This window comes from Hordeum vulgare, chromosome 3H (genome assembly GCF_904849725.1).
Source record: "Hordeum vulgare subsp. vulgare chromosome 3H, MorexV3_pseudomolecules_assembly, whole genome shotgun sequence".
Lineage (NCBI taxonomy): Eukaryota > Viridiplantae > Streptophyta > Magnoliopsida > Poales > Poaceae > Hordeum > Hordeum vulgare.
In genome coordinates, this window is record NC_058520.1 from 557,128,928 (window position 1) to 557,201,016 (window position 72,089).

General features: G+C 44.5%; 3 protein-coding genes and 1 pseudogene across 4 annotated transcripts; 1 reads left to right on the forward strand and 3 right to left on the reverse strand.

The window, feature by feature from the left end:
* Window positions 1–12,494: 12,494 nt before the first annotated feature.
* Window positions 12,495–14,573, reverse strand: LOC123445024. The gene is made up of 4 exons (XM_045121938.1): window positions 14,436–14,573; window positions 13,313–13,420; window positions 13,011–13,075; window positions 12,495–12,855 (listed from the first exon to the last, which is right to left on the reverse strand). The coding sequence occupies exons 1-4, from the start codon at window positions 14,535–14,537 to the stop codon at window positions 12,708–12,710; spliced, it is 423 nt and encodes a 140-aa protein (XP_044977873.1). The 5' UTR covers window positions 14,538–14,573; the 3' UTR covers window positions 12,495–12,707.
* A 38-nt stretch (window positions 14,574–14,611) lies between these two features.
* LOC123445022 (aarF domain-containing protein kinase 1-like) lies at window positions 14,612–24,443 on the forward strand. Of its 2 annotated transcripts, XM_045121936.1 has the most exons (12): window positions 14,612–14,871; window positions 14,961–15,089; window positions 15,268–15,462; window positions 15,644–15,691; window positions 15,785–15,913; window positions 16,530–16,654; window positions 17,527–17,637; window positions 17,912–18,020; window positions 18,114–18,232; window positions 23,510–23,663; window positions 23,837–23,981; window positions 24,109–24,443. In XM_045121936.1, the coding sequence occupies exons 1-12, from the start codon at window positions 14,746–14,748 to the stop codon at window positions 24,156–24,158; spliced, it is 1,440 nt and encodes a 479-aa protein (XP_044977871.1). In that variant the 5' UTR covers window positions 14,612–14,745; the 3' UTR covers window positions 24,159–24,443. The 2 variants fall into 2 exon arrangements, with proteins under 2 accessions (XP_044977871.1, XP_044977872.1); XM_045121937.1 differs by lacking the exons at window positions 23,837–23,981; window positions 24,109–24,443 and adding an exon at window positions 19,417–19,501 and having other exon boundaries at window positions 23,510–23,593.
* Window positions 21,123–22,391, reverse strand: LOC123445023 (annotated as a pseudogene).
* A 12,602-nt stretch (window positions 24,444–37,045) lies between the features above and the next one.
* Window positions 37,046–38,835, reverse strand: LOC123440592. The gene is made up of 3 exons (XM_045117156.1): window positions 38,215–38,835; window positions 37,938–38,098; window positions 37,046–37,722 (listed from the first exon to the last, which is right to left on the reverse strand). Exons 1-3 carry the CDS (start codon window positions 38,620–38,622, stop codon window positions 37,626–37,628), a joined length of 666 nt encoding a protein of 221 aa, XP_044973091.1. The 5' UTR covers window positions 38,623–38,835; the 3' UTR covers window positions 37,046–37,625.
* Between the last annotated feature and the right edge of the window lie 33,254 nt (window positions 38,836–72,089).

Genomic DNA, 72,089 nt, shown 5'->3' on the forward strand with positions numbered 1-72,089 from the left:
ACCGCCCACAAAAACTTTTGTGTTCTACTCGAGAAGACATCTACGCATGAACCTAGCTCATGATGCCACTGTTGGGGAACGTCGCAAGGGAAACAAAAATTTTCCTACGCGCACGAAGACCTATCATGGTGATGTCCATCTACGAGAGGGGATGAGTGATCTACGTACCCTTGTAGATCGTACAGCAGAAGCGTTAGTGAACGCGGTTGATGTAGTGGAACGTCCTCACGTCCCTCGATCCGCCCCGCGAACAATCCCGCGATCAGTCCCACGATCTAGTACCGAACGGACGGCACCTCCGCGTTCAGCACACGTACAACTCGACGATGATCTCGGCCTTCTTGATCCAGCAAGAGAGACGGAGAGGTAGAAGAGTTCTCCGGCAGCGTGACGGCGCTCCGGAGGTTGGTGATGATCTTGTCTCAGCAGGGCTCCGCCCGAGCTCCGCAGAAACGCGATCTAGAGGAAAAACTATGGAGGTATGTGGTCGGGCAGCCGTGAGAAAGTCGTCTCAAATCAGCCCTAAAACCTCCGTATATATAGGTGGGAGGGAGGGGAGGAGGCAGCCTCAAAACCCAAAGGTTTGGCCGAAATTGGAGGTGGAGGAGTCCTACTCCAATCCTACTTGGAGTAGGATTCCACCTTCCCACTTGGAAACTCTTTCCACCTTGTGTTTTTTCCTTCTCAAACCTTATGGGCCTTAGTGGGAACTTATTCCAGCCCACTAGGGGCTGGTTTATCTCTTCCCATAGCCCATGAGACCCCTTGGGGCGTGACACCCCTCCCGATGGTCCCCGGCACCCCTCCCGGCACTCCCGGTACACTACCGATGAGCCCGAAACTTTTCCGGTAATGCACGAAAACCTTCCGGTAACCAAATGAGGTCATCCTATATATCAATCTTCGTTTCCGGACCATTCCGGAAACCCTCGTGACGTCCGTGATCTCATCCGGGACTCCGAACAACATTCGGTAACCAACCATATAACTCAAATACGCATAAAACAACGTCGAACCTTAAGTGTGCAGACCCTGCGGGTTCGAGAACTATGTAGACATGACCCGAGAGACTCCTCGGTCAATATCCAATAGCGGGACCTGGATGCCCATATTGGATCCTACATATTCTACGAAGATCTTATCGTTTGAACCTCAGTGCCAAGGATTCATATAATCCCGTATGTCATTCCCTTTGTCCTTCGGTATGTTACTTGCCCGAGATTCGATCGTCAGTATCCGTATACCTATTTCAATCTCGTTTACTGGCAAGTCTCTTTACTCGTTCCGTAATACAAGATCCCGCAACTTACACTAAGTTACATTGCTTGCAAGGCTTGTGTGTGATGTTGTATTACCGAGTGGGCCCCGAGATACCTCTCCGTTCACACGGAGTGACAAATCCCAGTCTTGATCCATACTAACTCAACTAACACCTTCGGAGATACCTGTAGAGCATCTTTATAGTCACCCAGTTACGTTGCGACGTTTGATACACACAAAGCATTCCTCCGGTGTCAGTGAGTTATATGATCTCATGGTCATAGGAATAAATACTTGACACGCAGAAAACAGTAGCAACAAAATGACACGATCAACATGCTACGTCTATTAGTTTGGGTCTAGTCCATCACATGATTCTCCTAATGATGTGATCCCGTTATCAAGTGACAACACTTGCCTATGGCCAGGAAACCTTGACCATCTTTGATTAACGAGCTAGTCAACTAGAGGCTTACTAGGGACAGTGTTTTGTCTATGTATCCACACAAGTATTGTGTTTCCAATCAATACAATTATAGCATGGATAATAAACGATTATCATGAACTAAGAAATATAATAATAACTAATTTATTATTGCCTCTAGGGCATATTTCCAACAGGATCCTCCCGGCGCATTGTCACGCCCAAGATGCGACCCTATCCTCAATTTGGCACGAATGCCTCGTCAGGGATAGAAGCGCATCTCGTCGTGTCGCAAGAATGGATATCGTTACAAGTACATGTACTGAAAAGAAGAGATATATATATATATATATAGAATTGGCTTACACTCGCCACAAGCCACATCAGAGTCACATCAGTACATTACATAATCATCGAGAGTAAGGGCAGGGTCCGACTACGGGCGAAAACAAACGAGAAAAAAAGAACGACGTCCATCCTTGCTATCCCAGCTGTCGGCCTGGAACCCATCCTAGATCGATGATGAAGAAGAAGAAGAAGCAACTCCAAATGAACAATCAACGCGCTCGCGTCAAGTAACCTTTACCTGTACCTGCAACTGGTGTTGTAGTAAACTGTGAGCCACATGGGACTCAGCAATCTCATTTCCAAAGGTATCAAGACTAGCAAAGCTTACTGGATGAGGCATGGTTAAGTGGTGAGGTTGCAGCAGCGACTAAGCATATATTTGGTGGCTAAACTTACGAGTACAAGAAATAAGAGGGGGAAGATCTGCGCATAACGGACATGAACTACGAATGATCAAATGAATGATCCTGAACATCTACCTACGTTAGACATAACCTCACCGTGTCCTCGATAGGAGAAGGACTCACGAAAGAGACAGTCACGGTTACGCACACAGTTGACATATTTTAATTAAGTTAACTTTAAGTTATCTATAACCAGTGTTAAACAAAGTTTCCACGTTGCCACATAACCGCGGGCACGGCTTTCCGAAAGATTTAACCCTGCAGGGGTGCTCCAACTAGTCCATCACAAATTACCACAAGCCGCATAGAAATCCTCAATCACGAAGCTCGCGATCTCGTCGGATTCCCTAGTGGAAAACCTCAACTCTGAGATTACCCAAAGCATCACCGGAATCCCGATGCACAAGATATCTCGTCAAAGGTAAAACTAATCCAGCAAGGCCGCCCGGCGTGTCGACGATCCCGATAGGAGCCGCGTATCTCGTTCTCAGGACACGATGGATAAGCGAAGCGTACGAGTGCCAAACCTCGAGTTTCCTCGCGGTGGCCCCGCACGGTGCTCTGTGTTGGACCAGCACCATCAGCACTGGCCCTCCCTGTATTATGTAGAATTACTCCCCGGGTAGCGCTAACTCCCTATGCATTTCAATTTAACAGAATTATTATGTTGGGAAAATGTAGTACAAATGTTGGGACTTGCCAGACCAGCTTTAATCTAAAACGAATTATCAAGGGGGTCCCCATAACAACCCCGATCGTGTTAGGAGCGCTGAATTATGGAACATAACACCGGTAGCCGAAACTAAGGGGGCAAAGGTGAAACAAAACACCAGGCTAGAAAGGCCGAGCCTTCCACCTTTTACCAAGTATATATGTGTATTAAATTAAATAGCATTAATATGGTGATATGACAAGGAACCCATGTTTTCACATGGAAGCAACTGCACCTGCAACTAGCAACGCTATCAATAGGGTTAAGCAAGCGGTAACATAGACAATCAGTGGTTTGCTAGGTCGAACAGGTTGAAGGTTTTCATGGCATTGTTGAGAGGTTGATATTTAACATGTGGTAGGCAACGAGACATAATCGATAGAAGCGATAAAACTAGCATGGCAATGATAGTAATGGTATCTGGGGGAAATGGTCATCTTGCCTGAGATCCCGCTTGGAAGAAGAATGCCTCCATGAAGCAGATGAACCGATGTAGTCGAACGGGTCCTCACAATCCGGCACGCTGCGGAACTCTATCGAGACGAAGCAAACCAGAAACACAAATCAACTTACAGAATTCACCACACGATGCACAACACATATGATGCATGAGCAGCTGAATACATGCAAGACACGCATGACAATTCACGACAAACAAAAACTACATATTAAGTGAAGTTCAATATGCAACGAGTTGCATATTGACGAAACTCCACATTTAATTATTTAGTTCTATCCCGATTAGGTACTCGGCAATATTAAATGTGGTTAAACATGGAAAGAGGTGAAGTGTAATTAAACTACCTTTCTAGGCATTTTAAATGAGGTCGGAAATGACATATAGCATCTCCGAGACGACCTCACATGTTAATTTACAATTCTGTCCAGATCTGACTTAACACATTTAATTAGTTGTTAAACAGAAAAACAAATATGTTCACGTGATTCTATGAGTCATTTCAAGCAAACTACACATAAAGAACATCTCCAACGGAGCTACGTATTAAAAGATATAAGCACCGCAAGATATGATGGCATGAATGCAATATGTGTGCAACTACGGTCACGAGCACTTCAGAACATACAACCAGCAAGAGAAAATGAAACTACACGAGATTCTAAGCAAGTTTCATGTAGGACACGATCAAATCGGAGCTACGGTTCAACATCTACGAGCAAAACAAGAAATCACTACAAACTGCCAAAATCAGCCACATAGCATTTCCTACACCCCTCAACTACGAGCTACACAACTCCGATACACTCAAGCAAGGCATGACACGAAAGAGGGCAAGAAGCAATACTACGAACAACTAACAACAACTAGCATGGCATCATGGATCACTAGGGAAAGAAGACACAAAATGGCATCCCACACACTATTTCACACTTAGTAAAAATAACACTTCATGAAAGTGCAGTTTTCAGTCTGAAGGCTTATTGGCAGCAGAAAAACCATAAGCTAAAGGTCTCTAAATGACATGAAAATTCACAGCTTACTAGAGAAACACAAGGAATACAACTTACTCCATTGCACCAACCTCAAAAGAGCTACAGATCACAAGATACAAGCAAGACAAGACAGCAACAAAATATAACAGATTCCAGACTTAGAAATATTTCAGCACCTCCAAATCAGCACTATTTCTAGCAACTTGAGAGCAAGCAAACCACACCTAAACATGCATTTCTATTGCAACCAAAAATACCAGGGGCTAGAGTAAACATCCAAGAACAACTCCCTAGTTGACAACTCCGTCAAACGAAGCACATAATAAATCCTACGAAAAAGACAAGAGGACAACATGGCAAAATATCGCGTGAACTAACTTACTCAAAAGCTAAAACTAATAGCATAGAAAAATCCCATGGATTTTTCTACCCCGAAAACATATAAAATATGTGGGGTTGCGCCACAAAATAATGTCACACGTAAATGCGAGAAAATTACCCGTACACGGGAAAATAAACTAGCGGCAATCCCTACACGCAAAAATACAAATGACCGCTCTAAAATACATGGCAATGGGGTTCCTAAAATGTGAACATTTCTAATACGGCATTCGGGCTATATGGTCTTGCGCGAAAAATAAATACGGCGTCTATCCTATCTAGACAACATGTAAACCTAGGCATTCGACACGTCAAACAACGTCAAACAAATAAGCAAGTTTTATAAACGGATTCTACGCGCAAAACTACACGAAATCCATATATAGATCACCTCGATCCGACTTACGGAATAAAAGTTACGGTCGAAAGAATATACGCTAATTTTTCTGAAATTTATCTAATTCCGAAAATTCTAAAAAAAACCTATCGGGCCGAATTGCCTAACGGGCCTAACAGGCAGCGGCGCTATTTGGTATAACGCGCCATGTGCGCCGGATAGAGGGCAGGGGGGGGGGGGGGTGGTGCTCACCTTGGGCTGCCTGGAGCTGGCTTGGGCCGGAGGGGAGGCAACGCAGTGGATCTGGGCCGGCCTTGGCCCAGCCGAGCGGGGGGCGAGCGAGCTGGCCTCTGGGCCGCGACGGCTGGCGTCGGTCAACACGGGGGAGACTCGACACCGTGGGAGCCCACGCGGGGGGGGGGGAGGGGAGCGAGCGAGACGCCGCGGCGGCTGGCGCTCTGCACAGGTTCGCGGGGAGGCCTGATGCCTCGGTCAACGCCCCGTCCCGATCGGACCTGGCTCGATCCAGATCGAGCGGAACGAGCCGACCGGCTGCGGGATCGATGCCTCGATCGAAGGAGGCGGCATGAATCTGGCAGCGAGGTAAACAACGCAGGCGGGGGAATCTGGGGACGCGACACTCGCGGCTCGAGGATCGAGCGAAGCTGGCGGCGGGGACGGCTCGCGATCGAGGGAAGGCTGGCGCCTGCAGGGTCTCTCTCGTGCTGGCTGCCTAGCAGGGAAAACTAGGTGGCTAGGAATGGATCTGGCGCCTGATTGGGGTGGAGGAAAAAAAACGAGGAAGAAGACCAGGTGGTTTGCGGCGGCGGCGCTGATAGGACAGGGGAGAATTTCTAGGGTCTCTGTCTATTTGAGCTAGGGTAGTCTATAAAGCTAGTGGGTTAGGTATAGAGGCATTTGGACCTTTCGATTTAGATCGCGTGGTCCAAATAATTAGGGTAGGGAGTCCAATGGACAAACCGAAGATGATTTACAGTAAAACCGGGTTGATCTGGACCCAACGGTCACGAGCACCCGGTTCGGGTTTCGGGAGGTCTCCGGACTAGGCTACGCGTATGGTCGGAGCACTGTGTAGAGGGGCTCAGCAGGGATGAGAGGGAAAACGGGCGACGCATCAACAATTTTTAAAACACCGACAACCGTCCGACGGTAGACCGAATACGGTGCTGCTACGGTCGACCGTTCGGGTACCAGACGAACTCCGATCGCGACGAAATTCGACAGGCGGCCTAGCTATAACTAATCACGACCGCATGCCAAGTCTCACCTCGATTAGAGAAAGTTTTCAACACACTTTTTAAAAACAGGGATTTGACGATGCCGCAGGCGCGTGCGTGTGCGGTCGGGCTCAGAACGGACAACGACGTGAACCGGCAACTAACAACGGATGCAAGTTTGAAAACTGGCGGCAACGGAGATGCCGATACAATGCAGATGATGCGAATGATGCTATGATGACGCGACAAAAGGAAATAGACACACGACGAAAACAGAATGAAGGGGGAATCTTCTGGAATGTCGGCATCGGGCTGTCACACGCATCTCGGGTGCTCTCTCACCTCCAGCTGCTGCTCGAGCCTGTCGGCCGACGATGAATCCGGCAGTCCCGGTCGTCGTCACGGGCACCACACACCACCTGTCCCCCTGAGCCATGGGGACGACTCTTGGCGATGCGGCGAAGCATCTGTGGCTGGTACCGGGCTACTCGTGGTGGTCCTTGCCGACGTTGTTCCGGCCCCGACGACGTTGCGCTCGCGCCCCTCCGGTGTCTTTCGCTGTCGGCGTCCCCTTCCGGGCATCTCCGGTCTCGGTGGACGGGTAGCTGCGTTCCTTCCAGCTCACTCCGTTCGTCGATGTCCTGACGGCTATGGCCACAACAACTTGGATCTGCGTGCCTCCAGTCCTCGCTTGTCGGCGTTGCTTGACATCGTCGCCTCAGAACCACCGCGTTGTTCGCCTTGCTGCCCGCCCTACCATGTACGCCTCAAAGCCTCCACCTTTTGCCTGATCCTACGCTCATGGGTTCGGTGGAACCCTCCGTCGGCAGGTGCAGCCCCGCCAACCCCTTCCTATCTTGGTGGTTCCGACCAGCGTTGGCCTCCCCATCTACGGTTCCGGATCCGGTGGCTATGGGATCGCTCAGCTTCAGGCCAGGGAGAGATCCCTGCTCGGCTTGCCGGTGCTGGCAGTGGCGGCGTCCGTGGGTGTCGTTTCCATCTTGGATGCGCTGTCAAGGTCTTCAGCTAAGCCCCTCTTCGAGCTCAGGGGAAACCCTAGGTCCGGGTTCTCCGGACCGGATAGTGACGGTGTCTCGATGTCGTATTCCTTCCTGAAGGCACTATCTTGTCGCTCGCGGTGTCCCCGGTTTTGGCTCAATAGATGTTGGAGTTCCTGTTGGTTTGGCATCATCGCTTTTGGTTTGGGTTTGGTTGGTTTAGTTGTGTTGTATCCTCTTTACGGGTCGAGCATTCCTTGTCTCTCTGCTCCGGACATCATGTTCGCGTCTGTCCGCATCCATGTCATGTTTTGTACCTGTATGTACTCTTTCTGTTTCTTTCATCAATGGAATGGAATGATATGCAAGCATTGCGTATTCGTGAAATGAAAAAAAAACCTGAAGGGACGACCTTCACCATCTACGCGCGCTATATATAGATCCGCCCCTATACTTTGCCTAAGAGCATCTCCAACAGCCGCGCTACGCGCCGCGCCCAAAAAATGCATTTGCCGCGCGCGCTTCGGCTGATTTAGCGCGGGGACAGGCGCTGGCTTCAACAGCCGCGCTATAATGCAGCGCGCGCGCCGCTCCAGCAGTGCCCAAAAATGCAGCGCGCACAATATTTTTTTAATACATAGATTGCATTCAAATAAAAAGGATACAAAGTTTATATTATAACTAGATAGGTAGTTGGAAAACATAGATAGTTATTTGGCGCTATATAGTTCGAAAACATATAAAAAAAAACTAATCCCAGTCGCTCCAGTCATCTGCACCATCGTCGTCGTCGTTGGTGTCGTCAGAGGTCGACAGCCAGCAGTCCAACCAACGCTCATCTTCTTCAGTGAAGAAGGACCTCCCGCCTGCATTGACGAGGTCGGCCTGCGCACACGCCAACGCCTTCCGACGACGCCTATCCAAACGCTCCTCGCGGCGCCGGCGCGTGTCCTCCTCGCGGCGACTTGCCCAATATTGCTGCTCGTAGGCGACGTCCTCCGGGTGGCGCCGACGCCACTCCGCCATGACCCGCTCGTCCTCCTGGGCGACGAGGAGGCGGCGCTGCAGCGCATTGTGCTCCGCACGATCTTGTGCGGAGTTCAGACGAGGCGGCGGGGCGAGGTCTAACGCCTGCTGGAGCGTCTGGACGTCCTGGAAATTCATTTGGCGGCGCGGCCTACCTAGGCGCCACGCCGCCGCGTCGAACGCGCGGGCGGCCTCGTGCGCCATGTCGTATGTTCCGAGGCTAAGCCGTAGATCGCCGGAGCGTATCTCGGCGTAGAAGGCGCCGTGGGGGCGCTGGCGGACGTCGCGGTAGCCCGACGCAGAACGGCGGCGCGACGGCATGGTGGCGCGTCGGGCGGCGGTGCGCTGGAGTGGCGGCGGAGCGCTGGGGCGGCGGCGGAGCGCTGGGGCGGCGGCGGCGCGAGAGGCAGAGAGAGAGAGAGAGCGCGCGTGGAGCGGTGGCGCGAGGGAGCGCGCGCTGCCTTTTATAGGCGCGCGGGAGGCGGCGCCGCAAAAATGGCGCGCGAGAGGCGGCGCCGCAAAAATGGCGCGCGAGAGGCCGCCATTTCGCGCGCGCGCAAGCGGTTCCCGCGCGCGGTTTTTCCGCCGCCGCTGGAGCGCGCCTTTCTGCACCGTGCGCGGTAAAACTGATATTTAGCGCGCGCGCCTTTTTGCGCGGCTGTTGGAGATGCTCTAAGACAAGTGCATGCACACGTAAGGAATATGCAAAGGGTACCTCTGGTTCCGGGCGCAGCGCAGGCGGCTTCCGACCTGTCCGCGCTGTAGCTGTAGTGCAGCTAGGCCTGCTGCGTGCTCGCCGTCAGAGCCCCGCCTGCGAAGCAGCAGCAGACACACAATACCTCTTGCCCCTACCACTGATTGGGAGTTCGGCATGGATTACACCACAAGGTTTCACGTCAATTTCAGTGTCCACAAGTGACCCTTCTCGTCAGATTACCATCACACGGGATGTCTTTTTACCTGTGCTGCCGTGAAGGCGTGAACCATTTTCAACTGAAACTGGACGCGCTGAACGGCTAAGACAGCAATCAGTACAGTCTACAAAGGATTATAGATTTTCGAAATGCCGCGGTTTCAGAAGGAGAAATAACAGGTGAGACTTCACGTTGTCACCAGGCGGTCCTTCAGATAATAAACAAAAGGGAATCCTACCAGCCTTTGCTATAATCATACTATAAGTACGCGTTCCAGCCATGTATTGAGAGTTCATGGCTGTAGTATGTGTTCGTAAGAATTGGCGCCCATCGTCCCCATGTTGCATCCTGCATGACCGGTCGTCCAAATATGCATGAGCGAGGGTGTGACATCCAAATAAGCTGCATGCTCACGGCATATAAATGGGGTTGGTTTTCTGCCTTGAACAGCCATCTGTGATAAGTGTTTGTCGAGCCTTCTTTTTAAGCAAGTGAGATGCATTTTAACCTTTTTGGATGCGTACCTTGGTCTTTGAGAACTGAGATATTGGAGTAAACCAAGCGTAAATTTTGTTGAGCCCCCGCCCAACATAACCAAGTTAATAAATCTACTTGAAGAAGCTGCTCATCACTCGTTCCACCTTATCACCTTTCTAGGATTCACATGTATGAAACAACATAGAGGTAAGGACGGTGTGGTCATCTTCGGCTACGCCAATGACCCATCCAGCGGACCAGCTTAGTGACGGTCTCGCTGCTCCTTTTGGTCAGAGTGTGCTCAGTTAGAACGCCGCATTATTGCTTGTATATGTTGGTATGATGAAATGAGGAAACCATATCTCGAGAGGAGCGAATGCTTGGTACTCCTATTGAGTGTTGTGAGACTTCACCAATAATTTGATTTTTCTTCTTCTGTGGTATGTATGGAATTTTCATTTGTATCATTGTATGCAATATTTTCTTGTGTCTCTTGTTAGCTACTTACTTCAGCTAACTTTCCGACCTCAGTCTGTATAATTCTCTTGATCAACATTTTTTCCTGATTTATTGTTAAGTCATGGAATTTGTAATAATGAGTGAAATCAGAATTATGCTCCATTCTCTAAGGAGGGGTCAATTTTATATGGGTTGGAGTGACGAGGGGTTGTATGATTTTTTTCGAAAAGGAGGCATCGCCCCGGCCTCTGCATCGAGTGACGAGGGGTTGTATGATGGAACATACCGAAAGTTAAAGTGCTAAATTTATAGATCAAAATAAACTTTAGCATGTTAACCTGCTACAATTATTTAATTAACAATGCAAGGTACATGTAGGAATTGTCATCAGGCTCTTTTCTTTGTTTCTTATTCGCATGTTGGCATGTTGCCTTGCTTATTTCTTTGTTTCTTATTTTTGGGTTGTATGATGGAACATACCGAAAGTTAAAGTGCTAAATTTATAGATCAAAATAAACTTTAGCATGTTAACCTGCTACAATTATATCTAATTAACAATGCAAAGGTACATGTAGGAATTGTCATCAGGCTCTTTCCTTTGTTTCTTATTCGCATGTTGGCATGTTGCCTTACTCTACCGCTATGAGGGAATAGAGTACAAAAGACTTTGTCTTGGAGAACTCATAATGAAAAAAGCAAACAAAATCTAACCTCACAACTCAAGAAGACATGCAAAACCATTCAGAACATATTCATAACTCAATGTAACGAATTTTACCATATTCTCATTGTAGTAAGCTCCATCCAGCCCCCACCAAGGCAGCAGTTCTTCTGAATTACATGACATGGAAGGCAAAGCCTATTTGAGTTCCATCATATCTAAATGTTTAACACGCACAATACATATCATCATGTCCTTCTCTGAGGATCCCGACTGAGCCTGTGTTTCCTCAAAGTTTTGATATAATTTTGCGACGGACTGAATTTGCTAGAACCTAGATGGTACAAGTTGTGCAAATCATCGAAGAGTATCATGTGATCCAAAAGAGTCGCTATAGATGAGACTTGCAGAGAAAAAAATTGGATAATTCTCAGAGAAAACAAAAAGGTGGCACAACTAAATATTTTCCGCATGAGACATACTATTGTCCGAAATAGATAAATCTGTCATGAAATCTATTATAAAAAGAACATGACCTTGAAACTCCATAGTTTCCTATTGATTCAGCTGACATTATGTACTGAAAGTTCACGAATGCAGCATGTGTCGTATGAATTGGTATCCATCGCCCCAACGCTGCCTCTTGCATGACTGGTCGTCCAAATGTGTATGAGCTAGGTGTGATATCGAAGTAAGTTGCATGCTCGGGACATATAAATGGGGCCAACTTCTAGCCCTGGTCACTAATCTGCATCACTGTATGATTATACTAGTGTTTCCGGAGTCCTTTTTCGAAGCAAGTGAGATGTATTTAACATTTTTGAGTGTGTACCTTACTACTGGTCTCTGTGAGGTGAGATACTGGAGTAAACCAACTGCAATTTTTGTCGAATATGAGCATGCTTTTGTCATCACTAGGAGCACTGGCACCATCGCTGAGCTGGTGGATCAATTAGGATCAGTGCTCACCAGGAGCACCTTATAGAGTACAAACGATTTCATGTAGAATTCATAGGCCCTGTTTGGATTCATGGGTTAGAGTTAGTTTGGGTTAGTTTGGACTCAAATAACCCAAAAATATCCAAACAAAAGGGTTAGTTTGGGTTACCCAAAAATATCCAAACAGAAGGGTTAGTTTGGGTTAGATGCATCTAACCCATCCAAAAAAACTAACCCATTCAAGAAGTGCTTATTTGGATTAGTTCTCCTCGGGACCACTAAAAACACCTTTAAAGAGGGTCCAAAGTAGTCAAATGATTGAGAAAGAGCATTTATTGTCAATCTAACCCTGCCCCAAACACCTCTTTGATTAGAGTTAGTTCAGGGTAGAGTATCCAAACAGGGCCACAGTGGTAGAATTCATAGTGGTCAAGAAAACAAATTCTAGCAGCACAACTCAAGAAAGACATACAATCTCATCACATATATATAAACTTAGTGTATTTTTTTTTACCATATTCTCAACGTCAACACAGTTCCAGGCTAAATTAAGAGATTCAGTGTAAGCATTCAGAAGCTCCATCGGGCAACAGTTTTTCTGAATTCCAGGACATGGTAGGCAAAGCCTATTTGAGTTCCGTCGTATCTACATGTTTAACACACGGAAATACTTATCATCATTTCCTTCTCTGAGGATCCCTACTAAGACCGTGTTTCCTCAAAGTTTTGATATAATTCCGCGACAGACTGAATTTGTTAGAACCCAGATGATGCAAGTAATCCCAAGTGAAGATCCCAGTCTTGTGCAAATCATCAAACAGTATCCTGTGGTCCAAAAGAGTCGCTATAGATGAGACTTGCAGACAAAAGTTTCTCAGAGATAGAGATGGTACAACTAACTATTTTCTGCATGAGTCATACTATTGTCTGAAGTAGATAAATCTCCATGAAATCTATTCTACAAAGAACATGACCCTCACCGGACTCCATAGTTTCCTATTGATTCAGCTGACATTATTCCAACATGTCGGCGCCCAAATATAACCTGGCATAATTTCAAGGGTTAAATACTTAGCAAACAACTAAGTACACACCACCAAAATATGCTAGTAATATTATAAAGGGGTATTGTTCAAGTTTTTGTAGGACAGGCCAACATTCCAGGGATAGCAAACAGCTCTAAACTTGCCATAGAAGCATCAGGCCCTCACCAACTTAAAAAAAAATGGTTTCCCCACTTCAAGTGGTGAAAAGGAATATAGAAAATACAGTAAAAATTTACCTTCTCGCCAGCTATTGATCTGATCTTGCTGTCAGCTGCTGGGCTGTAGACTCTGAGAAACTCAGCTGACAGATGGAATTTACTGCCATCTGCAAATTGAACCTCTACCTGAGAACAACCAGAAACATGGTTCAACTCACTGATATGAGATAGGACTTTTGCAGTAAGTTACTATCAGAGAGAAACAATTTCCTAGCAATTTTTGCAACCAACTTTATGTGCTAATGGTTATCACATTCAGACAATGCGAGTCTTTCTCTGTAACAAATTGCCGTGTGTAAATTTCTTTCAGTCATGGCAGATGCCTGATGCTTTAGGGTTGCAGACAGAACTAAGATTGAATATCAAGATCCTCTAGTGCTAGGTCACATTCCAATTCATCGTCAGATAATGATATCACAGAACGCTCCGTTAAATTGATCTGCCAAGCAGTCAAGTAGCAGATAGTAGGTACTACATGTGTAACTTTTCATGAGACATTTTTAGAGTCCATGACAATGTCAAAAAGCGTCTTATATTAAGTTACAGAGGGAGTAACTATTTACCACATGCTCCCTCGGTCCCAAAATAAGTGTCGCTGCTTTAGTACAAATTGTACTAAATTTGCGTCACTTATTTTGGGACAGAGGGACTAGATGTTTGCAGTTGCCAGGCAATGGAGATAACAGAATCTATTTCCGAATTCTGGATAAGCTCACTGAAACGCATATGGTACTGAAAATACGGTACAACTGGTCAGGAATGGATAACCAACCAATGCCAGATTCCAGAGCTCTCAGCAAGGAGAATGCGAGGCAAATGTCGCTTTCCCCCACCACTGATTGGGAGAGGGGCAGCTATGGACCGCACGGCAGGATTTCAGGTCAATTTCAGCGCTCGCAAGTGACACATTACCATCACACGGAATGTCTTTTCCCCTGAGCTGCCGTGAAGGCGTTAACCCTGGCATTTCAGCTGAAACTGGAAGCACTGGACGGCTAAGACGGCTAGACGACACCAACCAGAACGGGTTCCACCAACCAGCAGTAGCACAGAGGAGCAGGATTCTGGTAAATCGGAGGGGATCTGAGGAGGAGGAAAACGTCGCTGCAGGGAGAGGGGAGAAGGGGGGCAAGCGACTCACGGATTTCGGCGGGTGCAGCGCGAGCTTCTTGAGCCGCGGGGGCTGCGCCGCCGCCGCGTGGCACAGCCGCCGGGCCGCCGCGCCCGCCCTCGCCGCCGCCATGGAGGAGAGGACTGACTAGCTCACACAGAAGCAGAAGCAGACGTCCGTGGCCGTGCGTCCCCGGCCAGGTGTGGAAGCGTTTTCTGTGGCCTACAAAGGCCCACGCCTTTCCCACTTTCCGCCTTCGCCGCCCAGCCCACTTGGAGCCACGAGGCAGGGGAGCATCTCGACTATCCATTCCACCCCTCCCTTCTCCCCGGCGACCGCAATGCCGCTGCCGCTGCCGCTGGCGCAGGCGCAGGAGCTGCGGGACCGCCTCTCCGACCGCCTCCGCCCGTGGAGCCGCTCCGCGCAGTTCTGGGTCCGCGCCGTCGACATCTACGGCAGCTACAAGGTGCGTACGGCACGGACGCGCGCGCCAGGTGTTCGGTGGTATGCGTGTGAGCTCACGGCGTTTGGTTGGCTGGTTTGGTCGGTCTCCAGGTGTGCCAGCTCCGCACGGGGTTCGTCAAGGATGAGGAGGAGCGGGAGGCCATGTGGGAGCAGCAGCACGAGATCGGCGCCCAGAAGATGTACTCGCTCTGCTCCGAGCTCGGCGGCCTCTTCCTCAAGGTCCCTCCCTGCCCGCCGCTTTCCGTGTCCCCCCCCCTCTGATCGGGCGGCTTGCATATATACTTCTTGTATTAGACATCGAGGAATCGGAGGATGATTTTGAGAAGCTTCGCGGACTCCAGCAGATGCCACAGCCTAGCTACACTCACATTCTTTCTCTTGTTATTATTTCGATCAGGCTGCTCAGATTCTGGGCAAGCCCGATTTGGCGCCGACGGCCTGGGTGAAGAGGCTCGTTACATTGTGCGACAGGGCTCCGTCCACGCCGATCGAGGTTGTCAGAGGTGTTGTGGAGAAACAGTTCTGCAAGAGCTTTGATGAGATATTCGATTTCTTTGAAGTTGAGCCTGTTGGGTCTGCTTCTATTGCACAGGTTCGTGTTTAGGTACTTCTCTTGACTGTAAGGCCCGGTGAATCACAACATCAGGCCTCTGCATGATTTTTCTTTTCAGTCTTGGGCATATGCATGTGCCATTCGTTTCTTTGTGCCACTACATTTTATTGTAAGAATAATTGGGATAGCCTCTCACTCAATAGGCTTCGTATTTGGTTAGGTGCATCGTGCAAGGCTTAAATCATCAAAGACAGATGTTGCTGTCAAGGTACGACTTAGGATTGCAGATGTGTGTTCCATAAACAGTCGTTTCCTTATCTGATATGCTCTGATGTGCCCTAGTGGATCTGGTTCTATCCAGGTTCAACATCCAGGAGCTGAACAATTGATGCTGGTTGATATCCGGAACATGCAAGCATTTGCCTTGTTCTTACAGAAATATGACATCAATTTTGATCTGTTCTCCGCCACAAAAGAGATGGAAAAGCAGGTTTTTATTTAGTTCACTACTACTTTTGTTGTTTTTTTCTTCTCCTGGTATACTTTTCTCACCTGCTCTAAACCGTCTAGAAATATTGGGCATCTTGCAGTTTTTATTATTCTCTTTTTCGTAAATCAAGGCAGACTGGCCTGTATATTCAAATTTAATCATTTACTCTGTGATAAAAATGGGGTGTCATTTAAAGTCAATGGAGATTTTGCTATAAAATGATGGATCATATCCACGCATCACAAGTGGACTAAACTGGGCCATTAAGGCTATTTACTTACTGAAGTATAAATAGGTGCAATCTTAGTATTTAACATCTGGACCATTAGAAACAAGATAAGATAACCATTTGCTGGGACATTATTGGTGATTTTTTTTTTACAATTAGTATCCGATTGTAGCAGACAAGATATCTGTATACTGCGATGCATGAAGTTGCATAATGTGTCTCCTATACGAGTATGCTATGTGAGTGCCAGTTTGGTTCTTATGCGCCAAGAGATACGAGAAAGTACAATTTGTTTTCACAAGAATGTGCACCTTTTCTGAGATCAAAACTAATAATTTAACCGTTTTCTGCGAATTATTGATCTTTTGGGCTTCATTGTTTCCATAGATATGCTATGAGTTTGACTTTGTGCGAGAAGCGAGAGCAATGGAAAGAATACGAGAATTCTTACGTGTCAGCAATAAGAAACCTCCGGTTATGGTGCCTCGTGTGATTCCTGGAATGATTAGCAGGTACATTGTCATATCTTCTTAATCAGCCAAACCTGTTTTTCAGTTTTTACTGAATCATACTTCTGCACCATAGTTACAAGTAAATAAAAAGCTTGCATCCTTCGGAAGGATTCATTAGAGAAGTTATAATGGGCCATCTGGTACTTGCAGACTTTGCCTCTGTTCCAAAAACGATATCCTCTGTGTGATGCTTCCTTACATATAATGAGTACTTGCATTAGTCTCTACTGGTCACTCGTCAGACAGGCATTAAATATGTCATGTGTAATTGATTTACCCTGTCTGTCGTTTAATCTATTATTTTTATTAATCTAGCTGTCCCTCTATCTGCCTTCCTCCAGCTGAATTATAATGTCTTGTCTGGTTAGGATTTTTGGAGTTCATGAGCGAATCACTATCCATCATGAATTTATTTATTTTTGCCATTTCATCACATCAAAAGTGTATTGCTGATTTTATACCATGTGTTGTTATTCTTCTTGTACTGCAAATGTAGGAAATGTGTCATTGTGTATGAACTTATTTCCTTTTAGATAAATGAAAAGCTCATTAGCAAGTTAGGCACTTCATTTTTTATTGTTATTTTGAAATAGGATTGTGTTTTAGTCAATGAGTAATAGAGTTCTTACAACCGCACAAGACCTGCTTCGACACGCAGGGCGGTACACAACACCCTCCGACAGTACTGCGCAAGGCCATGGGCCACATATTGCTTTTTTTCTGAATATTTTGCCCTTTGATGTTGGACAGATCTCTGGCAATAGTGATTTCATTTTGTTGAGTCACAACTCCCTCTTCTGTTTCTTTGCAAAATAAGTACATGTGGTCAATTTGTCTTATGACTTAAGTGAGCCATTATTTTTCTTTGATAGGGAGGTCTTGGTCATGGAATTCATACAAGGAACCCCAATAATGAATCTCAGCAATGAAATGTCTAAAAGAGGAATTGATCCTGCTGGTAAGCTTGCAGCAATGGCAAAGCAGTAAGCCCCTTCATCTCAAAAGAGTATGGTTCTCATTTCCTTATTTTATGAGGCATACTCTCTCGCTCTCTCCTCTTAATGCGTCAGTACTACTAGAATGAACATATGGAAATTCAACACCATTTTGATCTGGCTACAACTAGACCGAATAAAAATCCTTAGCTATAGCCTTCCCTTTTATATTTGTATTAATTTTTTTATGTCAAACATGTCCTTTCTTCAATTCCTTCGAGTGCTCTGCCCATCTCAAAAGATACATTCTCCTTTAATGCAGGAAGATTCTAACGGACCTTACACTTGCTTATGGCCAAATGATCTTGAAGGATGGCTTTTTCCATGCAGATCCACACCCAGGAAACATCCTTATCTGCAACAACACAGAGGCAAGTGATGCTTATTACAAAAATGTCAAAATATTTCCTTATGGCAAAGACATATTTTCAGATGAATATTCTTTTATGTTAACCCTCTATTAGGTAGCTTTGCTTGACTATGGACAAGTGAAAGAAATGCCAGAGGATTTACGACTGGCTTATGCAAATCTTGTTATTGCCATGGCCGATGATGACCTTTTGAGGACTAAAGAAAGTCTCAGGTAAACTCAATCTCTTTTTATGTTAGGTCATTTTTCATATGATAATTAGATCTATACGAGAACAGTAAATTTAAATCAATAGTCGTAGTAAAAAAAACGAGTGCTAGCCTGATATTCCTTAAGGGACCCTCTGTCCGCTCTCCATATGCTGGCTGTGGATCTCCTGCAAGCCATCATCAACAAGGCCTGTCAGGTCTGCTCAAGTACTTCTTCTCATTGCTGAGGTGGATTTCCCATTATCTTGTACACACACGACATGCCCTTGGTCATGCAGGCCTGTCCTCGCCAGCTTCTGTACCTCAAAGGGTTTCTTGAGACTTTTGGCCAATCTGCAGGTTTATGTGTCAATTATCACAAATCATAGAAGTAAACAGTGAATAAGTGCTGTAGTAACAGTCTGTATCGGATTTCTCTTCATTCATTCTCACAAGATCTTGGCCGTCTGTTAACTGAACCCACAAGTGTCGAATATTTTGGACACTGGGCTCATCAGGATTAAGTGTATTGACTGACAGCACTGACAGTGCCGCCCGCTTGGAATCAACCTTGTCCTCAAGGCTTGAACGATGGAGAAGTCATCTCGATGAAACCGACATCTTCCGAAGTACTGTTGTCGGGGCCCATGATTTCCCAGTGGATTAACCATTGTTCCAATGGAATTTTCTTGCGACTGATAATAGTTCTGCTGTCCAGCCAAGAAAATGGTGTCATCTTGATCTTGCCATCTTCAGTAACTAATGGAATATGACGGAGTGGAACAGCATGTTTGCCAACATGTTCTTTGAGATGGCTGATGTGGAACACAGGATGAATTGCTGCTGTATCTGGTAGCTGCAGTTTATAGGATACCTGATCAATTCTCTGTAGCACTTTAAAAGGTTCATAATACTTAGGTCGCAGTTTCAATGATCCCCTTAACCTAAATGCATTCTGGTGATAAGGTTGGATTCTGACATATACCATTGCTCCTTCCTTCGGTTATCTTTCTGTCCTTAACTTGTCAGCTTGCATTTTCATGCGTTCTTCAGCAACTTGGAGATTTTCTTTCAGCTTCTGCAGTAACTGTTGCTTTTCAGTAACTGTTAACTGAACTGCTGGACTGAATGTATCTGACAGAACAAACTCGCCAATCATAGGGGGTGGGTAGTTGTACAACACTTTGAATGGTGACTGTTTGATTGCAGAGTGAAAAGAAGTGTTGTACCACCATTCTGCAAATGCCAGCCATTTGTACCATTGCTTAGGTTCTTGGAAGGCCATGCTCCTGAGGTAATGTTCCACACACTGATTGACTCTTTCTGTTTGTCTGTCGGTTTGTGGGTGGTGAGCAGTGAATTTGAGCTTAATCTTGATTGCTGTGAACAGTTGCTGGTATATATATTGCTTGTGAATATCCGATCCCTATCTGAGACGATTTCCTTTGGAAACCCATGTAGTCTGAAGATGTTGTCAATGAGCACTTGCACTACACTTTCAACAGAGTATGGGTGAGAATGTGCTATGAAGTGAGCATATTTTTTGAGACGATCTACGACTACTAGGATAACTTACTTGCCAGCAGATTTAGGAAGAGCCTCAATGAAGTCCATGCTGATTCAGGACCATGGAACTGCAGGAATTGGGAGGGGTTGAAGTAAGCCTGCAAGATGTTTGTGTTCCACTTTAATCAGCTGACACACAGGACATTGGTTAACAAAGTTTTCACTCATTTTCTTTAGATGTGGCCAGCAGAATATTCTTTTGATCCTCTGATAGGTGGCCTAGATTGATGAAAAGTCTCCAGGAGTACCAGTCTCATATTAGTACCAGCTCCCACATAAATCTTTGTTCCATGTTTAATTGTACCATCCTGAACAGTGTATGGTGAGGATCACTAAATCACCAGCTACTTTTTTAGCAACTTAGAGCTATCAGGATCATTGCAGTAACTGAGCTTAAGTTCCTCAATCCAGTCTGGTACACAAGATGTTATGGCATGAAAAACAGTATCCCTTCTAGCTAGGGCATCGGCCACAATATTTTCCTTGCCCTTCTTATACTCTATAGATTAATCAAATTCCAACAGTTTTACTAGAAGCTTGTGTTACCTTCAGTAATCCTCTGAGTTGTCATATACTTCAAACTCTGCATTATAATCAGCCTGTTCCTAATGATAGTGTCTCCATTTCTTCAATGCATCCAAAATTGTCATAGCCTCCTCATAAATGGACTTGACAGAAGCTTGAGGCCCAAGGCATTTGGTGTAATAGGCAAGTGTTTTCCCTGACTGCATGAGAATGGCTCCTATACCTGTGCCACAGGCATCCTCCAGAACAAAGGATTTGGAGAAATCAGGAAGAGCCAATATTGGGCAAGTAGTGAGTTTTTGGTCTTGAGCAAATCGAACACTTCAGTATGAGTTGCAGACCACTGGAAAGAATCTTTTCTAAGCAAGTCATGTAGGGGTCTGCAATTTTTTGCGTAATCCTTCACAAACCTCCTGTAATAACCAGTAATTCTAAGGAAACCCCTGAGTATTGACACTGTTTTGGGATAGGCCATTGTACCATTGCCTGAATTGCCTTGGGGTTTGTTGCAACTCATTTGCCTGAAATAACATGGCCTAGGTATTCTACCTGGGTTGTTGCAAGATTTGCAATGTTAGAGAAGGAGACGAGATACACTAACTAATTTACTCTAAAGTTGTATCTCTTCTCTTACTTTCTTTGCAAGCCGAAACAGCATATATAGAGTTTGTTACAATGGTTCCCTGTAGCTAGGTGCTTTTAATCGGAATGTAGAAGTAAACAGTGAATAAGTGCTGTAGTAACAGTCTGTACCGGATCTCCCTTCATTCACTCTCACAGGATCTTGGTCGTCCGTTAACTGAACCCACAACTGAACCCACAAGTTTTTCGAGAAAACGCAAAAGAATTTGCGTTTCATTGCATTGAACAGGAAGAAGACATCGGGGGTACAACCTCCAGAAAGGAGGGGCACACACACACACACACACACACACACACACGACCGTCCTCACCAAGCGACTACAACTAGGTAAGGAGGTGCCCTCAGCTACAGACACACAACGACATTAGGCCTCGCTCAGCCGCCATTGCAAGACACCTCCAGGGACAATTGCAGCTCCAGGACTGCCCAGGCCAACGTACCTCACACCCATGTGCCTAGGATAGGCGGGTGAAAGGCAGGGCCTGATAGGAACTGGTGTAGCAATCGGTGGGGGAGGGCCGGCACTGGCAAACAACCTGCTCCCTGTTCAGCCGTCTACGCCAACGGTGCATCACCAGCCACCATCTGCCGCATCAAGTACTCCGCTTGCAGCCAAAGCAGCGCCCTCAAGAGGGTAACGACGTTGAGACGCCGCCGCTGCCCGGTCCAGGAGGCCGGACCTAGGATTTCTCCTGGTGCTCGAGGAGGAGGTCCGGTCAAGGGTCATGCCAACGCCTCCAAGGAGGTGACGGCACCCTCGGGCGTCGCCGTTGACAGCGCAGGCCGTCGCTGCGCGGGGATTTCGCCCCGACCCATGAGCAAGGACCTCAGATGTAGATGCAGACCGGACATGACGAAGAACGTTGGAGAAGACAGAAGTACATAGAGAGGGAAGCCTAGGAACGTCGGTAGTCGCAGGTTTGGGCACCGGCCAGCGCAGCGCCAGCAGGCCAGCCACCGCCGGGAGCGCGTCGAGCAGGCGACAACGATCACCTGCACCGCGCCGGCCCGCAGCCTCCGCCGCCGGGATTCGCCGTGGCACAGCATCGCAGCAACCGTCAGGGTCGCCGCGCGCGTGCACAACCCAGCGGCAGCCACCGGCGGCGGCTGGGAGGGGTAGGAGGAGGGAGAAGGGTGGGTGGGGACAGAGTGGTTGACACGGGCCAAGGCGGGCCCACGCGGCCCAGATCTGGGCGCCCCCAGCTCTGCCGCTCGCTGCAGCGGCCGGCAGCCACCGTAGCAGCGCCTCCGCGCACACCCACCGTGCCATCTCGACCTCCCCTGCACGCGGACAGCTTTCCGGCGCGCCACCACACGCTCCCACCGCTCCAGCGCGAGCACGCGAACAGGGGCCCCGCCGCCGCCGTCCACCGACGAGGGCTTCGCCCACCAGCATCCTCCGGCGGCGGCGAGGGGAGGGAGGGGAAGGAGGGGGCTTGGGTGGCGGCTAGGGTTTTGCCGCCCGAGTCGCCCCTGGGAGCGACGCGGGGGCCTATCCACACACCGTGACACGTCCCGAGTTAGACATAGTTGCAACCACTGAACCCACAAGTGACTGACGGTACTGACAACACAACCTTCTTAGGTTCCCCCCTCCATCTCTCTTTATCTCTCTGTCTGAGTGGCTAGACCTTTTCCACTTTCCTATCTATCTAATTCACCCCTCCCTCCATCTCTCTCAATGAGCCCCCAGACCTTTTTCTACCTTACTCTCTTCATTCAAGCTTTATATGAACTACATAAGTTCATGCATCTGATACCTGAAGTTACTCCTGGGTGAAAACCTTCTCCTATTCCAAGAAATTCTACAATCTTGCTTTCCAGCACAGCCAGGCACCAGCTTATCTTGTGTTTGGAAATCCAAATGCACTTCCAAACTGAAGATTTTTCGTGGCTTCTTCTCAGTGACAGGGATATGCTCGTTCACTGAAACTATCAAGTAGGTGAATATTCCAACTGTGTCCTTTGTACTGCTGGCAGCCTAAAAACTAGGGATCATCTATTTCGAAGGTGCTCCTTCAGCACCTCCTGCTGACAAGCTATCGGCATTCAGCTAGACGTCACCTTGGATTGCAATCACATGATCAGCATGGACAAAATTGCCTTCAACAAGCCTTTCTCCATGGAGGCTTTCATCGTTGCAGCATGGATACGGAACATTTGTAAACAAAGGAACTCCGAAATTGTCAACAGGATCATTCCTAGCTTAGGCTCCTGACACTTCTTAAAAAATATCTCATTGCCCTGTTATTTAAAAGGAAAGAGGGTGTTCATTCCTGTCCTCTTCATATTTCACTCAGAATCCCTTGATTAAACATCTTTCCCTGGTATACACCCGTTCCCTCTCTCTGTTGTAAAGTGTCTCTTTTGTAAATATCTATTTGTATTTTAATAAACTGTTTTACTACCAGGGCCTCACAGTATTCAGTTAAAACATAAAATTCATTTTTTTTACAATCTTGGGCCAATGGGCCAGTATAATAACTATTTTTAATGGAGTCATGATTTGTTGGTGAGTAACTGTTGGTATATTACTTGTTTTTCTTATGGATTTATCAAATGTTTCAGTGAATTTGGTTTCAAAACATGGAGTATAGCAGACAATGAGCTAGAAGAACTGTTTCAGTTATCTCTTAGAATGTTTGATACAAGATTACCACCTGGTGTAACCGTGCTCTCACCCTTTGCTGATGATTCTTCACTGAATAAAGTTGGAGTGGAGGTATGCGACTGTATTATCTGCACTTCCGTAGCACAAACATGAAAGACAATTGGCATATGTTGTTCTTCCTCCATTTACTTGAAAACTCTTACAAGCATACAAATGATTTGCGCACCGGTGCAGTTTAACTTCCTTCTAAAATGGTTTCTTTCCATTTGCTTTGCTACTTGAAGAGCTTCCCAGAGGAGTTATTTTCAGTGCTTCGAACGATACAACTGTTGCGCGGGCTGACTGTAGGGATGGGCCTCCGTTTCTCTTGTGCTCAGCAGTGGAAACCAATTGCCGAGGAAGCTTTGTTAAAGGCTGGGAGAATAAAAGGTAGTACGTTCCACATATTGGTACATCTAATCAGCAAGCATCATGGTTTCCATTGTGCTGCTTGTTACAGCTCTATTTGTAGTGTCTTTCAGGTTGACTAACTTGAACCATTTGTTTTCTTGTTCAGATGTAAAATCAAGAAGGCCAAGAAGAAGTTTCCTTAGAAGGTTGTTTTAGAGAAGTAGAGATGACGGCAGCCAAAGAGCCGATATGTAAATCATTTTGTAACAAACTGGCAGTAGCCAAAAGGCTAAGACCCTTGATTCTGAAACATTTATAGGTCTTCTACATTGTGGTGTCGGAAAATTTTGTCTCCTTTTCACGAGGTTGTAGTGCGGGAGTATCTGATATTGGTTATTTATTTGTCTTTGATCACAAACTATATGTCATATGACGAGAAACATGTAGCTTTAAAGAAGGAAAGAAATAAGAGAAATATATATACAATTTGATTTGGACTTTCTTGTTTGGCTCAGAAGGTTTGGGATTTTATTAGAAAGTGAATAGATTCTGTTACCATCTACTACTACGCATGATTTAACTCTGAATACCGAAAGATACTCCCTCTGTTCCATGATAGTATAAGATGTTATTGCAATCAATATATGAGTACATTGGTTGTAATAATATCTTATATTATGGGACGGAGGGAGTACATTAGAAGAAGAAAAGAGGAAAATGCTGATGGAACTGAAGCTAGACATATTAGCGGACGGATGGCGGCCTCGAGCAAGAATGCCTCCCCCTCTCTTAGCGTCGTGCGGCAAGTGCTCCATGTGGGAGAGGAAAGGGAGCCATCGCCGTGGTGCATCCCATCTTCGATATCTGGCTCCCATGACCCTCCCATCTTCGATATCTGGCTCCCATGACCGACGCTGCTCCTCAGGCGCTGACTCGTGGATGGATATCAGCCTAGCGCTAGCGTGCCTTCCCTTTTTCCTAGGAGAAACTTCCTTATATGACACTTTTAAATGTTGTTTCCTTATTCTACACTCGATTCATTTTTCTTCCTTATCTAACAAAATTTAGCCCTTTCTAGCACTTCCGTCAGTTCTGTGAACATATACCGTTAAAACATGCCATGAGTGATGTCAGTTTTTTGCAATCGGACGAAATTGCCCCTGTCTGTAACATCAAGAAAAAGGGAAATAGAAACGGCCCAACCGGCTATCGCTCTCTCTCCCGACCCCGCATCCCCTTTCTCCCGACCCGCCTCCTCATCCCTTCCTCCCAATCCTCGCGACGGCAGTGGCAAACCTCAGTTCAGTCCTGCCGACGGTGGCGGCGGCTACTCATGGCTATGGACTGCGGCGGTGATTCGAGTGGGGACGACGCTGCGGAGGACGACCAGGGCGCGGAGGGGTCAAGTTTAGGCGCTGCTGCGGATCCGGTGTTGGCGGAGAATGGCGGCGGCAGGCCTGCGGCTAGGTGCAGTCAGGTGAGGGAGTTCGGGATTCTGGGGTCCTCGGGTGGCCGGTTAATCAATATTGGATGAGCCCGTTGGGCCGCACTGGAGAAGACTGGGCTTGATGACGACCTCTACTCCAGAAGTAATATCCCGAAGATTGGCGTGCACCCTAAGTTTAGGAGGACTAGGTCGGCTAATCTATTCCCGATTGTAGTCGGTATATTGTAAACTCTAGGGATCCTGGTGTCTATATAAACCAGGGACCCCTATCCATATAGAGGAAGACTGAATCATCTAGGGTTTAGCATATACGATCTCGAGGTAGATCAACTCTCTAATCATCTTCATCAATACAATCAAGGAGGACGCATGGTATTACCTCCATAGGAGGGAGTGAACCTGGGTAAACTGTTGTCTCCCCTCTCTTCCTGCAACCCATCGATCCAAGGTCCACTGTTCGGGACCCCTACCCGAGATGTGCCGGTTTTTGCACCGACGTTGGTGCTTTCATTGAGAGTTCCACTGTGGGATCGTCGAAAGTTTCGATGGCTCGATTAATCGTCAGCGACAGAATCAGCAACGGGGACATCTTTGTTCCCGCACAAGCCCTCACGTTCGGTAGCATAACACTGTGCGGAGATTCAACCGACCGTCTTGGCCAGATCGGAAGTTCCGTCCCCGATCAGGGAGCGAGGTTAGGAGTTTCGAACCACCGACCCATCCACAGACCAATCTGGTCCCCACAAGGATCCCGAGCTCGGTCGGGGATATCCGAAGCACCGAAGCCTTAACTACGGGCCCCGCGTTCGACCAAGTCCTCGGATCCCTCTCTTTTGAAGAGTCGGCCCTTAGAACGGACTTAACCGGGGCGACAGGATCGCTGCAAAAGGTTTTGACCGAACATGCCCCCTCACAGTGTCCACGGAGGTTAACTCCGAAAAACATCCGATGATGTATCAGGACGAGTCCTCGGCGTTAAGCGAGATGCTCGGCTTGACCCAATCGTTGCATATCTCAAACAGCCTGAACCACTCCCAGTATGGCTCAGAATATGGGGACTCTTATGGCCCACCCACTGATGTCTACTACGCAACCTTCTCCTTGTAGACGTTGTTGGGCCTCCAAGTGCAGAGGTTTGTAGGACAGTAGCAATTTTCCCTCAAGTGGGTGACCTAAGGTTTATCAATCCGCGGGAGGCGTAGGATGAAGATGGTCTCTCTAAAGCAACCCTGCAACCAAATAACAAAGAGTCTCTTGTGTCCCCAACACACCCAATACAATGGTAAGTTGTATAGGTGCACTAGTTCGGCAAAGAGAAGGTGAAACAAGTGCAATATGGATGGTAGATATAGGTTTTTGTAATCTGAAATTACAAAAACAGCAAGGTAACAAATGGTAAAAGTGAGCACGAACGGTATTGCAATGCATGGAAACAAGGCCTAGGGTTCATACTTTCACTAGTGAAGTTCTCTCAACAATGATAACATAATTGGATCATATAACTAGCCCTCAACATGTAACAAAGAGTCACTCCAAAGTCACTAATAGCGGGAAACAAACAAAGAGATTATTGGCGGGTACGAAACCACCACAAAGTTATTCTTTCTGATCGATCTATTCAAGAGTCCGTAGTAAAATAACACGAAGCTATTCTTTCCATTCGATCCATCATAGAGTTCGTACTAGAATAACACCTTAAGATACATATCAACCAAGACCCTAATGTCACCTAGATACTCCATTGTCACCTCAAGTATCCGTGGGTATGATTATACGATATGCATCACACAATCTCAGAATCATCTATTCAACCAACACATAGAACTTCAAAGAGTGCCAGAAAGTTTCTACTAGAGAGTCAAAACGTGTGCCAACCCCTGTGCATAGGTTCCCAATGTCACGAACCCGCAAGTTGATCACCAAAACATACATCAAGTACTCACATGAATCCACGTGTGCCAACCCATATGCATAGGTTCCCAATTGTCACAAACCCGCAAGTTGATCACAGCAGATAGACACGTGCAAGACATACATCAAGTGTTCTCAAAGACTCAATCCGATAAGATAACTCCAAAGGGGAAACTCAATTCATTACAAGAAGGAGAGGGGGAAGAACATCATAAGATCCAACTATAGTAGCAAAGCCCATGGTACATCGAGATCAAGACATCTCAAGAACACGAGAGAGAGAGAGAGAGATCAAACACATAGCTACTGGTACATACCCTCAGCCCCGAGGGAGAACTACTCCCTCCTCGTCATGGAGATCGCCGGGATGATGAAGATGGCCACCGGAGATGGATTCCCCCTCCGACAGGGTGCCAGAACGGGCACCATATTTGTTTTTGGTGGCTACAGAGGCTTGCGGCGGCGGAACTCCCGATCTAGGTTTCTTTTTGGAGGTTTCTAAATTTATAGGAATTTATGGCGGTGGAATTACGTCAGTTGGGCCCACGAGGAGGTCACAAGCCTGCGCGCCACCACGGGGGGGGGGGGGGGGGGCGTGAGGGCTTGTGCCTCCCTCGTGGCCCATCTGGCCTTCTCCCAAAGCTTCGGGGGTCTCTTTTGGTCCAAAAAAAGTTTCATTCCATTTGGACTCCGTCTGAAAATGGGCCAAAAACACGGAAAAAACAGAAACTGGCACTTGGCACTGAGTTAATAGGTTAGTCCCAAAAAAGATATAAAATAACATATTCATGCATATAAAACATCCAAAGTTGACAAGATAATAGCATGGAACCATAAAAAATTATAGATACGTTGGAGACGTATCAAGCATCCCCAAGCTTAACTCCTGCTCGTCCTTGAGTAGGGAAGTGATACAGAATGAATTTTTGATGTTGCATGCTACCTAGCATAATTGTCCTTTGTAATCCTTTCACATGACATGAATGTTCAGATCTGTTAGATTCAAAACAATAGTTTGCTATTGATGTGGAAACAATAATAATTCAAGCAAACTAGCAAGGTAATCATGAACTTTCAAAATAACAAGGCCAAAAGAAAGTTATCCCTACAAAAGCATATAGTGTGGCTATGCTCTATCATCATTGCACAACGAATTTAAATCATGCACAACCCCGGTATTGGCCAAGTAATTGTTTCACACCTTTACTTTCTCAAACCTTTTCAACTCTCACGCAATACATGAGTGTGAGCCATGGTTTTAGCACTATAAGTGGTGTGGAATGTGGTGGAGGTTGCAAGAAAAACAAGGAGAAGATGGTCACATTAACTAGGCATATCAATAAGCTGTGGAGATGCTCATCAATAGATATCAATGTGAATGAGTAGGGATTTCCATACAAATGATGCACTAGAGCTAAGAGTATGTGAAAGCTCTTAAAGAAAACTAGTGGGTGTGCATCCAACTTGCTTGCTCACGAAGACCTAAGGCAATTTTGAGGAAGCCTATCATTGGAATATACAAGCCAAGTTATATAATTAAAATTTCCCACTAGCTATATGGTGGTGACAAAACGAGAGACTCTCAATCATGAAGATCATGGTGCTTAATATGCACAAGTGTGGAAAAGTGGTAGCATTGTCCCTTCTCTCTTTTTCTCTCATTTTTTAGATATATATATTTTTTGGTGGGCTCTTTGGCCTCTTTTTTTTGGTGGGCATCTTTGGCCTCTTTTATTTCTTCACATGGGATAATGCTCCATCAATGATGATCATCACACTTTCAACTCAAAGCTTAGAGCAATGATGACTCTATCTGAAATGCGTTCGGTAGTGTACCGTGACAATGATCTAGCATGTCATAGACATTAATGGAAACATCATGCTAGCTATCTTACGATCATGCAATGGCAATGTAGACGTGGTGGCACATGTCATGGTGGTAGTTGCATGGCAATATATCTCGGAATGACTTTGGAAAAGCCATAGTAGGTAGGTATGGTGGCTGTTTTGAGGGAGGCTAATGGTGGGTTTTGTGCACCGGCGAAAGTTGCACGGCACTAAGAAGATAGTGATGGTGGAAGGTGAAAGTGCATCTAAACCATGGACTCAACATTAGTCATGAAGAACTCATATACTTGTTGCAAAAGTTTTATTAGTAATCGAAACAAAGCATTCAACACATACTCCTAGGGGAAGGGTTGGTAGGTATAAACCATCGCGCGATCCCGACCGCCACACAAAGGATGACAATCAATAGACTAATCATGTTCAGATTTCATCACATAGCGGTTCACCATACGTGCATGCTACGGGAATCACTAACTTCAACACAAGTATTTCTAGATCCACAACACCTTACTAGCATGACTTCAATATTACCAAAACCACAACTCAAAACTAATTGAGATGAATTAAACTTCTCTAACTATTCAATGCACATGAAGGTGGAAGTTTTCGTATCCCTTTGGATAACTACCCCTTTTGAGACTCTTTCAAAGCATAGATCAACTACCAAGCCATGCACCGCTGTGCTTAAAAGATATAAGTGAAGCACATAGAGCAAAAGTATCTAGCTCAAAAGATATAAGTGAAGCACATGTGAGCTGAATTGTCTACCAAAGGATATAAGTGAAGTTCGACAAAGTCACGGTGAGTGCATGTCTCTCTCTCTAGGTGTGAAGCAAGGATGATTGTGACAAAAAAAGACTCCTACGATACAAGACGCTCCAAGAAAAACACATAACATGTGGTGAATAAAAATATAGCCCCAAGTAACGTTACCGATGGATTGAAGACGAGAGAGGGGATGCCTTCCCGGGGCATCCCCAAGCTTAGGCTTTTACGGCATCCTTGAATCTCTTGGGGTGCCTTGGGCATCCCCAAGCTTGAGCTCTTTCCACTCTTTATCTCTTTGTCCATAAGAACTTCACCCAAAACTTGAAAACTTCACAACACGAAACTTAAACAGAAACTCGTGATATCATTAGTATAAGAAAGCAAATCACCACTTCCTTATGTACTGTAGAAAACTTAAATTCTACTTATGTTGGTGTTGGGTTACTATATTTTCAATCTTCCATGGCTAATACCCTCCGATAGTGTCCATAGTTTCATCAAAATAAGCAACCAACACAACAAAAACAGAATCTGTTAACAGCAGACCAGTCTGTAGCAATCTGTATATTTCGTATACCTCCGGTACTTAAAAAATTCTGAAAAATTACGACAGTCTGAAGAAATTGCATAGAAATCAGAAGAAAAAGGAATCAACTCAAAATCTCTTACAGAAAAAATGAAAATTCTTTTCGTGAGCACAAACTTTCTGTCTTTTCCAGCATGACCAAACGATCATCCCCAAGACTAATCATAACGGTTTTTCTTGGCACAAACGCAAAAAGAAACACAAAAAACACAATCATAACAGAATTATGAAAGTTTGGAAAACACAAAACAGGAAGCAAAAAGCAAAGAAAAATTTATTCATTGGGTTGCCTCCCAACAAGCGCTATCGTTTAACGCCCTTAGTTAGGCATTGATTTCAATGATGCTCACATAAAAGGTAAGGATTGAAACACAACGAGAGCATCATGGAGCAAATGGCTAGAACATTTAAGTCTAACCCACTTCCTATGCATAGGGATTTTGTGATCGAACAATTTATTGGAGTAAGAATCAACTAGCATAGGAAGGCAAAACAAGCATAGCTTCAAAAATTTCAACATATGGAGAGGAAGCTTGATACTATTGCAATAAGTAGAAGCATATGATCCTCTCTCATAGTAATTTTCAGTAGCATCATGAATGAATTCAACAATATAACCAGCACCTAAAGCATTCTTTTCATGATCTACAAGCATAGAAATTTTACTACTCTCCACATAAGGAAGTCTATTCTCAAGAATAGTAGTGGGAGTATCGTCAAAGACTTGAGCACTACAAATTGTGTCCACAATGAAAAAGCAAGGTTTAGCAAAGGGGTACTTGAGAGTATGACAAGTTTTATCATCCCTCTTCTTTAAAGAATAAGTATCCTCGCAATAATCATCATAGATAGGGGGCATGCTTTCATCAAACTGATTTTGATCATTCAAAGTGGAAGAACTAAAAAGATCATCTTTATCAAATATAGCATCTCCAAGCTTGTGGCTTTGCATATCATTAGCATCATGGGTATTCAAAGAATTCATGCTAAGAACATTGCAATCATGCTCATCATTCACATATTCTATGCCAAGCATTCTATGTAATTCTTCTTTCAGCACTTGAGCACAATTTTCCTTCCCATCATGCTCACGAAAGACATTGAAAAGATGGAGCATATGAGGCATCCTCAATTCCATTTTTTTGTAGTTTTCTAGCGAAAGAACAAGAAACAAAAAGATTCGATTGCAAGATCTAAAGATATACCTTCAAGCGCTAACCTCCCCGGTAACGGCGCCAGAAAAGAGCTTCGTTGACGGGAGGTGAGTGCTGCATACCTAGCCTCCCCGGCAACGGTGCAGAAAAGAGCTTGATGTCTACTACGCAACCTTCTCCTTGTAGACGTTGTTGGGCCTCCAAGTGCAGAGGTTTGTAGGACAGTAGCAATTTTCCCTCAAGTGGGTGACCTAAGGTTTATCTATCCGCAGGAGGCCTAGGATGAAGATGGTCTCTCTAAAGCAACCCTGCAACCAAATAACAAAGAGTCTCTTGTGTCCCCAACACACCCAATACAATGGTAAGTTGTATAGGTGCACTAGTTCGGCAAAGAGAAGGTGAAACAAGTGCAATATGGATGGTAGATATAGGTTTTTGTAATCTGAAATTACAAAAACAGCAAGGTAACAAATGGTAAAAGTGAGCACGAACGGTATTGCAATGCGTGGAAACAAGGCCTAGGGTTCATACTTTCAATAGTGAAGTTCTCTCAACAATGATAACATAATTGGATCATATAACTAGCCCTCAACATGTAACAAAGAGTCACTCCAAAGTCACTAATAGCGGGGAACAAACGAAGAGATTATTGTCGGGTACGAAACCACCACAAAGTTATTCTTTCTGATCGATCTATTCAAGAGTCCGTAGTAAAATAACACGAAGCTATTCTTTCCGTTCGATCCATCATAGAGTTCGTACTAGAATAACACCTTAAGATACATATCAACCAAGACCCTAATGTCACCTAGATACTCCATTGTCACCTCAAGTATCCGTGGTTATGATTATACGATATGCATCACACAATCTCAGAATCATCTATTCAACCAACACATAGAACTTCAAAGAGTGCCCCAAGTTTCTACTAGAGAGTCAAAACGTGTGCCAACCCCTGTGCATAGGTTCCCAATGTCACGAACCTGCAAGTTGATCAGGAAAACATACATCAAGTACTCACATGAATCCACGTGTGCCAACCCATATGCATAGGTTCCCAATTGTCACAAACCCGCAAGTTGATCACAGCAGATAGACACGTGCAAGACATACATCAAGTGTTCTCAAAGACTCAATCCGATAAGATAACTCCAAAGGGGAAACTCAATTCATTACAAGAAGGAGAGGGGGAAGAACATCATAAGATCCAACTATAGTAGCAAAGCCCATGGTACATCGAGATCAAGACATCTCAAGAACACGAGAGAGAGAGATCAAACACATAGCTACTGGTACATACCCTCAGCCCCGTGGGAGAACTACTCCCTCCTCGTCATGGAGATCGTCGAGATGATGAAGATGGCCACCGGAGATGGATTCCCCCTCCAGCAGGGTTCCAGAACGGGCTCCGGATTGGTTTTTGGTGGCTATAGAGGCTTGCGGCGGCGGAACTCCCGATCTAGGTTTCTTTTTGGAGGTTTATGAATTTATAGGAATTTATGGCGTCGGAATTGCGTCAGTTGGGCCCACGAGGAGGTCACAAGCCTGCGGGCCACCATCGGGGGGGGGGGGGGGGGGTGGCGGCGGCGTGAGGGCTTGTGACTCCCTCGTGGCCCATTTGGCCTTCTCCCGAAGCTTCGGGGGTCTCTTTTGGTCCAAAAAAAATCATCGTAAATTTCATTCCATTTGGACTCCGTGTGAAAATGGGCCAAAAACACGAAAAAAACAGAAACTGGCACTTGGCACTGAGTTAATAGGTTAGTCCCAAAAAAGATATAAAATAGCATATTCATGCATATAAAACATCCAAAGTTGACAAGATAATAGCATGGAACCATAAAAAAATTATAGATACGTTGGAGATGTATCACCCACCGCCCACCTAGTAGCAACCGTTGAAGATTTAACCGACGGGTTAGACTACGGCTCCGAGGAGCTCGAGGGTATGGACAAGGAGGCCGAGGAACCCACTCCCTCAAACACTGGGCGATGGACCGCAACGTCCACTTATGATGTCTACATGATGGACACGCCCGGTAACAACGGTGATTCCCTCCCAGCCAAACGATGACAAGTCCGGGGAGGAGAACTCAAAGCGTCGATAGCAGCGTACGCGTGCTAAGGCGAACAAAGGAAAAGCCCATTCATAGGACACTAGGGAAAATAAAACCCCAAAAGACCACGACAACCTCGGTATACCTGAACATCCACTCGAGGATGCGGACCAACCCGAGGAGCAGGACGACTCCGACGACATCAACAGATCGGACGACGATGATTATCTTCCTCCCTACGACTACCTAGAAGACGACGACCTCGCGACACCCGATGACCTTGGAGGCTAGGAAGAATTTCGACAACTACTTTTAGCTACTGCTCGAAGCTTAAAGGAAAGGCAACGTCAACTCCAGGCCGAACAAGACACCATAAATAGCAGATGGACTAAGGTACTGGCCGACGAGGAAGAGCACGGGCTTGGATGGATGGACCAGAAGAAAAGTTATCCACGTCGCCGACTATTTCCGCAATTCAATGACGAAGCCCCAAGGCCCGCATCCCCCAAGCGCACAGATTATGACCAACCCGATTGCCCGCCTCGAGGGCGCGACAAGGTGGCATCGGACGCCGAATATCACCCTGGGCCACCCCGTGGGAAGATGAAAGAGAGAACAAACCCTCATGGCAGAACTACCTACGGTACAACCTGGATAACAAGACAGGCCGCAATAGATCCATTTATGGGTCAAAAAAGCACCCCCACTAGATGGGATGGAGAGCCACCTCGGATGTCATACTATGCCACAGATCGAGATTCATACCGCACTCATCCCAACGCCGGTCTTCGGAACAAGATAGTCTGGACAAGAGGTTTTGCACACACACTATGTTTCAGTAATAAAGTAATGCAGCATCAGTTCCCAGAGGGATTCATACCCGTTAACATAGAATCGTACGACGAAACTATGGACCCTGTGGTGTGGATAGAAGACTTCCTTCTTCACATCCACATGGCGAGAGGAGATGATCTCCACGCTATCAAATACTTGTCCCTTAAGCTGAAAGGGCCAGCACGACACTGGTTGAATAGCCTGCCTGAAGACTCGATCAGAAGTTGGGAAGATCTTGAAGAAACTTTCCTATCTAACTTCCAGGGGACCTATGTTTGGCCCCCGAATTCCTCCGACCCGAGTAACGTCGTCTAGAAGGCGGGCGAGTCGGCTAGAGAATTCTGGAACTGATGCCTAACAAAGAGAAACTAAATCATGGATTGCCCATATGCCAAGGCAATAGCCTCTTTTTGGCAGAACATCCGCACGAGTGGTTGGCTCGCTAGCTCGGACAAGACAGGCCGAGGACAATGTCCATCCTCACTTCACTCATGACCCGCTTTTGTGCAGGTGAAGACAATTGGCTCGCTCGGCGCAACCACAATTCGAAAGATCCTGGAACCTCTGAAGTTCGAGACGGGAATGGCAAGCTGAGGAAAAACAAGAACAAGCGCCGCCTTCGCACACGGGATGCCGATGACACAACAATCAATGCTGGTTCCGCAGCTCCAAGCCAGGACAACGGAAGAAACCCTTAAAGGGAATAAAGACGGGCCAACCCAATTGGAAAAAATTATGGAACGACCTTGTCAAATCCACGACACCCAAGATAAGCCAGCCACTCACACCAACCATAACTGTTGGGTATTCAAGCAGGCCAACAAATTAGCGGCCAAAGAACAAGGTCGGAGCCCTCGAAGCAAAGATGACGAGGAGCCCCCTGGCTCGAACAACAGAGGCCAAAAATAGTTCCCTCCCGAGGTAAAAACCGTAAACATGATTTACGTGACACACATACCCAAGGAGGAGCGGAAACGAGCACTCCGAGAAGTCTACGCCGTAGAGCTTGTAGCACCAAAGTACAACCCATGGTCGGCTTTCCCGATCACATTCAACCGCAGGGACCATCCGACCAGTATCCGTCATGGAGGGTTGACCACCCTCGTCCTTGACCCCATTATAGATGGGTACCACCTCACTAGAGTCCTCATGGACGATGGAAGTACCCTTAATCTGATCTACGTAGATACGGTGAAAAGGATGGGCATCGACCCATCAAGAATAAAACCAAGCAACACTACCTTTAAAGGAGTAATTCCAAGCGTCGAGGCCCGTTGCTCTGGAACCATTACGCTAGAAGTCGTGTTCGGCTCACCCGATAACTTCCACAGCAAAGATTTGACCTTCGACATTGTCCCCTTCCACAGTGGATACCACGCACTGCTCGACCGCACCCCCTTTGCCCGATTTAATGCGGTGCCCCACTACGCTTATCTCAAGCTGAAGATGCCCGGACCCCGAGGAATCATCACTGTCAATGGCAACATAGGACGACCTCTCCGGACCGAAGAACACACCGCAACCTTGGCAGCAGAAGGTGAGCACGACGGTGAACCATCAAGTCACAAGCAGTTCAAGCCACGACAAGTAGGCAAGCGATCCAGATGGTGCTTGGTGTCAACAACACATGCAGTGTCATGAGATCTAACAAAAAGACCGATGGAAAGAATTCAAATCAATTATGGTTTCATAGTCAAGGAAACAAATAGAAGCAAGTATAATCGAGAATACATAATTCTACAATGTAGATAAGAATAGAATACAGTAATATTTGAAAGAAAACTTGAAATAAATATTTGAAGAACAAATAGATCAATTCAGTTAAGAGGACCACAAGGTGAGATATGCAATTTAGTAACCTACTATCCATCCATCTTGGTGGGGATACGCCCATCCATCTTTCTCTGAAATAATTTGCAATTTAAGAGCAAAATCTGAATACAACTGCCAGATCTTATCATGCCTTAGTATTTCGAACAAAATATATATAATTAAGATTTGCATCGGCCAGTACATGATTTTTCCAAGAGAGATAATTGGATGAATGCAAGGCATATGGATTTTCATACCATAAACAAACAAAAATTCAGAACACGTTAAATAAATAGACTGCATAGCTATAAATAAACAAAAATTCAGAACAGAGAAAAATAACAAAATGCAGAGCTAAGTATTCAATCTAGCCAAACTAAATTGAAAGAATTAGTGATGGATGGAATAGTATATACCTGTAGGATGCGATTTTTGCTACGTAGCGAGTGTAGAACAACCAAGATCACTACTCGGGTGTCCAAATATTCCAACACCTGAGGAACTATATGTCATGAGGCAAAATTAATGAAGCATACAAAAATTTAGAAGTAGCAGTTAACTTCAGATAGTAATCAAGGACACAAAAATTCAGAATTAGCAATACATGGCAACAATATTTACCTATAGGTGATGTAAATTCGAGGCTTTTGGGTATGCATCAGAGGAAGAACAACCAAGATGGGGTCCCTTGCATCCAATTCGTCCAGTACCTGAGGGTGTCCAACATTGTGATTCTTGAGCAGCCAAACTACTCTGTAACACATGGATGTTTTGCATCAACAAGTTGTACTCCAGGCTGTTGTTCTTGTGTGCGCCACATCCATCCAAGAAGACATATCGTCGTAAATCATGTCAAACCCCGCATTTTGTCAAGAGAGCCAACAAGTGATGTTCTCTTCGCATCCAGCTGGAATTGGCAATGTGGTCATTTTCTGTACCAAAATTCAGAAAAGTAGACCACACATGTGACTGAAAAAGAGTGTGGAACTTTGTTTTTGGCAAGCTGGTTCCTTTGTTCTCTGTTATCTAAAGCAAGCCGGATGAAGATGCAGCAGTTCTGGTGATGTCCCCCTGGCGCCTGCTAAGATCAGCACGCCGATTGAGCAAGAGATGCATGGCCCAAACTCTCAGGGATTCAGAGCAAACTGACCTCCCACTCACTGCTTCCCGCACAGAAACAAGAAATTTTCAGATTATGACCTACCGAATTATCCATCCAAACATACATAGTTTAAATAACAGATGGGCCAGATAATAGAATTCGCTAGTTCAGAGACGAAATTCTTGATAAACTTTGATGAAGGTCCTTCCCATGTGTTCCATGTGTATATATGCAGTTGATAAGAGTTTGCTCTTTGTATTCTCACTTCATGAGAAAAAAAGGAAAGACAATTCGATGAATAATGAGAGAAAAGGTGATTCAAACAAACATTGTAAACAATTTTCTATGCCTAATATAAGCCTAACAACTTGAGCACTAAAAGCATACAACCCTCAGTTTTGGGGGATGCAGAGAAAAGTGTTTAAATAACAGATAGATGTCCAAACAAATCAGCTAAACACAAGTAGCATATTAATTACCTAAGATGGTATGGGAAATTCTCAAGCGTAACTTGAATAGCATCTGGACAAAGAATTCCTCGTTTCAGTCCATCCTTAAAAGTTTGAGATACTCCCTTGTTATTCTCTCCAGCTGATACAGAGATCGGCGCTTCATTGCCATTTAAGAGATACTGGAAAATCTGGCAGCAGGTTAAGGCTAACTCCCAAGGTTGATTTCAGAGAATGGTCAAACCAACAAATCTGGCAGCATCACTGAAATGAAATGAAGCAAGAAAACATGATAAGAAAAGGATACGCAGACATGTCTATGGTGCTGTGAACGCAAGACAACTTCATCCCCATCGGCAAGGAGAGTTGTGGTGCCCTTGATGAAGTTCATATGATTTACTTGAACCCAACCTGGTTCTCCTATGACTTCCACCCAATCCACCAGCGTCACGTCCCGCCGCTCCCTGCCCACGTCCACGTCCACGGGCCGCAGCCCCGTCACCAGCTCCAGCACCACCACGCCACCTCCCACTCGGTCGCCGTCGAGCAGGCGTCGGGTGTCGCCAGGAGCCGCGACAGGCCGAAGTCGCCGAGCCGGGCGCGCATGTCGGCCTCCACGAAGATGATGGAGGAGGTCACGTTGCGGTGGACCACGTGCGGCTTCACGGCAAAGTGGAGGTACTCGAGCGCCGACGCGATCTGGGCCATTGTTCATCGCTGCCAGCGCCGCTGTGTCGTTCCTGCTCGTCGAGCTCTAGCAAGGTGATGGAGGCAGGGGCGGATCAAGGGTCAGCGGCGAGAAAAGAGATTCCATCCCATGGGTGCGAGGAGAGAATGAGTCGGCGGCGAATCTGGAAGTGATTTGGGGAAAGGGAGTGGGGCGGCGAATCTGGAAAGGATTTGGGGAAGGGGAGTGGAAGGTGGGAACGAGATGTGCGTACGTGGAGGTCGAGAGAAGGACCTTGGTTTTTTTGGCTGGTGCGATCGTGGGTTATTTGGTGGATCGATGGAACGAGTGGTGGAAGCGATGATTAAAATAAAAATCGGTGCGTCAGATTGATGGGAGACTCTCGATCGATATACCGAAGGTTTTTTTTATTAAACTAATCGGCTGATTTATCGTCTGGTTTATGGAGGGATTGAAAAAAATCGATGGAACGGTGGAAAGGCTAGCGGTAGGAAGAGGGATCGCTGGAGGTTGAACCATCACGACGCAGATCCCCCTTTAATAGTAGAGATAATCTCTCATGTGAGTAGGTATGGTTGGTGAATGTGTGCTTCCTGCGGAAATTTATGTTTTCAATGTGAATCGATAATTTTGTTCTTTCAGTCTTTCTAGAAGATGGAGCTCCCATGATTTACACATGGAACACCAATGATTTAAAACCATAATTATGTGGGTGCTAATTAGTATCTAGAGATTTTTTAGGTAAACCAATCCCTTACAATTCGAATGTTCCCAAGGGCGGCCAGTAGCATAATATTTGGTGTCTTCACTAGAAGGGTTTTGATGTTACAAAAAGAGGGGCAATTTAGGTACTTGATTGAAAAGATATAAGTAAGTTAGTTAATCATGTAAATAGATTAAGAGAGAGGAGGTGTAGACGGGCAGTGCCCACACCTTATTTTTGACCTAATGAAGCATATCATTTTCACCTTTCATCATTTATCTTTCCTAAAAATGTAGATGGATGAAATAATGTTGGAATGTCCCTTCTTGTCATTGATGTTTTTCTGGAATGTCCGAGTGGCCTATGTTTGCCGGAATGTTGATTCTCCGTATGTCCACTTCTTATCAAAGGTCATGTCGAAAATTTCCGTAAATTTCGGTATGACTTGTGCTAGAAACTAGGACATATCGAGTGTCCGGGATTTGCCGAAAGGGGAATGAATTAACATTCTGACCAAATATAGGCCCCTTTTTATTATTTATTTTATTCGGCCTAGAATTAAACTATTATACTTAAATACTCATAGGAAATATGTCTAGCCATGACGAAGCCGGGGGTTCTGGTCGCCTTGAAGAAGACCGTTTTGAGGCATCAAATCATTATTTCGATTACCCGGACGAACACCAGTTACAGATGTAGGGTGGCACTGAGAACCCCAAAACCGATACTGGCACTAGCACCGACAGGGGCACCGGCACCGACACCACCCCCAAGATCGGCAACGATGCTGATATAGCTGGTGAAGGACCGAAGCTGAAGAGGGCAAGAAAACCAAACGAGCTCGGCATCGGAAAAAATTGGTCATGGCGCTGCACCCCACAAAACTAGAGCCAACGATGCCGGAGGAAGCGCACGCGTGCTACGGAAATCAACTAGGATGCATCCTCGAAAACCACCAACATCAGCGATGAAAAGTTAAGAAAGATACCACATATGGAGCACATGCTCCTAGCGAAGTTGCACACTAGGTTCCTGTTCCTCGGGCGGACTGAAAGTAAACTTCTGTGGGATTACAAACCCATGACAAAGAAAAACAACAAGGCAATGGTGACGTTCACCAACGGCTTGTCCGCCTAGAAAGTAAGGGTGAAAAAAGCGATTGCGAAGAATGAACCATGGTCCAAGATTCATGCTGACAATCCGTCACTAACGGAAGAGGACTTCGAAAAATTCAAGGAGACTTGCGCTACACAAGAAGTCAATAAAAAGTCGGAGAAAATGTAGGCGCTTCAGGTCAGGAACACGCCTCCCCACCGTCTGTGAAGTCGTGGTTACTGAATTCTCACAAAGTAGATGTTGTACATACAACAAAAAATATGCAACTAAAAAAATATCTTGACATGTAGGCATGGCAACTAGGACATTTTTATTTAGCAAATAAAAATCTTGGAAACATCGTTGGAAAATACACACGTATTTTCTGGCGACTATGACAACCTTTATCTCCCAAAATAGTGTGAAACTATTAGAACGCAAAACTTTTTCCTTAAATATGTTTAACATCTTTAAAAAAATATCACATATCCCCCCCCCCCCCCCCCCCCCCCCCCCAAAAAAAAACTAAATGGGGCTGTGACTTTTCTCCCAAACTAGTTAATGCAAAACTTTCACACTGTGGCAAGTAGGCACGCTCTTCTCTGGTAAGTAGGCCAGTTTTTATTTGACAAGCTGGTAGAATCGATAACTTTTGTTAAATCAGATCTGGCAAGTTAGGCACACTCGTGGTAGTTAAAGCTGGTAGGTTTCAAAAAACTATTGTATAAGTATGGTGCTTTTTTTATCTAGCAAACTAGTATGACATATAGTGATAACTAGGCCATCTTTTACCTGGAAAGTATGCAAAAAAGGTTTTGGTGAAAAATATGGAAGACATATCAGCTAACAGAATGTTTTCGAGAAAAAAAAAACACAACCAAAAAAATTGTGAGGTCGAAGAAATGAGTTACTGACTAAATTCTGATAGCTAAGAGCATAGTCCTTCTTCCTTTCAATTTATTTTGTAACTATCTTCTTACTATGCTCGCCTCGCAACAAGAATTTGTCCACTAAGTGTGAGAGTATCAATTTGCCCTCAACTTTGTTGGTTGCCTGCAGATACTCTATCCCAACTTCAGCATAATTAGCAGACAACTCTACTTTGATGTGGATTGAATCAGCGAGATCCCATGTGTATACCCAGCTTTTTTCATACTTGAGGATGATGACGCTGCATATTTTGGGAGCATACAAAAAAACTTGTTATCCAGAAAAATAATTTTGCTTCTCAGAACACAAAAATAGGTAAAAAATGCATTGAACATAAAAAAAGATGGGATAATCTAATTAGCGACGCCGCACATTGTCCTACATGACACCATTAACCAAAAATAGTCAAAGCACAACTAATTATGGAATTTGGATGTAATTTTTTGGCAACCTATATGACAAATAAAATAGAATTGACATAGAGTAAACTAAACTTGACAACTAAAATGTAGCTTGACAAATAAAAATAGAATCATCACAAATGGACAAACAACTAGAGTGTATAAAAATTTGGTAACAACTCGACGCAGTTTCAACTGACTGCTAGAGTGTTAATTTTTTCCGTGCAAGATGTATGAAATAAAAATGACAACTCAGCACAACAAAAACGGACACCTAACGTGTAATGTACTTTTGGTAACAACTCTACATGGTTTAAAACCGACTGCTAGAGTGTTAATTTATTTTTGGCAAATTGTATGAAATAAAAATGGTTATTCAACACAGTTAAAACTGACAACTAGAGTGTACAATTTTTTTGACAACATCCCAACACAGTTTAACTTTATTCTGAAGGGCAAGCCATATTAAATAAAAAATGACAACTTGGCACAATGAAAACTAAAAACTACAACAAAACATCTTGACAACTAGGCATAAATAACAAGTAATTAAATTCGCATTGACCTGACAGAGCATGCATATACAAAGGGTTTCCCGCAGTAAAATATAGTGCCGTCCATCATGTGACATCCTGTAGCATAATGATTCTACTGTAACCAGTGCATGCGAGCGAAGGCACGAATAGCAACCGCATGATTAGTCTCGCGCGAATCACAGCACATCGCCGCACGGGAACGACGAGCTGCGCACGCCTCAAGTTAGATTTTCCAACCATCTTTTAGTTAATGGCAAACTATAAATAATTTGCGAAAAAAGTGTTGTTGACCTCTTTATTGAAACATTCACTCTAAGTTATTGTGCATTTGTGATCTTCTCCACAACTTCTTGCATGGATTCGGCACACACTAGTGGGGACGGGGCCTTTAGCCCCGGCCCGTAAGGGGCTTTAGTCCCGGTTCACCAACCGGGATTAAAGGGGCGGGACTAAAGGCCTAACCTTTAGTCCTGACCCTGTTTCAAACCGGGACTAAAGGTGCTCCACGTGGGCGCCTCGTAGCTCCCTCAGGGGCAGGCCCTTCAGTCCCGGTTCGTTACACGGACCGGGACTAAAGAGTTTCAGATTTTGTTTATTTTTGGGTTTTAGGGTTTTAGGGTTTAGGTGTTCGGGAGATTAACGTGATGCCTCGTTTGGTTTTCGGGAATTAGTTTTCATATAATTCTAAATAGAAATAATTATGCATATATATATAAGATTAACTTATCTTACAAGCGAGCATATATATACAATTATATGGAGATCTGAATTATCGGGACTAGAGCCCGTCTATTCGATTACATGGACGAACATCGGTAATGGCCGCTAGCTACACTAAATCGTCATTTGTCATCTATAGCTTCCGTCCTCATAAAGGTCGCAAGCTCCTCTGCAACAGCAATCGCGCGTTGTTCTGGTAGGACCTTCTCCCTCATGGCCGTGTACTATATAAAAAGAGGAGATGAATATGAATATCAATCATGATAACAAAGAATGACGGGTAAAAATAGAGTTGTGAATGTTCATTGCTTACGTCGAATCTGTGATCCTTGTGCTCAGAGGTAAACGTGCGAATGGTCTCACAAACATAGTATCCGCATAGATGCGTCCCCCGTGGCTGCTGGTCGCACTTTACGAGAATAGAATATATAGAATCAAAATAATAATCTAGCATCATAAATGTATTGAAAATAAAAGTATATCATAGTACTACTTACGTGAGCCGCTCTGAAGGTCAGCTTCTCAGGCTCGATGCCGGGTGTCACGCACTTGAACCGCTTCCAAACCCTGCCCGACAAGGATAATGATTTGCTAAGTTTTTCATTAATTGATATATCAGAAAATCATCGAAAGAGACCGATAGAGCGCAAGAATGATTGAAATTACCCTTGGAGCATGTCCTGCAGGCTTTGGAACTGTTCCAAGGGTCTCGATAATGGGTCGAAGGCATCAACTCTTCCCTTATCAATTTAAATGTCCAACAGAATCCAATGAAAGCTGCACATGTATATATATATATGTGTCAGTAACTTATCAATTACACTTATAAGTGAATGGACACAACAGAGTAAAGACCCTCACCTGAAGTTGTATGGAAACAGTATGTAGTCACAGAAATTTTGATCTGTTAGAAACCTTAGAAGGTTTTCCTCCGTCTCCTTGGGTTTATCAGTTAGCGTCGCTATATGTATTTTATCTGGATCAATAAACCCAATATTTAGGATGTTCTTACTTTTACAATCCAGAATCTTCATTCTGCATAATAGAGTACAAGTTATATATAGACAATGAATTGAAATAACTAAACAAGTTATATGTAGACAACGAATTGAAAAACTTACAGACAATAGAAACTCATAAGCGATTTGTCGAGGGCGTCGCCATTGTACATCTGGAAGAGTTCATCAAAGTCAATATAGATTTCTTCGGGGCGGCTGTAGTACTCCCGTGGGACACTCACCACGATCATCGTTCTCCCATTCTTTGATTCACTTAAGTACCATGTATGCAAGTAAGGCATATTTGTTGGGAGATCATCTTTGCTGACCAAAGGCGCTCCCATGACAAACTGTGGCTTAGGGGCTACCACAGCCTTGGGTAACCTGTCGTCTTGGGAAGCCAGAATGTCTTCAACCGGGATACCTCATTCATCCGTCCACTTCTTTGCTAATTCCAAATCTTGCCCCTGCACCGGAGGGGGGACATTCTCGGTTAACACCCTGAGGGGTGGGATCGACTGTTTGGCCTGTTGTCCAAGCTGAGGAACGTCTGATTTTTTCTTGCTTGTAGTTGAACTTGATTTGCTCCCACTTGCACTTGCACGTGATCTGCTCTTTTTCACTTCCTTCTGCAATGTGCGTGTATATTCATCAGGCTTATGGTGTAAGTCATACTGTGATGGAAGGGTTGTGAAGTATTTTGCAAATGCTATTTGCTTCTCGGTGTATTCCGGGCGGGGCTCGGGTTCCTTCTTTTTCATCTGCGCATCATGATGTTCCTTTGCTATCCTGGCGTTTTCCTCGGGGTACGATCATAAGGTCTGATAGGAAGATTAGCATGAGGTACCTTTGGGAGGGGTGACACTTTGCGCTTTGGGGGGCTCCGTCGCTTAGAAATCGTTGGCGGAGCGTTCTTGCTGACACGCTTCCGCTTAGTATCTGGAGCGGGCGGCGGCGGAGACGGACGACCCAAGTCCGGCGGCGGTGATCGAGATGGACTCGTGTTGTGCTGGCCGACGTCATGTGGAGGGCTTGGAGGTGTAGGTGACCTGCGACGACTCAGAGGCGGTGTTGTCCTTGGGGCCGAGCCTGGAAGCTTGATGTAGTTCTTGTCCCATAGGATGACTCCACCCAGTACTTCTCCGAGTGTCCTCTCATCTTCGGGTCCAGCTATGTCGAGCTCCATATCATGAAACCCCGCCATGATTTCATCCACCCCGACTTTAGCAAAGCCAGCTGGAATCTCACGGCCATGCCAGCACGCATCAGGGCCAGAAGGTAAAGCTTGTCCGACGGCTACCTTCATGGATATGTTCTTGAATTTCTGATGGAGTTCACATGATGTTGACTCCTTGATTCCATCCATGGGGTAGCCGGGACCGCCCTCTATCATTCTTCGTGCATCGTCGGGCGGGGCCTCAGATTCAGCCACGCTGCTTTTCCGCTTAGATGGGGCGCCGGTAATATCAAATGCAGGTTCTTCCTGGCGCGCTACTCCTCTAAGCTCATCAATCTGCTTCTGTTGCTCGTTAATCCTGGCAAGCAACTGGTTGAACTTGTCATTCTCCTCATCCTGCTGCCGCTTCTTTGCTCTCTCTCGGCTTCTATAAGTGTCTTGGTCTCTGGCAAACCCAAGCCACCACGGGTAAGAAGGACCGAAGCCTCGCGTTCGTCCTCCATGTTCGTCATTGCCGAGGACCAGTGTGAGCAAATCTTTCTCTCTATCTGCAGTGAACTTTCTTTTTCCCTCCTTAATTTCTTTCAATATCCTTTTCCAATTCTCCCTGGGTATCCTAAGACCGTCACTGCAGATGAGGTCCCCTGTTTCTTCGTCGTACGAACCACCATGCGCAAGGAACCAATTTCTTGCTCTCAATTCCCACTCATCACGGAGTGGTTCAGGTACGATGCCTTTAGCTAGCAGATCTTGCTCTTTCTTATCCCACTTTGGGATGGCAGTCTCATAGCCCCCTGGCCCCAGCTTGTGGTGATATTTCTTCTTGTCGGCATTTATCTTGTTCTTTTCTGATAATGCCTGGGCATCTTCTGACTCCTTGTACTCTTGAAATGCCTTCCAGTGATTCGCCTGCTTGGCTAGATACCCCTCGAATACTGGCACTTTCTTTGTCTTCAGATAGTTTTTGCATAGCTTCTTCTTCCAGCTACGGAACAATTCGGCCATCTTCTTTAGAGTCCATTGCTTGACTTTGGCCCTTAGTTTGTCTGCGGCGTCTTCATTCTCACATTCTGGCAGGTTGAAATGTGACATGAGATCATTCCAAAGATTATCTTTGTACCTTTTGGCGACATAGTCACTATCGGCTGCCCCTTTGCGCTTGTTCCACTGCCGGACGCTGATCGGGACGTGATCCCTAACGAGAACTCCGCATTGCTTCTTGAATGTGTCAGCAACATTCTTAGGAAGCTTGGGTTCGCCCGTAGGCAATATCACCTCAAAGGTGTAATGCGTCCGTGCATCCAACTTTCTAGTCGGGCCTCGTTTCGTAGCTTTGCTCGATGTGGAGGCCTAAGAGGGAGAAACATTCGTCAAATGAATGTATATGTATACAATATAGAGCTATCTACAATATTTTTCACATATTACAAGTGATTGTCGAACTTCATATGTATACCTCGCCGGACTTTATTATTTCTTCACCGGCTTCTCCACCGGCTTCTCCATCAGTGGAGCTATCACCTTCTCCGTCATTGGACCTATCTCCTGCCCCATCGGCTTCATCTTCGTGTCGGTCGACCTCCATTCCATATCCGGAGGGGTTTAGATATGACGACGGAGATTCAGCTGGTTCAACGTCGGGGCCGTCTTTGATTATATCTTTGAGAAGTTCTTCCTCTTCGAGGTTCCTGATATGTGGATCCATAGTTCTGCAAAAAACGGACATTTGATTAACTAATAAACTAACAAACTATATAAGAGGGGTTGGAAACTTCGAAGTGTCGTTTTATATAGGAGGACCTTTAGTCCCGGGTCTTGGCTAGAACGTAAACTCTAAAATATGTCTAACGGATTCTCTTAACCTTTAAGGATTTAACAAAATGGCGACATTCTAGATGTGTAGAAAATGATCCTATTTTTCCTGATCTCATCTACCCTTCTATATGTCACATTATTATATCAGGAACTCCGTTCCAAAACAACTTTAGTCCCGGGTCGTGGCTCCACCCGGGACTCCTAGATTTCTGCATAGTATTCAAAGTAGGAGTACTTTTCCAATTTGAGCATTCAATAAGCAAAACCAAATCGTAAAATAAAGTAGTATTCAAATTAGCATGCATTCAATTATAAGCAAATACATCATCTCTTTTGTCCGTACATCGTCGAATATTATCACTAATACTCCTCGAATACTATCATACATATAGCATCACTGATACATCTAGAACCGTAGCGCCCGACGGGTATCGTCGCGGGCGGTGGACACCCAAAGAGAAGGAACCATCACAGGATCATAGCTCCAGTGAGATCCCCGAAGAACCTGCTACGTATGCTCGAACCTGCCCTCCAACGCAACCATGTAGCGACGGACGTGCTCATCCTCCTCGCTGACACGGTGACGTACCACCTCCGCGGTGTCCGGAAGCCTCGGCACCGTCACTGGCCCACGCGACCGCCACCAAACAAGGATCGTGTCAACAACGGGCTGGCTCCTCACCAACCTACGCCCCCCCGGAAGGTAGCACCTCTCAATACCAGCCGGGCGGAGCCCAGCCCCGGAGAGGGCCCCTCTGATCAAGCAGGTGTCCTCCGCCGAGTCGACGACGAGGATGCGGGATAGGCATCGTAAAATGAACTAAAAAAATAAACTAGTTCTATTAATTTTCTTGCTAAAAATAAACTATTAACACTTAAGCATATACAATAGCAAAATTAAACTATTAACACTTAAGCATATACAATAGCAAAATTAAGCAATAATCTAAGAAACACTATTTACACTTAAGCATATAAACTATACAATAGCAAAATTAAATGACAAAAAATATATTTCTTCTTCTTGTAACCCTAACCTAATTTTTCCTCTTCTTTTATTTCTCCTCTTCTTCTACTTCTTCTTCTACTTCTACTTCTCCTCTTCTTCTACTACTTCTCCTCTTCTCTTCTTCTACTTCTCCTCTCCTCCTCTTCTAATTTTTTCTCTTCTTCTACTTCTCCTCTTCTTCTATTTTTCCTCTTCTCCTCCTCTCCTCCTCTTCTTATTCTCCTTTTTCTTCTTTTCTTCTCCTCCTCTTCTTATTTTCCTTTTTCCTAATCTTATTTTCTTATTTTTGTTCATATTTCTTCTTCTTGTAACCATAACCTAATTCTAAATATTACTAACCCTAATAATCTAGCACAAACCTAATAACAATAGGAATTAAATGACAAAAAAAATCTTTTTCTTTTTCTTATTTTCTTCCCTTTTTCTTCTTTTCTTCTACTTTTTCTTCTTTTCTTCTCCTTTTTCTTCCTTTCTTCTCCTTTTTCTTCCTTTCTTCTCCCTTTTCTTCTTTTCTTCTCCTTTTTCTTCCTTTCTTCTCCTTTTTCTTCCTTTCTTACCTTTTTCTTCTTTTCTTCTCCGTTTTCTTCTTTTCTTCGCCTTTTTCTTCTTTTCTTCTCCTTCTTGTTCTTTTCTTCTCCTTTTTCTTCCTTTTTTCTCCTTTTTCTTTCTTTCTTCTCCTTTTTCTTCCTTTCTTCTCCTTTTTCTTCCTTTCTTCTCCTTTTTCTTCTTTTCTTCTACTGGCCGGAGTGTTGGGGAGGAGGGGGCGGGGGGCTTACCGGCCGGAGGTGTCGACGGCGCGCGGCGAGGAGGGCGGCGCGCGGCGAGGAGGACGGCGGCGGCAAGGAGGATGACGGCGACGGCGAGGAGGACGGCGGGCAGCCTGACGGCGTCGTCGAGGTCGTCGGTGTGCCGCGCCGGGCACGAGAACGAGAGGAAGAAGAAGAGAAACGAACAATTTGGGTTGGAATTTTTCTAACTCCCGCTTATATAGGTGGATCTTTAGTCCCGGTTCGGGGCTCCAACCGGGACTAAAGACCCCCTTTAGTCCCGGGTGGAGCCACGACCCGGGACTAAAGGCCCTTTTTCGGGCAGACCAGAAGGCGGGAAGCAGGAGCCTTTAGTCCCGGTGCGGAGCTCCAACCGGGACTAAAGGGGGTCTTTAGTCCCGGTTGGAGCCACGCACCGGGACTAAAGCCCCTCCTCGGCAGGCGGCAGGCGAGGGGCTTTAGTCCCGGGTAGTGGCTCCACGCGGGACTAAAGCCCCTCCTCGGCTGCACGATAAGTTTAGTCCCACCTCGCCCAGCGAGGGGGACTAACACTTGTTTATAAGCCCCGTCGCAGCTACTCCATCGAGCTTCTCTCTAAAGCAGGCTTACGGGCCTAAACTGACTGTAAATGAAAAAATTGAAACTATATTTGAAATTGTGGAGAAAATTAAACCTGAATTCAAAGTTAGGTCACTTCGAATTTAGGTTTAATTTTCTTTACAAATTCTCATATAGTTTCAATTTTTTTTTATTTTCAAAATTAACTATTCTGTTATTTTCAATTAAAAACTATGTTTATTAAAATTCTTTTTGCATATTTGAGAATTTGACAAAACTATGATAATGAAAAGTGTTTGAAATTGAATAAATAATTCAAAACTATTTTCTATTTTCAAAAGTAATTATTTTGACTATCCAAACTATTAACTATTTTGTTATTTTCAATTAAGAACTATGTTTATTAAAATTCTTTTTGCATATTTGAGAATTTGACAAAACTATGATAATGAAAAGTGTTTGATATTGAATAAATAATTCAAAACTATTTTCTATTTTCAAAAGTAATTATTTTGACTATCCAAACTATTAACTATTTTGTTATTTTCAATTAAAAACTATGTTTACTAAAATTCTTTTTGCATATTTGAGAATTTGACAAAACTATGATAATGAAAGTGTTTGAAATTGAATAAATAATTCAAAACTATTTTCTATTTTTAAAAGTAATTATTTTGACTATCCAAACTATTAACTATTTTGTTATTTTCAATTGAAAAGTGTTTGAAATTGAAAAGCACTACAAATGAACTATGAAAATGTTGAAAGTTGGCATGCTATCATCCTTTCACCCACATAGCATGTGTTAAAAAGTTGAGAGGGCTACGACAAAAGCTGGATGCACTTCGTGTACAAAACGGACAATCACTCTCGAAGTATGAGGGCTTCGAACGAGAACTCATCTCTTACAAAGGGATTTCATTTTTTTGAACTTATTTCAACTCCATACTTTTTGTATGTTCAAAATGCACCATTCAAAGGCACATCAGAAAATTTCAACAATTTCTGACTTCATTTGGTATTCTTCGTGCATTTACTTATTTTTTTTGAGCTAGTTGACCCTGAAATTGAAAAGCACTACAAATGAACTCTGAAAATGTTGAAAGTTGGCATGCTATCATCATTTCACCCACATAGCATATGTTAAAAAGTTGAGAGGGCTACGACAAAAACTGGATGCACTTCGTGTACAAAACGGACAATCTCTCTCGAAGTATCAGGGTTTCGAACGAGAATTCATCTCTTACAAAGGGATTTCATTTTTTTGAACTTGTTTGAACTCCATACTTTTTGTGTGTTCAAAATGCACCATTCAAAGGCACATCACAAAATTTCAACAATTTCTGACTTCATTTGGTATTCTTCGTGCATTTACTTAATTTTTTTTTGAGCTAGTTGACCCTTAAATTGAAAAGCACTACAAATGAACTCTGAAAATGTTAAAAGTTGGCATGCTATCATCATTTCACCCACATAGCATGTGTTAAAAAGTTGAGAGGGCTACGACAAAAACTGGATGCACTTCGTGTACAAAACGGACAATCTCTCTCGAAGTATCAGCGTTTCGAACGAGAACTCATCTCTTACAAAGGGATTTCATTTTTTTGAACTTATTTGAACTCCATACTTTTTGTGTGTCCAAAATGCACCATTCAAAGGCACATCGCAAAATTTCAACAATTTCTGACTTCATTTGGTATTCTTCGTGCATTTACTTATTTTTTTGAGCTAGTTGACCCTGAAATTGAAAAGCACTACAAATGAACTCTGAAAATGTTGAAAGTTGGCATGCTATCATCATTTCACCCACATAGCATGTGTTAAAAAGTTGAGAGGGCTACGACAAAAACTGGATGCACTTCGTGTACAAAACGGACAATCTCTCTCGAAGTATCAGCGTTTCGAACGAGAACTCATCTCTTACAAAGGTTTATTAAAATTCTTTTTGCGTATTTGAGAATTTGACAAAACTATGAAAATGAAAAGTGTTTGAAATTTAGTACATTCCATACATGCATTACATAAAAGGTTTAATACATTATTACATTATTGCACCAATATTCCTATCTATTATTTCTGTTTTCTGCTGGGTCGTAGCCATGGAGAATCTTCATCATTCAGTAGGATGCTTGGTTCAGTTTTCACTTTGAAGGGCGGAATTTCATGAAACTTATTATAATCTTCTGACATGTCTGTCTTGTCATCCACTCCCACGATGTTTCTTTTCCCTGAAAGAACTATGTGGCGTTTTGGCTCATCGGACGATATCTTCTTTTGCTGATTTCTTTTTCTCGTTTTTGTAGACATGTCCTTCACATAGAAAACCTGAGCGACATCATTAGCTAGGACAAATGGTTCGTCCATGTACGCAAGATTGTTGAGATCCACTGTTGTCATGCCGTACTTTTGGTCTACAACTACCCCGCCTCCTGTCAGCTTCACCCATTTGCACCGAAACAAAGGGATCTTAAAAGTAGGTCCATATTCAAGTTCCCATATCTCCTCTATGTACCCGTAATATGTTTCCAAACAGTGCCCATTCTCGTCTGTTGCATCAAAGCGGACACCACTATTTTGGTTGGTGCTCTTTTTATCTTGGGCAACCGTGTAAAATGTATTCCCATTTATCTCACACCCTTGGAAAGTACATATAGTCAAAGATGGCCTGGCCAAACAGTACAACTGATCTCCAACGGTGTCGTCATTCATGAGATGTGTGTGCAACCAACTGCCGAAAATCTTCTCGTGTTCCCCTTTAATCCAAGAGTCAGCCTTACCCGGGTTTTCGGAGCGTAGAATATTCTTGTGTCTCACGATATACGGAGCCACCACGGTGGAATTGTGTAGAACTGTGTAGTGTGCTTGAGAGAAAGAATGCACGTCCATACATACTTTTGCTTTCCTTCCTAGTGTGCCTTTTCCTGTCAGCCCACCCTCATACCGAGATTCAGGAACACCAATCGGCTTAAGGTCAGGAAGAAAGTCCACACAAAACTCAATGACCTCCTCTGTTCCATAGCCCTTGGAGATGTTTCCTTCTGGCCTAGCACGGTTACAAACATATTTCTTTAAGACTCCCATGAACCTCTCGAAGGGGAACATATTGTGTAGAAACACAGGACCGAGAATTCTAATCTCTTCGACTAGGTGAACTAGGAGGTGTGTCATTATATTGAAGAATGATGGCGGGAACAACAACTCAAAGCTGACCAGACATTGGACCACATCAATCTATAACCCTGATAGACTTTCTCGATCGATTACCTTCTGAGAAATTGCATTGAGGAATGCACATACCTTAACAATTGCCAGGCGAACATTTTCCGGTAGAATTCCCCTCAATGCAACCGGAAGCAATTGCGTCATAAGCACGTGGCAGTCATGAGACTTTAGGTTTTGGATTTTTTTGTCTTTCATACTTACGATTCCCTTTATATTCGACGAGAAGCTAGTCGGGACCTTGATACTGAAAAGGACTTCAAAGAAGATTTCCTTCTCTTCCTTAGTAAGAGCGTAGCTGGCACGCCCTTGAAACTGCCCTGGATGCATGCCATCTCTTCCTTTATGACTTTCCTGGTCCTCCCGTGCTTCCGGTGTATCTTTTGACTTCCCATACAAGCCCAGGAAGCCTAGATTATTCATGCAGAGATTCTTCGTCAGGTTCATCACGTCGATTGCCGAGCGGACCTCATGGACTTCCCAGTAGGGTAGCTCCCAAAATATAGATTTCTTCTTCCACATGGGTACGCGCTTATCAGGGCCGTTAGGAACAGGTTGGCTGCCAGGACCCTTTCCAAAGATTACTTTTAAATCTTTGACCATATCAAATTCTTCAGCACCAGTACGGATGACAGGCTTCCCCCGGGGTTCTACCTTGCCATTGAAATGCTTGCCTTTTTTCTTTAAGGGATGCTTGGGCGGAAGAAAACGACGATTGTACGGGTACACATTCTTCCTACATTTGTCCAGATATATACTTTCTGTCTGATCCAAACAGCATGTGCATGCATTGTATCCCTTGTTTGACTGTCCTGAAATGTTACTAAGAGCGGGCCAATCATTGATGGTTACGAAAAGCAACGCTTGAAGGTCAAATTCCTCTTGTTTGTGCTCGTCCCACACATGTACACCTGGTTCGGCCCACAGCTGTAAAAGTTCATCAACTAATGGCCTTAGGTACACATCAATATCGTTGCCGGGTTGCTTTGGACCTTGGATAAGCACTGGCATCATAATGAACTTCCGCTTCATGCACAACCAAGGAGGAAGGTTGTAGATACATAGAGTAACGGGCCAGGTGTTGTGATTGCAACTCTGCTCCCCAAAAGGATTCATGTCATCTGTACTCAGACCTAACCATAAGTTCCTTGCGTCAGCTGCAAATCTCGGGAACTCTCTCTCGATTTTTCTCCACTGCCGACCATCAGCGGTGTGCCTCAACTTATCGTCTTTCATACGATCTTCCATGTGCCATCGCAACAACTTCGCATGATCTTTATTTCTGAACAGACGTTTCAATCGTGGTATTATAGGAGCATACCACATCACCTTGGCAGGAACCCTCTTCCTGGGTGGCTCGCCCTCAATATCACCAGGGTCATCTTTTCTGATCTTATACCGCAATGCAGTGCATACCGGGCATTTATCCATATTCTCGTACTTCTCACCGCGGTAGAGGATGCAGTCATTAGGGCATGCATGTATCTTCTGCACGTCTAATCCTAGAGGGCAGACAAGCTTCTTTGCTTCGTACATGCTGGCGGGCAATTCGTTCTTTCTTGGAAGCATCTTCTTCATCAGTACCAGCAACTTTTCGAATGACGAGTCAGTCACACCGGTCTCTGCCTTCCACTTCAGCAATTCCAGTGTGCTACCCAGCTTCTTCTCGCCATCTTCACAAGTTGGGTACAACAATTTGTTGTGGTCCTGTAACATCTGCTCGAACTGCAACCTCTCCTTTTCTATGTCGCAACCTCGCCGTGCATCAGAAATGACCCGGCCAAGATCATCAGCGGGCTCATCTGGTTCCCGTTCTTCATCCTGATCTTCTTCTTCATTGTCTTCCATTACGGTATCAGCATACTCACGGAATATAGATCGATAGTTGTCATCATCGTTCTCTTCTTCTTCATCGTCGTCTTCCATCATAACCCCTCTTTCTCTGTGCTTGGTCCAAACATTATAGCCCGACATAAAACCGGACCGAAGCAGGTGGCTCTGAATGACTCTTGAGGAAGTGTAATCCTTCCCATTCCGACATTCAACACATGGACAAAACATATATCCACCACCATGCTTGTTCGCATCGGCTGCGTCTCGAAAAGAATGCACGCCTTCCCTGTAAGCGGCTGTGCGTCGATCACCGTACATCCATGGATGGCTCATCTGTGTTATACGACAGTATATCAAATACAATCAAGATCCTAAAAATTAGTACCGCACGGTCTAAACGAGGAAATATAGTTGCTAACCTTTTAGAATAAGTAGAAATAAAGAGGAAGAGGTTTAAGCGTGGCTCAGGCATCTCATATCGTAGTTGTGTTCGGTGAACTGAAGCGGCATCGCTCTAACACACATTTCAACAAACACCTCTAGTGCATCAAAAAAAAGTGGAGAGCTAGCACACACCCACAATCCTCCATCCAAGAAAATGCAAGGAAGAGGGAAGAGGGGGGCTGTGCTATATATAGGCAGAGGACTTTAGTCCCGGTTTGAGACACAAACCGGGACTAAAGGTGGCGCACATGCGGGCTGCACACCGCGTAGCCCTTTAGTCCCGGTTTGGGACACGAACCGGGACTAAAGGCTCCTTACGGGCCAGGACTAAAGCCTCGAGGGAGGCATTGCGATTTGGGGCAACGTGGCCGGGCCTTTAGTCCCGGCCCAGAGGCAGGCCGGGACTAAAGGGTCCCGGCCAAAGGCCCGTTTTCCACTAGTGACACTTCCTACTGAAAAAAAACAAGAAGAGAAATGAATGACCCATTTTTAAGAAAAAAAGGTCAGTTGCCTTAAAGGAGATGGGGTGAAAAATGAAACTAACATAGAGGGTAAAGAAAGATGGGTGCAAAAAAGTTACTAGCATAGATACCTTCAAATAAAAAAACCTGCTTCTACAGCTGCATACAAGTATTCCATTGCTTGACCAAAAAATGTAAAAAGACATGCAAGTATTAACCATCTAGCTATAAAAACAACCTTTATCCGTTTCTCTAAAACAGTGAATTTATGGATTCTTCTTATGAAAATATATTTACGAAGTAAGGTAGGTTCATAGTGGAAAATACTACCTCCTAGGCGCCTGCTTTACATAACGTGCATTGATCTTCCTTGAGTTTTTGTCGACACTTCTCTCCTCAAATTGTTGTCCACATGTTTCTTTCAGCAGTCCGAGCTCTTTTGCAACAATGCGCTTGATCTCTTCATGTGTCTGTTGGGGAACGTCGCATGGGAAACAAAAATTTTCCTACGCGCACGAAGACCTATCATGGTGATGTCCATCTACGAGAGGGGATGAGTGATCTACGTACCCTTGTAGATCGTATAGCAGAAGCGTTAGTGAACGCGGTTGATGTAGTGGAACGTCCTCACGTCCCTCGATCCGCCCCGCGAACAATCCCGCGATCAGTCCCACGATCTAGTACCGAACGGACGGCACCTCCGCGTTCAGCACACGTACAGCTCGACGATGATCTCGGCCTTCTTGATCCAGCAAGAGAGACGGAGAGGTAGAAGAGTTCTCCGGCAGCGTGACGGCGCTCCGGAGGGTGGTGATGACCTTGTCTCAGCAGGGCTCCGCCCGAGCTCCGCAGAAACACGATCTAGAGGAAAAACCGTGGAGGTATGTGGTCGGGCTGCCGTGGAAAAGTCGTCTCAAATCAGCCCTAAAACCTCCGTATATATAGGTGGGAGGGAGGGGACCTTGCCTTGGGGGCTCAAGGAGCCCCAAGGGGGTCGGCCGAGTCCAAGGGGGAAGGCTCCCCCCCAAACCGAGTTGGACTTGGTTTGGTGGGTGGGAGTCCTTCCTTCCCTTCCCACCTCCTTTTTTTTATTTTCTCTTTGATTTTCTTTCCTAGGCGCATAGGGCCCTTTTGGGCTGTCCCACCAGCCCACTAAGGGCTGGTGTGCCACCTTCCAGGCCTATGGGCTTCCCCGGGCTGGGTTGCCCCCCCGGTGAACTCCCGGAACCCATTCGTCATTCCCGGTACATTCCCGGTAACTCCGAAAACCTTCCGGTAATCAAATGAGGTCATCCTATATATCAATCTTCGTTTCCGGACCATTCCGGAAACCCTCGTGATGTCCGTGATCTCATCCGGGACTCCGAACAACATTCGTTAACCAACCATATAACTCAAGTACGCATAAAACAACGTCGAACCTTAAGTGTGCAGACCCTGCGGGTTCGAGAACTATGTAGACATGACCCGAGAGACTCCTCGGTCAATATCCAACAGCGGGACCTGGATGCCCATATTGGATCCTACATATTCTACGAAGATCTTATCGTTTGAACCTCAGTGCCAAGGATTCATATAATCCCGTATGTCATTCCCTTTGTCCTTCGGTATGTTACTTGCCCGAGATTCGATCGTCAGTATCCGCATACCTATTTCAATCTCGTTTACCGGCAAGTCTCTTTACTCGTTCCGTAATACAAGATCCCGCAACTTACACTAAGTCACATTGCTTGCAAGGCTTGTGTGTGATGTTGTATTACCGAGTGGGCCCCGAGATACCTCTCCGTCACACGGAGTGACAAATCCCAATCTTGATCCATACTAACTCAACTAACACCTTCGGAGATACCTGTAGAGCATCTTTATAGTCACCCAGTTACGTTGCGACGTTTGATACACACAAAGCATTCCTCCGGTGTCAGTGAGTTATATGATCTCATGGTCATAGGAACAAATACTTGACACGCAGAAAACAGTAGCAACAAAATGACACGATCAACATGCTACGTCTATTAGTTTGGGTCTAGTCCATCACGTGATTCTCCTAATGACGTGATCCAGTTATCAAGCAACAACACCTTGTTTATAATCAGAAGACACTGACTATCTTTGATCAACTGGCTAGCCAACTAGAGGCTTGCTAGGGACAGTGTTTTGTCTATGTATCCACACATGTAAATGAGTCTTCATTCAATACAATTATAGCATGGATAATAAACGATTATCTTGATACAGGAATTATAATAATAACTATATTTATTATTGCCTCTAGGGCATAATTCCAACAGTGTCCTCCCACTGTCCTGTTCTCTTTCAGTCAGTCTTGTGATTTTCAGTTCACACAGTCTATTAGCAAGCCCTGCTGCGCTGATAAGCCATAAGTGTAGGAGATCGCAACAGTCTTCGCGGGTAAGATAACCCAATTTATTGATTTGACACAAGGGGGGCCAAATAATATTTATAAGCTTTAACGGTTGAGTTGTCAATTCAACCGCACCTGAAAGATACTTGCTTGGCAACAAATTATTAGTAGCAACGGTGATATGGAAGTGATGGTGGCAATGGAAATAATAGTGGCAAAGCAACAAAAGTAAAAGGTGAAAGTAAAGCAACTCGTAACTAGCAGTATTAAAACACTGTAGGCTAGGGAGATGGATGGTTGGTCATGGATGAGAGATATCATGTATTTCACTTGGGGCAAGGCAATAGAAAAGTAATGATCATCTAGGCAAATATCAAACATTAGGCATGTATCCCAAGGTAGTCGTGCGTGCTTGCAATAAGAACTTGCACAACATATTTTGTCCTACCATCCTGCTATCAACGGGGCCAAAAGGAACTTATGGAGATTAAGGTGCTCCTGTCAAAGAGCACCGGAACAAAGCATTAAAAATCAATGGATACATGGAATCCTCAAACTATAGTCTATCCCCTATGGTGTCCCAAGCTGTCACCATTGGGATCGCCGGTTCCGGACTATAATAGGTGCATACTACTCATAGATAGGATCTAGAACACAAATATATTCATGAAAACATAATGAATTCAGATCTGAAATCATGGCACTCGGGCCCAAAGTGACAAGCATTAAGAGTAACAAGTAGTAGCAAATATGATAAACACCATAGTAGATGATAGGCAACATGCCCCCAACAATCCGACAAACTATTACATGATCTAACTCATCCAATCTCTCCCATCCCCTTCACCTACAGTAGGAAATTACTCACACATGATGGGGGAAACCATGGGAGGATGATGGAGTGGTGATGGTGATGACGATGGCGACGATTTCCCCTCTCCGGAGGCGAAGGTAGCCTCCAGATTAGCTCTCCCGGAGAAGAACCAAGGCTGGCGGTGGCTCCGCGTTGAGAACTTGCAAAACGACTTCTCTTCTGGAATTTCTCCGTCACGGGTAAAAATAGGGGCTAAGGTAGGGCACCAGAGGAGGTGGACTCCACCCAGGCGGCCTCCCAACGCGGCCAGGGGGCAGGCCGCACCCACAGGTCGTCTGGAGCCCTGGTGGCCCCCTCTGGCCCATCTTCTGGCCCAAGGTTCCTCCCGGTGCGTGGATTTTCTCTATTTTTTATGGGAATTTTCCGGGACGTCTAAATATAAATTTTCCTACACACAAGAAAACTATACATGCAGCTCTACTGAAAACAACGTCAGTCCGGGTTAGTTTCATTCAAATCATGCAAGAATGAGGCCAAAAGAATAGCAAAAGTGTTTGGAAAAGCCGATACGTTTGGGACATATCAACTCCCCCAAGCTTAGTATATTGCTTGTCCTCAAGCAATTCAGTTCAACGAACTGGACGCGACAAAGAAAACTTTGACAAACTCTTTTGCTTCATTAGATGTATATAAGCATGTACTACGAACAAGTCCAACAAGTTTTGAAGCAATGCTACAAAGACAATGCACGAAGCAATCCTTCGATCATGTGAAGAGTTTCAAACAACTAGGAATGAATAATATGGAACCGAAAATCATAACGAGATCACAATGCACATGACTTGGACATATTAGAGTGGTATCTCGCTAGCCCCCATGAGTGAAGCAAAACATAAATGCAGACACTCCTTCAGAGTCTTAAAGGAGACTAGAAATTAATATTTCAGAATGAGTAATATCACAAACATGCAGAAGACAATGTGGTACTTTGGGAGAATGCACATTACACTGAGAATGACAATTATGCTCTCTATAGTTGGTGCCTTTTTGTAAGAAGGGGATGACTCAACAGTAAAGTAAAATAGATAGGCCCTTCGCAGAGGGAAGCATTGATTTGCAGAGGTGCCAGAACTTGAGCTTTAAAACAGAGATAAATCAATTTTTTGGGTGGTATGCTTTCATTGTCAACGTAACAACTAAGAGATCTCAATATCTTTCATGCTAAATAAATTATAGAAGGTTCCCAAACAGAAAAATAAAGTTTGTACTCCCCCTCCACCAATCAATCACACTCCACGGCGGGCCGAATCCACGGGTACCGTCCATACAAACAACAATCCTGGGGGAGTTTTGTTTCATTAAATTTGATTTGTCTTTCGGACATGGAACTGGGCATCCTGGTTACCAGCCACTTTCTCGTGAGTGATAGTGAATCAACACATATCTTGAGAATAACCCACTTAGCATGGAAGATACTGATAGCCCCTAATCGCTACATGAGCGATTCGGGCATACAAAACAAAATATTTATTTGAATATTTAGAATACGTCACATGCAAATTTACTTAGAACGGCACATAAATATCGCATATAGGTAGGTATGGCGGACTCATATGGCGCAACTGGTTTCAAGGATTTTGGATGCACAAGCAGTCAGTCCGTTTAGTACACGCGAAGGCTAGCAAAACACGGGGAAGCGACCAACTAGAGAGAAATAATGGTCATAATCATGCAGAGCGACAAAGCCACATTGAATCGGGCATGAAAGCGATATAACTATTCTGAAAAAAAAAAATCATCAAGGCTTGATAGACTTCTAGTTATAAACATGTGTAAGCATGTGCCAAGTCGATCCAAAAATTATCTAAAGGGAAATACCACTTTAATATGCCAAACCATGAGTAATGCAATGCATGCAAATCATTTCAATAACACATTATGCACTCCAGCTATTTGAGACAAGTCACAAAGAAAGCATGAACTACTGGGAAAGTATTGTAAACATAGTACTATGTCACTACAGGGTGGTCTCTAGATCATAAATACAGACATATGTACAAAAGTAGAAACAAATAGAGTTTATGCCGGCTTTCCTTGTTGCATCCCTTCCGTCGATCTTCGTCATTATTGCGTCGTCACTTGCATGATCGAACATAGAAAGATATAATCAAGTGCAATCGCAACCATGAACGTGAGCTGAACTCTGCAAACAAAGCAAACTAAAGAGAAAAGGAAAACCTTTTTGGGTTTTCCAAAGGTTAAAGGAAAGCAAAAGAAAAAGATTTTTTTTGTTGTTTTTGCAAATAAAGAACAAAGAAGAACACACAAAATCTCTGAAAAGATTAAAAGGAAACCACAGATGATAGAATGAAAGGGGAGAAGGGTACGTACTCCCCCAAGCTTAGACTTTTGGCCTAAGTTGAGTTTGGCTATTGCGGGCTCGAGGAGCTCCCTCCGGCTCCAGAGTGGTACGGGTATATCCAAGAATCGTACGGGACCTCGGGCGCGTAGACTGATGCCCGACTGTCCTCCCAAGAAGAAGGCTCTTCTTCCTCGGGAACAACACCCTCCATGGGGTTGTGGAACTGCTCCTGGATCACGAACTCATCCAGCTCAATCGAGGTGAAGGACCATCCGTTCCTGCTAGTGTAATCAAACAAAAGTGGTGCAGGTAGATGGATCTCGCGATTAGTAAGCTCACCAAACCTCATGATATAAACAAGGTTACCAAACTCGAAAGTCGTAGTAACAAACTCATGCCTCTTCATAGCGATAAGATCAAAGTTTATGTATGGAAAAGGCATATCATCCGTGCGTACAGTGCGCCCGAGGTGCTCGAGGATAAGCGTGGCATAAATGCCACAAAAGTGAGGCCCTTTGCCGCTGTTAGCGATGAGGCGACGAGCAATCAAAGCACCAATGTTATACGTGTTATCTCCTAAGAGGGCGGCTGCCAAGATAGCAAGATCCGGAGTCAAAATGTTGCTCGTATTGTCACGAGCTAGCACCCCTCGAGCAATATAGTATGCGAAATACCTGATGTGGGGAAACAAGATGCTGGAGATGTCCCCCAGGTGAATGTCTCGCGGGTCCTTACTGCAAAGGTAAGTGAATAGGGATTCCAGCTCGTAGGGCTGAGCTTTCATTTTGGTCGTCTTCCCGACATTTCGCACACCTATAACATCACAAAATTCTGCCAAAGACATGGTGAAGACATCCTCCTATAATTTGAATTCAATCATGGAAGTTTTATCATTATATATAAACCAGTTGACAAAATAATAGGTGAGTTTTGGATATTGTTGAACACGTCGTGTTACGAGACGCGTCAAACCTGCAGCTGCACAGAGGTTATCAAACTCATCCATAATACCCGCCGCCGTAAGGAAATCTGAACACGGGTATGACATGGCACGTGCCGTGTCCTTCTCGTGGAGCAACTCCGGTGGCACGATATCATCATTGTAACTCGTCCTCACATTAGAGGATGAAGCTGCAGCTCTAGTTAGTCTGTTGGTAGGCTCGGGTCTCTTCTTCCCAAGCCATCCTTTTGCTTTTCCAAACAAGCTCATTTCTGAAATTTTTGATGCATCACAAAGACTAAGGTTTAAGCAAAAATGAGTTGGAGCAAACTATTCTAATCACTTCCCCGATGCATAAGCTTGCGTCAAAACTTCATAAATAAATTCCTAAACATGCATGCAAGCTCATATGAACAGCACCAAGAACTCCTAAATACTCACAAATAAGACCACCAATCAAAATTTTAATTGGAGGAGTGGAGGAGTCACATACCAAGGAACAAATGCTCAGATTCTCAATGCAAATGATGGGCTGTAGAGAGAGATCGAAATTTGCCACCAAGAATAGCAAGAACTTGAGCTCCAGGAGAAAAATTGAGATTTTTGGAGCGAGGGAGAGAGAAGGGAGGAAGAAGTACCTCGAAAGGAGACCAGGTGGGCCCAGGCGAGCTGTGGGCGCGACAAGGGGCTTGGTCGCGCCAGCTGGCCGCCTGGACCAAGGGTGCCCCCCCTTGCTGGCTCCAGGTGCCCATGCGTATCTTATTTGATGGAAATTTTTATTATAATTTTCCCGGAATTTTTCTGACAACTTAACTTTTGAAAAAAAAATCGAAGTACCGAAAGCTCCAAAACTTCCGGAAAGCTTGAAACAATGGTTAAACATATGAAGCTTAAAAAACATAAAACTTTGGTACAACAAGGAGGATGAAAGATAAAAGAAATGAAAACATAACAAGCTTCTCTTTTTACTCATATAAAACATATTTGTTAGCAAGGTTGATCAAGTCTTACTACCAAACAGGTGTTATACTGAGCAAAAAGTTTCACTTCTTATAAAGCAATCACGGTACCTTTATTTCAATGGATATAGTCCCCACCATAATGGTTTTGTATTTGTGGTGCACATGTAGAGAACAATCCCACTCTCCAACCTTCACGGTCTCAATATTCTCAATAGAATTAAGGCCATGCCTTTTATCAATCTTCTTCAGAAAATATACCGTGTGCTCCTTCTCATTAACGTTGAAAGTCACCTTTCCTTTATTGCAACCAATAATAGCACCCGTGGGGTTAAGAAAAGGTCTACCAAGAATAATAGACTTGCTACCATCCTCGGGCATGCCAAGCACAACAAAGTCAGTAAGGATCAAGCAATTAGCAACTTCAACAGGAACATCCTCACAAATACCAACTGGAACGGTTGTTGACTTGTCAGCCATTTGAAGAGAGATATTTGTAGGGATTAGTTTATCTAGACAAAGCCTTTTGTAAAGAGAAAAAGGCATAACACTCACTCCTGCACCAAGATCACATAAAGCAGTTCTAACATAATTATTTTTTATGGAGCAAGGAATGGTGGGTATACCTGGATCACCAAGCTTCTCAGGAATCTTACCACTGAAAGAGTAATTAGCAAGCATAGTAGATATTGCCTCATTAGGAACTTTTCTTTTATTAGTAACAATATCTTTCATATACCTCGAGTACGGAGGCAACTTAATAGCATTGGTCAAAGGAATTTGAAGAAAAAGAGGTTTCACCCATTCACAAAATTTATTGTAGTGCTCTTCTTCTTTGGTTTTGAAAGACTTACCTGGGAAGGGCATTGATTTCTATACCCATGGTTCTCTTTCCTTCCCATGTCTTCTTGCAACAAAATCTTCTCTAGTATACCTCTTACGCTTGTCGGGTGCTTCTTTTTCTTGTACTTCAGGAGGATCATTCTTCTCATTATCTTTATGAGGTTCAGCACCATCTTCAGTTTCAGCATCGGAAATATATATACTATAGGATCAACAATAGGTTTTTCATTAATTATGGGATCATTGGAGTTGTCAGTTTCCTGCAATTGAGAATCTTGCTCGATCCTCTTTGGATGCCCCTCCGGATAGAGAGGGTCCTGGGTGTGTGTACCACCTCGGGTCTTTATACCATATGCCTGCGTATCAACTTGCTTGGCATTGTTAGCAAGCAAATCTTTTTGCACATTAGAAATTTGTTCAAGCTGAGTTTGAACCATATGAAAATGCTTAACAAGACCTTTAACATCATTAACAGTTCTACTAAAAACATCAAGCAAATTTTTGATAGCAAGGGAATTATCATGCAATTGGCTTTGAATCCTCTCATTAAAATGATTTTGCTTGACAATAAAATTATCAAGCTCATCTAAACATTGATCAGGGGGCTTACCATGAGGGATGTCACTTGCATTGAATTCTGAAAGAGAGTGTACCTCAACCATAGGTGTGTGAGTGGTAGGCTCACATAATTTCTCAATAGGAGGTAGATTCTTCACATCTTCAGCTTTAATACCTCTCTCTTTCATAGACTTCTTGGCTTCTTGCATAACTTCTAGGCTCAAGAAAAGCATACCCCTCTTCTTTGGTGATGGAGGTGGTTCAGGAACGGGCCAATCATCACGATTCTTAGCTATCTTGCCCATTAATTCTTCAGCATCGCCCGGTGTTCTTTCCCTGAAAACACAACCAACACAACTATCCAGATAGGTTATAGATTCATCAATTAGACCAACATAAAATATATCAAGCAATTCAATCTTAGGGATTCCATGTACCGGTCTAGCCTTGAGTAAAGTGCAATACCTCCCCAAGCTTTCGGGAGGTGCTCATCCTACAACTGTCTAAAGTTATATATTCTTTGTAAAGCAGCATGTTGTTTATGACCAGGAAAATATTTAGCAACAAAGGATTGAGCTAAATCTTGAGGACTCTTAATGGAACCACATGGTAGTGCATCATACCATGCTTTAGCATCTTCCTTCAAAGAGAAAGGAAGTAGCTTTGTAACGTAATAATTTCTCTTCTTGTCCTCTGTAGTGAATAAGCCACCCAACTCAGTGAGTTTGGTAAGGTGTGCAATAGCGTCGTCATTTTCTCTGCCATAAAAGTGGCTAGCTTCAATGTGGATATAAGTGAAAGATCGACACAGAAATCAAAATCAGCATCCCCAATGCAAATAGGAGATGAAGCAAATTTAGGATCGGGAGTAAATTTGTTCTTCATAGAATGCTTTTCAAGCAGCTTCCTAACAGAAGCAGTGTTAAAGACAGCACACTCTGTAAGTTCCTTAATCATCATCAAGAATTCTTTCCTTAAGGCCACTCAAGTCCGGGTAACCAAAAGATCTACCAATGGGGTCGCGTGTAAGAGGAAGTTCAATTCCTCACTGCTTAGCAGCCTTAGCAATCTGAGACTCAATAAAATAACCAAGTAAACAAGACTCATCAAGAGTAGTAGAAGCATCATCAAAAGTAGCACACATAGTGACGGACTCTGTAGAAGTAGCATGTGGTGGTGGTGAAGCAAACTTACTCATAACGGAAGGTGAATCAAGCGTAGCACTAGTGCTAAGAACAATACCTTTTCTCGTAGTGGATGGTAAAATTGGAACCTTGGGGTCTCCTTTCTTACCAATAGTGAATAAATCGCAGCAAGCAAAATAACTCCAAGTAGACTTGTAAATAAAGCTATGCTCTCCGGCAACGGCGCCAGAAAATGGTCTTGATAACCCACAAGTGTAGGGAATCGCAACAGTCTTCGCGGGTAAGATAACCCAATTTATTGATTCGACACAAGGGGAGCCAAATAATATTTATAAGCTTTAACAACTGAGTTGTCAATTCAACCGCACCTGAAAGATACTTGCTTGGCAACGAAATATTAGTAGCAACGGTGATATGGAAGTGATGGTGGCAACATAAATAATAGTGGCAAAGCAACGAAAGTAAAACGGCGAAAGTAAAGCAACTCGTAACTAGCAGTATTAAAACACTGTAGGCTAGGGATATGGATGGTTGTTCATGGATGAGAGATAACATGTATTTCACTTGGGGAAAGGCACATAGAAAAGTAATGATCATCTAGGCAAATATCAAACATTAGGCATGTATCCCAAGGTAGTCGTGCGTGCTTGCAATAAGAACTTGCACACCATCTTTTGTCCTACGATCCCACTATCAATGGGGTCAAAAGGAACTTATGGAGATTAAGGTGCTCCTGTCGAAGAGCACCAGAACAAAGCATTAACAATCAATGGATACATGGAATCCTCAAACTATAGTCTATCCCCTTTGGTGTCCCAAGCTGTCACCATTGGGATCGTCAATTCCGGACTATAATAGGTGCATACTACTCATAGATAGGATCTAGAACACAAATATATTCATGAAAACATAATGAATTCAGATCTGAAATCATGGCACTCGGGCCCAAAGTGACAAGCATTAAGAGTAACAAGTAGTAGCAAAGATGATAAACACCATAGTAGATGATAGGCAACATGCCTCCAACAATCCGACGAACTATTACATGATCTAAGTCATCCAATCTCTCCAACCCCCTTCACCTACAGCAGGGAATTACTCACACATGATGGGGGAAGCCATGGGAGGATGATGGAGTGGTGATGGTGATGACGATGGAAACGATTTCCCCTCTCCGGAGGCCATGGCAGCCTCCAGATTAGCTCTCCTGGAGAAGAACCGAGGGTGGCGGCGGCTCCGCATCGAGAACTTGCAAAACAACTTCTCTTCTAGAATTTCTCCGTCACGGGTAAAAACAGGGGCCAAGGTAGGGCAGCAGAGGAGGTGGACTCTACCCAGGCCGCCTCCCGGCGCGGCCAGGGGGCAGGCCGCGCCCACAGGTCGCCTCGAGCCCTGGTCGCCCCCCTCTGGCCCATCTTCTGGCACAAGGTTCCTCCCGGTGCGTGGATTTTCTCTATTTTTATGGGAATTTTCCAGGACGTCTAAATATCCATTTTCCTGCACACAAGGAAACCATACAGGAAGCTCTGCTGAAAACAGCGTCAGCACAAATGAGGCCAAAACAATAGCAGAAGTGTTTGGAAAAGTCGATACGTTTGGGACGTATCATGTGCTGCCTCTAATCTTTTCCTCCACCTGCTGGATGTTCCCATGTAAAACCACTGTATCTGTGGGGGAATTGTTGTGTGAGCTGCACATATCACTGTGAGATGGGAGGTATAGATGTGATATTGCTCTTGATGGAGACTTGATGTCAAACTATGCAGATGGATGCCCACTTAATGTGTTGTCACAACTTTCTGTCTCGCAAGCATCACCAAAAAAAATTGCTCCTTGAGATGGATCATTCGTCATGTTTTCCGTTTCACCTTCCACATCTCTCTCCTTTTCCATCAATGGTGATTCAACATTGCCTCTCATGATGTGCTTCTCTCTGCATTAGTGTTTTACAAAAAAATATTGGTAAGTGTGAAAAATCCATGTAGGAGTGAAATTGCATGGGTTATGGCATGTGTATGAAATTATACATGTCAACTTATTTATCGCGCAAGTAAGGACAAATGAATGTGACAATGAACTATAATGGCAAGTGGCACACTAATTGTTAATATGGCAAACCGGTACAATAAATTCGACAAGTAAGGACAATGAATGTGACAATGAACTATAATGGCAAGTGGCACACTAATTGTTAATATGGAAAACCGGTACAATAAATTCGACAAGTAAGGACATTGGATGTGACAATGAACTATAATGGCAAGTGGCACACTAATTGTTAATATGGCAAACCGGTACAATAAATTTGACAAGTACACTGGAAAAAAGTGATGTCGTGTTAATATTGGAACCGGGTATGATAAATTCGACAAGTACACTGGAAAAAGTGATGTCAAAACATGACAAAATACAAATGGAGAAAGTGATTTCCTTAGTAAAAAGGGTTGCCGGTATTACATCGCCTACTTGCCAGTTTATTTCACAAAAAGGTAGTTGTTATCCATATTTTCACACACTTCACTCATTTTCTGTGGCTAGTTATCGAGTTACTTTACCTTGTCATCCTCTTCTTTTTGTAACGTTCAATATCCACGCTGTGCTCTTCTGTGTCATTGCCAGGTTCTGATGACTCTTTGGACGATGTATCATCACTTTCTCCTATCTCGGTGCCCCTATTTATTCTACTTTTAGTTGAATTACTTGTTGCAGGTGCCGTCAGCCCCTACACGAGCTCTGTAAGGAGTATGTCAACCCTTGATGCAAACTCAGTAAATAGTGTGCCCACCCCTGATGCAAACTTGGAGATAACTGTGGTAGCTTTAAGACTCTCCTGCGGGAAAGAAAAATACACAAAAAAGCATTATTCAGAGCAAATTTAGTGTGGGAAAAAAAAGATGGTACAAGGTAGATACCACATCCATATTAACTCATGCCCTTGTCACAGAAAAGAAAGGAAAGGAAAAAAAGAAAACGGATTCTTGATGTTTACAATTTCAGAGCAACTTGGATGGATATTTTGCTTCATCCAGATTACAAAGTCACCGGGTCCCCCGAACAGATGAAATCTGTTGTAACTCTCCTCTCTGAATTCTTCCTTCAGCTGCATGTGCATGTATAAACAAAAAGGTTGATTCTCCAAGAGAGGTTTATTCTATGAAAGTACTATTCTAAAAATGAAGCTATTGTCATTAATGTTGCGTCAGGAAAAAAACGTAGTCAAGGCGGGAGGAGACAAAGAACCTGAAAATTTCCAAAACTGGGTGGATCATGCTCCAGCATGTCCAGCTCATCGACAACATCAACATGTGTCTTGGACCATGTATTCACTGTATACGGGGTATCAGGTAACTCAAGCTCCATACCGTCGCAATCCAAATCATCAAGATACCTTAGCTGCGGGTGCAAAAAAGATACAAGACACGATGAGTGAAAACTGGTTGCTAGATTCAAGTACACATAGTTGTCAGATATATATACACTGTCTGTAACACTAACTATCAGATTTAAGCATGCATAGTGATAACCCACAAGTATAGGGGATCAATTGTAGCCTTTCTCGATAAGTAAGAGTGTCGAACCCAAGGAGGAGCTAAAGGTAGGACAAATATTTCCTCAAGTTCTATCGACCACCGATACAATTCTACGCACACTTTACGTTCTCTTTACCTAGAACAAGTATGAAACTAGAAGTACTTTGTAGGAGTGATAGGAGAGGTTAGCAAGAAAAGAAAGAACACGTAGATAAAAACTAGGGGCTGTTTCGATAAAGAAACAATTACGTTAGTCTAACGAGTGTGGACAAGTGGTGGTAGGAGTTGCGGAATTGTCCCTAAGCAATTGACTATGTTACTAGACCGATAGCAAGTTTTATGTGGGAGAGGCCACTGCTAGCATGTCATCCCTTACTTGGAATTCTATGCACTTATGATTGGAACTATTAGCAAGCATCCGCAACTACTAAGGTTCATTAAGGTAAAACCAACCATAGCAATAAGATATATTGGTCCCCCTTCAATCCCGTATGCATCAATTTCTATGCTAGGCTGAAGCTTCTATCACCCTTGCCCTCCAATACATAGTCCTATTAACATACTACTAACCCTATGGTGTGATCCACGCGCGCGCTCATATGATGGGCACCAAAGGACAGCAACATAACCACAAGCAAATTAAACCAATCATAGCAATTCATCAATCACCGATAGGACAACGAAAATCTACTCAGACATCATGGGATGGCAACACATCATTGGATAATAATATGAAGCATAAAGCACCATGTTCAAGTAGAGGGTACAACGGGTTGCGGGAGAGTGGACCGCTGAATATAGATGGGGAAGGTGATGGAGGTGTTGGTGAAGATGACGGAGGTGTTGTTGTAGATCGCCGTCACACAATGATGTCCCGGGCGGCGTTCTGACGCCACCGGGAGAGAGGGGGAGAGAGCCCCCATTCTTCTTCTTCTTCCTTGACCTCCTACCTAGATGGGAGAAGGGTTTCCCCTCTGGTCCATGGTCTCCATGGCGGCGGAGGGGCGAGAGCCCCTCCGAGATTGGATCTCTCTCTCTGTGTCCTTCTGTTTCTGCGCTCCCAGATTCTGGCTTTCACTGTTTCTTAAATTCCCGGAGATCCGTAACTTCGATTGGGCTGAAAGTTTAACACGATTTTCTTCCGGATATTATATTTCTTGCGGCGAAAGAAGGGCCCCAACCACCTTAGGGATTGGTCACAAGCCTGCTAGGCGCGGCCCCACCCCAGGCCGTGGCTAGGGGGCTTGTGACCCCCTCGGGCATCGTTTCGCGTTGATTCTGCTTCCAAAAATCATAAATATTCGAAAAAATCCCCGTAGGTTTTTTATTGCGTTTGGACTTTGTTTAGTATGGATAATCTGCGAAACAAAAAACATGCAACAAACAGGAACTGGCACTGCGCACTGGATCAATATGTTAGTCCCAAAAGTAGTATAAAAAGTTGCCAAAAGTATATGAAAGTTGTAGAATATTGGCATGAAACAGTAAAAAATTATAGATACGACGGAAACGTATCACATACTTACTAGGTTTTGGTGAGTGTAGTTACCCATATACACATGGTTGTCAGAATTTAGTAAGTTTAATTGTCAGAAAATTCCAAACATGAAACCTTAGTTGTGGGTGCAAACAGATACAAGACATGATCAGGTTACATAAAAATTGATTGCCAGATTCAGGTACGCATAGTCGTTAGATATATATATATACTAATTTTCAGATTTAAGCATGCATAGTTACCAGGTTTTGGTGAGTGTGGTTTCCATATGCACATGGCTGTGAGATTTTAGTAACTTCAATTGTCACCAAAAAAAAACCTTAGCTGTGGGTGCAAAGAGATGAGTGAAAAACTGATAGCTGGATTTGATAACCCACAAGTATAGGGGATCAATTGTAGCCATTCTCAATAAGTAAGGGTGTCGAACCCAACGAGGAGCTAAAGGTAGGACAAATATTCCCTCAAGTTCTATCGACCACCGATACAACTCTACACACACTTGACGTTCGCTTTACCTAGAACAAGTATGAAACTAGAAGTACTTTGTAGGAGTGATAGGAGAGGTTAGCAAGAAAGTAAAGAACATGTAAATAAAACTAGGGGCTGGTTAGAAAAAGAAACAAATAGGAGTGTCTAACGAGTGTGGAAAAGTGGTGGTAGGAGTTGCGGAATTGTCCCTAAGCAATTGACTACGTTACTAGATCGATAGCAAGTATCATGTGGGAAAGGCCTCTGCTAGCATGTCATCCCTTACTTGGAATTCTATGCACTTATGATTGGAACTATTAGCAAGCGTCTGCAACTACTAACGTTCATTAAGGTAAAACGCAACCATAGCAATAAGATATATTGGTCCCCCTTCAATCCCATATGCATCAATTTCTATGCTAGGTTTGAAGCTTCTGTCACTCTAGCCTGCCAATACATAGTCCTATAAACATACAACTAACCATATGGTGTGATCCACGCGCGCAATCATATGATGGGTACCAAAGGACAACAACATAACCACAAGCAAATTAAACCAATCATAACAATTCATCAATCACCGATAGGACAACGATAATCTACTCAGACATCATAGGATAGCAACACATCATTGGATAATAATATGTAGCATAAAGCACCATGTTCAAGTAGAGGGTACAGTGGGTTGTGGGAGAGTGAACCGCTGAATATAGATGGGGGAAGATGATGGAGATGTTGGTGAAGATGACGGAGGTGTTGGTGTAGATCGCCGTCGCACGATGATGTCCCGGGCGGCGTTCCGGCGCCGCCGGGAGAGAGGGGGAGAGAGCCCCCCTCCTTCTTATTCCTTGACCTCCTCCCTAGATGGGAGAAGGGTTTCCCCTCTGGTCCATGGTCTCCATGGCGGCGGAGGGGCGAGAGCCCCTCCGAGATTGGATCTCTCTCTCTCTCTTTGTGTCCTTCTGTTTCTGCACTCCCAGATTCTGCGTTTCACCGTTTCTTAAATTCCCGGAGATCCGTAACTCCGACTGGGCTGAAATTTTAACACGATTGCCTTCCGGATATTATATTTCTTACGGCGAAAGAAGGGCACCAACCTCCTTAAGGAGTGGCCACAAGACCGCCAGCCGCCGCCGTACCTCCTGGTGGCGGCTATTGGGCTTGTGGGCCCTCCATGCATCGCCTCGTGTTGATTCTTCTTCCCAAAAATCATAAATATTCCAAAAAAAATCCCCGTAAGTTTTTATTACGTTTGGACTTCGTTTGGTATGGATATTATGCGAAACAAAAAACATGCAACAAACAGGAACTGACACTGGGCACTGGATCAATATGTTAGTCCCAAAAAT

Bases quoted from the DNA above. Each gene is read 5' to 3' on its own strand.
- LOC123445024 (XM_045121938.1), bottom strand. From the start codon at position 14,537: ATGGCGGCGGCGAGGGCGGGCGCGGCGGCCCGGCGGCTGTGCCACGCG. The intron at 13,421-14,435 runs GTGAGTCGCTTG...GGTTGTTCTCAG, and splicing joins CGCTGCACCCGCCGAAATCC to GTAGAGGTTCAATTTGCAGA. The intron at 13,076-13,312 runs GTAAATTTTTAC...AAATTATGCCAG, and splicing joins GATCAATAGCTGGCGAGAAG to GTTATATTTGGGCGCCGACA.
- LOC123445022 (XM_045121936.1), top strand. From the start codon at position 14,746: ATGCCGCTGCCGCTGCCGCTGGCGCAGGCGCAGGAGCTGCGGGACCGC. The intron at 15,090-15,267 runs GTCCCTCCCTGC...TATTTCGATCAG, and splicing joins TCGGCGGCCTCTTCCTCAAG to GCTGCTCAGATTCTGGGCAA. The intron at 23,664-23,836 runs GTATGCGACTGT...TGCTACTTGAAG, and splicing joins TGAATAAAGTTGGAGTGGAG to AGCTTCCCAGAGGAGTTATT.
- LOC123440592 (XM_045117156.1), bottom strand. From the start codon at position 38,622: ATGAACAATGGCCCAGATCGCGTCGGCGCTCGAGTACCTCCACTTTGC. The intron at 38,099-38,214 runs GTATCCTTTTCT...ACCTGCTGCCAG, and splicing joins AGCACCATAGACATGTCTGC to ATTTTCCAGTATCTCTTAAA. The intron at 37,723-37,937 runs GTAATTAATATG...TTTCTCATGAAG, and splicing joins AATTTCCCATACCATCTTAG to TGAGAATACAAAGAGCAAAC.